The sequence below is a fragment of the Mirounga leonina genome, unplaced genomic scaffold, assembly GCF_011800145.1.
Source record: "Mirounga leonina isolate KUSES-001 unplaced genomic scaffold, KU_Mleo_1.0 Mir_98, whole genome shotgun sequence".
Taxonomy (NCBI): Eukaryota; Metazoa; Chordata; class Mammalia; order Carnivora; family Phocidae; genus Mirounga; species Mirounga leonina.
The window spans coordinates 3,862,908-3,934,996 of NW_023270921.1; the positions used below are offsets into that span (position 1 = coordinate 3,862,908).

Consider the following 72,089-nt stretch of genomic DNA (forward strand, 5'->3'; position numbering starts at 1 on the left):
CCTTCCTTCCTTCCTTCCTTCCTTCCTTCCTTCCTTCCTTCCTTTCTAAGGTTTTATTTATTTATTTGTCAGAGAGAGAGAGAGCACAAGCAGGGGGAGCGGCAGGCAGAGGGAGAAGCAGACTCTCCGTTGAGCAGGGAGCCCCGTGCGGGACTCCATTCCAGGATCATGACCTGAGCCAAAGGCAGACGCTCAACCAACTGAGCCACCCAGGCGTCCTGGAAGTTGGCAGTTTCTTACAAAACTAAACATACCCTTACCATACAATCCAGTGATCATACTCCTTAGCATTTACCCAAAGGAGTTTAAAACTTGTATCCACACAAAAACCTGCACAGGGATGTTTATAGCAGCTTTATTCTTAATTGCCAAAATCTAGAAACAACCGAGATGTAGTTTAGTTAGGTAAATAATAAATAAATTGTGATACATACAGACAAAGGAATATTATTAGGGCTAAGAAGAAATGAGCTATCAAGCTATGAAAAAACATGGAGGAAGCTTACATGCATATTACTAAGTGAAAGAAGCCAATCTAAAAAGGCTACATACTGTATGATTCCAACTATATGGCACTCTGGAAGAGGCAAAACTATGGAGACAGTAGAAAAGATCAGTGTTTGCCAGGGGTTAGGAGGGAAGAAGGGATGAATAGGCAGAGCACAGAGGATTTTTAGGGCAGTGAAACTAATCTGTATGATACTACAATGATAGATGCAGATACAAGTCATTATACATTTGTCCAAATCCATAGAAGGTACAACACCAAGAGTGAATCCTCATGTCAACTATGGACTTTGAGCAATAACTATGTGCCAATGTGGGTTTATCAATGGTAACCAATGCACCACTCTGACTAGAGATGTTGATAGTGGGGAGGGGGCTATTCACATGCATGAAGAATGGGTATATGGAAAATCTCTTGTATCTTCTGCTCAATTTTGCTATGAACCTAAAACTGCTCTAAAAAATAAAGTCTATTAAAAAAATCTGAGACACAAATGTGCTTGGCTTGTTCCAGAAATAGCAAAGAAACCACTGTGGTTTCACTCTAGTGGAAGAAAGGAATGGAAAGAGAGTCAAGGGCCAGGCCACATAAGGCGTCCCAGGCCAAAGAAGAAGTGTGAAAATATGGGTGTTTAGAGCCATTTAGTGTCCCCTAATGATTTGTTTTTATAAACACATAATAATGAAATAGGAATAGTTGATGGTTATAACAATGATTGCATACATTTGAATAATATGCTCCGTTTTCTAGGGAAATCTTTTAAAAATGTGTTTATCTACGTCCCTGAGTGAACAGTTACCAATTTCTAATACTTGAGCACATTTTAAAAAATATCCAAGTCCCTAAAGGGCATTTCCAGCCACCCAGGTGCCATACAGCCAGGCACCATGGATAGCTGGACCCTGTCCTTCACCAAGCCTGATGCCTGGCCTCCCACCGACTCCTACAAACTGAACACCTGCATGTGCATTGGTACTGCAAACAACCTCTGACGTCCAGTAGTTCCTCAACCACTGTTTCTAAGGAGCAGCCCAACCTGTCTGTAAAAGCCATCACCTCAAATTCCTGGAATTTCCATACCTGAAATAGATTTTTAGTCTGTTTCAAAACCTGAAGCACTGCAAGTCTCATGTTACTTTAGTTAACCCTTTAACCTAAAAAAGTAACTACCAAATGAATAGTAAGGGTGAAATTCAATGTATTTATCCTAAATATTCTAGGTTATCTTCTCATAGTTAAGAAGCGAAATCAATTGTATTCTAGATGTTTCATAAATGTTGACTTCATGTTTCTGACCACATAAATTGTTGACATTGAAATTCAGTGACCTCTGTTGCTTACTGTAAGAAGGATTCTGACCCAGAATTTTCAGCTAAATATGTTGTAATTCAGAATTTGCTTACAGAATTGAATTAAGGTTTTTGCATTAGGGATAAACATTGTGGGAGTAATTCTGGTATACTAGGTTCGTGGTTTTGTGCAAGATGCTTAGAATACCACAGCCCTTCCTTAGAATAATTGTAAATTCTTCTGGACTGTTTCCCAGATTTGCTTGAAAAGGGTCAGAGGACAGACGGAAATTAATGACATATGAATTGTGAATCCCAATTAGAGGTGTCTTCAAAGGAATAATTAGGCTAGACTTAATAATTATGAGAAGAAAAAGCTTGGGGTAAATTACACACTGAAAGAAAAGATGTGAAGCAAGGCAACTTTGGAGATTGGAGTTGATGAATATTTCAGGAAGTTATTTTTTTTCAAATCTACTAATCTTAAAGATAATATAACTTGAGTGAGACAAAGATGAATGGAGAGAGATGGTCACTGATCTCAGATTAGGAGTCGGGGTGTGAACACGGAGGTCCTTTCTGGTGCACATGCCCTGACACTGTGATTTTAGGATCCCTATTCTCTTTATGTAGGAGGACAGGACTTTTGCTTTCCCAAATAACAGTAACATTAGCAACAGGGGCAGCAAACACCTGAACTGTACTCCCCATGTAGAGTACTTGCCATATATTAATCTCTCTGTTTCATTTTCCTCATCTGTAAAGTAGGGACTACATGATTATCGAATCCCCACAACAACCCTAGGAGGGAGGTACGGTAAGTGACTTGCTCAAGGTCATAAGCTAGGTGGTGTCAGAAATCAGATTCGGACCCAGCAGCCTGACTCCGAAGCGTAAGCTCTCTCTCGTCCACTGCACTACCTGTGCCTCGGGGAGGAGAAGGGACACACGCAAAATGCCAGCTCTCCGTGCCCACTTACTTTACTGTAAACTCTCCTACACCGACGCCTCTCTTCCCACCCTCTCTACCACCCTTAGCCTCTTAACTTGTCAAACACAACACCTTCCTTACTTTGCTCGAGTCGTCCTCCTCCCCTTCTTGCCAGAAGGTTCCGGCGGGTGGAAGATGAAAGGGAGCGGACAGCGCCCGGCACAGGCATCTTGTTTTTCTTCTTGGCGCAGTCGCTAATAGTCACTGAAAATCCTTTATTAGAGGTGTGGTTAGAAGCATTCACCGAGCGCTCAGAGTAGGAACGTTTGTCAGGAATGCGAATATTAATTTACTCTCTAGGATACGTTTTTTAACCTAAGAGCCTGACCAATTCTCACACAATTCACTTCTGAGTGGAAACCTTCACCCGGCGCCTGACGACGCGGCGCCGGCCTGGAGGGGGCAGTGGCGGCCGCGGAGTGGGCCCCGCCGGCGGGTGCGGGCGGCTCGGCCATCGCTTGCTCTCGCCTGGCGCGCGGCTCTCGGCCGTGGATTAGCGCTGCTGGGGACGTGGGAGGCCGCGGGTCCCGCCCCCGGCCGGCGGCGGCGGCGGCGGCGGCCCAGCGCGGCAGTCGGCGCTGCGAGCCGAGCGGCGCGGAGGGCGCGACCGGCGGGCCGGGGCGCGGGGCTGTGCGCTGTCTTTTGGGCTCCGTTCCGCGAGCCGGGGCGCGGGCGACACCGCGGACCCCTCGGGCGGGCCCCGGGCTCGCGGCGTAGGGAGTCGGGGGCCGCCCGCCGGGGAGCCGGGACCATGGCGCTGCGCGCCCGGGCGCTGTACGACTTTAGGTCGGAGAACCCGGGGGAGATCTCGCTGCGGGAGCACGAGGTGCTGAGCCTGTGCAGCGAACAGGACATCGAGGGCTGGCTCGAGGGGGTCAACAGCCGTGGCGACCGTGGCCTCTTCCCGGCCTCGTACGTGCAGGTGATTCGCGCCCCCGAGTCCGGCCCGGCGGGCGACTGCGGCCCGGGAGCCCCGGCTCGCTACGCCAACGTCCCGCCTGGCGGCTTCGAGCCCCTGCCCGCCGCGCCGCCCGCCTCCTTCAAGCCGCCGCCCGATGCCTTCCAGCCCTTGCTGCAACCGCAGCAGGCGCCTCCGCCGAGCACCTTCCAGCCGCCGGCCGCGGGCTTCCCGTACGGCGGGGGCGCCCTGCAGCCGTCGCCTCAGCAGCTCTACGGCGGCGGCTACCAGGCCAGCCAGGGCAGCGACGATGACTGGGACGACGAGTGGGACGACAGCTCCACGGTGGCCGATGAGCCGGGCGCGCTGGGCAGCGGCGCGTACCCGGACCTCGACGGCTCCTCGTCCGTAGGCGGCGCGGCCGGCCGCTACCGTCTGTCCACGCGCTCCGACCTGTCGCTGGGCTCCCGCGGCGGCTCGGCGCCCGCGCAGCACCACCCGTCGGGGGCCAAGAGCTCGGCCACCGTAAGCCGCAACCTCAACCGCTTCTCCACCTTCGTCAAGTCGGGCGGCGAGGCCTTCGTGCTGGGTGAAGCGTCTGGCTTCGTGAAGGATGGGGACAAGTTGTGCGTGGTGCTGGGGCCCTACGGCCCCGAATGGCAGGAGAACCCTTACCCCTTCCAGTGCACCATCGACGATCCCACCAAACAGACCAAGTTCAAGGGCATGAAGAGCTACATCTCCTACAAGCTGGTCCCCACGCACACGCAGGTGCCGGTACACCGGCGCTACAAGCACTTCGACTGGCTGTACGCGCGCCTGGCCGAGAAGTTCCCCGTCATCTCGGTGCCCCACCTGCCCGAGAAACAGGCCACTGGCCGCTTCGAGGAGGACTTCATCTCCAAACGCAGGAAGGGCCTGATCTGGTGGATGAACCACATGGCCAGCCACCCGGTGCTGGCGCAGTGCGACGTCTTCCAGCACTTCCTGACCTGCCCCAGCAGCACGGACGAGAAGGCCTGGAAACAGGGCAAGCGGAAGGCCGAGAAAGATGAGATGGTGGGCGCCAACTTCTTCCTGACCCTGAGCACGCCCCCCGCCGCCGCCCTCGACCTGCAGGAGGTGGAGAGCAAGATCGACGGCTTCAAGTGCTTCACCAAGAAGATGGACGACAGCGCGCTGCAGCTCAACCACACGGCCAACGAGTTCGCGCGCAAGCAGGTGACGGGCTTCAAGAAGGAGTATCAGAAGGTGGGCCAGTCCTTCCGCGGCCTCAGCCAGGCCTTTGAGCTGGACCAGCAGGCCTTCTCGGCCGGCCTGAACCAGGCCATCGCCTTCACCGGAGATGCCTACGACGCCATCGGCGAGCTCTTTGCCGAGCAGCCCAGGCAGGACCTGGACCCCGTCATGGACCTGTTAGCGCTGTATCAGGGGCACCTGGCCAACTTCCCCGACATCATTCACGTTCAGAAAGGTAAAGCCTGGCCATTAGAGCAGATGGTCTGGAATATGTTGTTGAGGCTGAAAGGGATGATTCGGACAGAAATACCATAATCTGTTTCAGACTAGTGCCGGAGAGGTTGGGAATCAAGCAGGGATTCCCTGTCCAATCAAGTGGACAGCTGGCCTGTTTTTCTGAGTATATGATGGATTGCGGGCCGGTAGCTGCCTCCGTAAAGTATTTCCAGACAGGGAGTGGGTACTCCTCAGAGAAAGTTCTGAGAGTACTTCTTAGGACAGTGCTATCATTTTAGAGTTTGAATAGTTGGGTGATGAGCTTCTGGGATCTGTAATCTTGTGCCTAGGGTAGAATTAGAAGAGGACCCAAACCCTGTTAGGCATCCATTTGAACACTGTGGGGTCACTTAGTGATGGGTTTAAGGAAGCACGGAAATAATGGGGAAGGACGGATATCTGCAAGTAAAGGTAAGTCCGCTTCTACCTTCCACACCTCTCAATCCCTGGTTTGGTTGAGGAATTAGAATCAATTCTCTGAGGTTCTAGCCAGGGCAGTTTAGGAATGTCCTGCATAGGCTTCTTGCTTGCAACCTTTGTAGAATGAGGTAAAAGGCTCACTCTAATTTCAAGAAGTTTTAAGAAAAATAATCTCTTTAATCTCAGTCATTTTGAGTTTGGAGTCTATTAACCCACTGAATTTAAAGAGTATTATTTAGGAAAATGATGTAGGGGAACTACAAAGAATGCACAAAATCTGAGTATTATGTCTGAGGGCATTGCTTCTGGTATTCCAGTAGTTAGCTGCCCAACTGTCAGCTTGTTTCATTATTAGTTGTTAGTGTCCCTAACTTTTGTTAAAGCACTAACCTTTGCAGATTTTTTTTTTTTCTTAGAAAATAAATTAGAGCAGTAAAGCCTGGAGTGAGAGGACGGGGAGGCGAAGGACTTTAGGGAGGTGGTCTTGCCTGTGAATGTCTCCTGTTCAGTGTGGCGGATGTGGCGGGGGGAGGGAGGGAGTTACCTAATCTAACTTCTGTGATGATGGAAACGTCTTTTGAGTCATGAGGTTTGGCCTTCAATAAGGAGGTGCTCACTGCCTTTCTAGAGGGGCCGGTCCAATTATGAACAACCCTGAACTTTGACATAGTCTTCCTTGCACTGAACTAAAATTTGCCTCTCTCGTTTGTCATTCTGTTCCCTGGAACCACACAAAGTAAGTCTATTCCTCATCCACACGTTAGCCCTTTACACTTTGGGAGACAGCAGTCTTGCTTCCTTCCCTTCCCTCTGCTGCTTTCCTCCCCCTTTCAAGTGTGTGACTAGTCTTCTTACTCCCCAAAGGGGGGGTCCTTCCAAAGCCTTGAATGTGTTGTTGGCCCTGCTAAAATGCAGTATCCCGAAGCATCTGCATTACTAATTTTGGTAGAAAATAGTAACTTTTTTGGCAATTTACATTTTGTAAATGCAGCCTGAGATTCAATAGCTGTTTGAGCAACCATACTGAACCTGCATCTACATTCCTCATGCCTTTTTGTGTGTAAATTGCCGTGACTCCTTGACTTTTTGGCTGGTGCCAGTGGGACTGACTCTTTGAGACTTTAATGCAAGACCTTAAATTTAAATACCATGTGTTATATCAACCTGGAACCATGCTGCCTTTTTATGTATTTTGTGAGTTTATGCAAATGGTTGGTAAAAGTAGAAAGGGTGGAGTCAAGGACAGACCTCTGCAGGCAGAGAGAGACAGGTGACTGGCTACTACAGGGTGGCCTCAGTTCATTCACTGACTTTACCGTCACTCAGACCACACACAGCTTTGTCAAGTGTCCTGCTATTGGAACTATTTATTAGAAAAGGTATGGTGTTTGTTCTAAGGTTGATTTTGAGTTTACAGCAGTAGTTTTTGTAGTTTATTAAACTGTGTAGTTTGCTTTTTTTTTTTTTTTTAAATCCTAGAACTAAAATTGTATTCAGTTTCTTGGGATTTGAAAAACTTCATTAAAACCAGTACCATTTTATGTTGTTTAAACAGATTCAAGGGCACTAAACATAATCTTTAGGAAGTTCGGAAAGAAAATCAGTTAATATTAAGTATAGTTTCTTTCTGCTGTAGCCTTGGTATATAATGTACAGGGAGTGAGTGTCCCTAGATGACGTCTTTAGAATGTACTTGCCATTTAAAGCTATAGTGTGCAACGCATAAGGATAAAAGCATTTGCTTGCAACCAGTTTTTATCAAGGATGCTAGTGTTGGCGATTTTTAGGAATACAGATGAGACAAATTTCATAAGTTGTGCTAAAGCTTTTTGAACATGTTCTAAATATTCAGAACTTGTGGTTGTGAAGAGCAGCTCCCCCCGCCCCCCCAACTTAACTACACAGTTGCTATTGGAATGAATCTTTTTTAGTCTGAGCACTTGGGGATTTTGTTGACAGGTTGTTTTTTTCCTCTAAGGTCTCAAAGTGTAATCACATGAAAGATTTTACTGTGACTTCTGAGAGGAGAATAAAAAGAAGAAAAAAACGTTAAAAAATCTTTAAGCAGCTTAAGCTATCTTTTAAGTATTTGGTTCAAAGTTTACATTTCAGTTTAGGGAGAAATTTAAAAATTCAAAATAATTATTTCAACTCTTAAGTTGTCATTGTTTACAGGAAGAGAAAAAACAGTTTTAGTACTTCTACGTTTGATGTGTTCTAATCAGATGTTAGGTCCACATTCAGATGAGACAGAAATGATTAGAATGTGCTTTTCAATGACTAACACAGTTAAGAAGGGGAGTTAATTAAGTTTTTTCCCCCTTAATTCCTAGGGGAAAGGACAGGAACATTAGTCTCCTCTGAGCTTTTTTCTTATCCGGGAGACTGCTGTGGTCAGCTTTTCCAGTGTTCTAAACCTGTGCTTTTCGGTGCTGGGTCTGTGAGCCACATCTGACTATTTAAATATAAGTTAATTAAAGTAAAATAATGTAATCCAGTTCCTTATTCACACTAGCTGTATTTCATGTGCTTTGTAGCTAGTGGCTACCAGTTGGACAACAGATAGAGACCATTTCATCACTGCTGAGGGTTCTATGGGATGGTGCTGTGCTGCCATAGTCTTTCAGTCCTTTCAGGTTTCTCCAGCAGTTGATAATCTTTGCACATACTCTCCAGATAGTCTTCTTGTCACTTGGTCATCTCATGGCATCCCCTCCTTTCCGCATGGGCTTAAGTAATAAAAACCGGGAGGGGAAGCAGGCCCTGCCAGACCCCTCTCTACAGAACATCCCAGGCACTCACCCAGTGAGTAATATTGCTGCGGTGTGAGGATGTTCATCTGCTTTGCATCCTGCCTTCATCGTTCATTCAGAAAATACAACTGGTTTCAGAATGGACATCTGAGACTGGTGAGGAACCAGCTCCAGAATGAGGGTGGAAAACTCAAATGCCCTTAAATGTGGTCGACTGGCATTTTTCTGACTATACTTAGTACTAAAACCATCGCTTAAACTTAATAATGGTTTTAGTGTAAGTACTTTCTGCAGAAGCAAAGAAAGCCGTATGGTTTCTTTAGCGAAAAGAGAATTCTGGAATTCTAATTTTTTTCATCAACTCATGGAGTCTTAGATAAACAGACCTATTTTGGTTAATGGAGTTGAGTGTAGGAAGAAGGCAGTTTGCTGTAGGCTGAAGTATAGTAGATGGGAATTCAGAAGCTGTTTGAATTTTATTCATACTTTGCTCTGTCTTAACAGGAGTCCCTTAAATTCTTTGTTCACAGGCGGCTCGTTGATTCCTGACTAGTCACATGTCTGTCACTGCCGAGCTTTGTAACCCTGTGGTCTGATTTTCTTTTTTTGAAATGGTAGCGTTTTATCTCCTCCCATTTATCATCCTTGCCTGGGGTATGCCTTTAGAATGCTGATGGTGGCCAGTTTGGGGTAGTATATAGAATCGATTTCACTATCAGTTTCTTAGCTTATTCGGTTCTGTTTCCAAAGATATGATTAATCTCTAATATTTAATAAAGCTTAATCTGGATGGCAGTGAGTTGTTGTGGTTTAAAAGCATTAGGCTTATTTCCCGGGGGTATCGTGAAAGGGAAAGACTGTAAATGTGGGGTGATGAGAAATGTTGGTTTCATCTTTATTTAGGAATGTGGACTGGATAGCAGGAGGGAGTCACTTAAAAGGAAATTTCTTTATTCCTGAGAAAAGGTACAAGGTACAGGAAAAGTGATTTGTTGATAAAATGTAGCGTGAGTCTGTGAAGCAGGGTGGCAGAACTAGGTAAACAAACAGACCGGCAGTCCTGTTTTCTGTACTCCTAAATTAAATATGCAGGGTGTCCACATTGCCTTCTGTAAACGTTCCAGATGGAGGCTTCTTTTCAACAAAACACAGCCCTGGGACCTCAGGAATGGTACACCAGTCATGGGCTTGTCAGTTCTCCGGGGTACAGTTTCACCATTGTGCTTCCTTTTACCACATGCAGGGTCCGTCTTATGTCCCTCAGACATTAATTAAAGATAGCTAGAGTCCTGGCAAGGGCCTCTAAGGTAAGACTGGGCCACAGTTAGCCCTTCCCTGTCTGCTCCCCATTCTCCTGTGACTAAAAATAGACCTGAGAGGGTGGTGCCAGGAATACAGAGAAAAGGTCTAATAAGTGGGCTGTTTACAAACTCATCCTTATTTTGAAACTTCTGGGCTAGAAATTGAGGTCGTTCATTTTTTGTTCTGTTTTGTTTTAGCTCCATTTTAATTGAATCCGTTTCTCCTTTCCCCTACTTCCACCTCCAGCTGTTTTTTAAGGAGACTTCAGTTCTAGCTGTAACCTTTGTCCCTATCTGTATTTTCTTAATGAAAAGGAGGTTTACCTTTGGGGCTTTTGAAAGAGATGACTGAGTTCTTTTGGTAAAACGTCAATGTGACCAGCCACAGAAGGTCTTGATCACGAAGCTAGGTGGGGATACTGCTCATATCACACTGTCATTGGTTTCTCAGACTTCTTTTTTGAGCTAGGAGTCCTTCTGGAAATCACACTGGGGAATCATAGCCTGTTAGACTGATCACAGCAGAATCAAAAGGAGGCAGGTACCTACGCTCCCACTCATGTTCTTCAGATAATTCTTGGGCTCAGTTGGATTTCCCTCTGTATTGGGAAATGTCATCCCACAGGTTCCTGTCTGGTCATCTTAGGATTTCCAAACAGGAAGGCAGAACCCAAACAAAGAAGAAGTTCTGTGAGAAGGTATCAATTCCCTTATAAACATGACAATTCCTTTAAATTATGTTCTTTTTCTTCAGGCTGAAAAAAAGGTACTGCTTTATTGTCTCAAAGTGTTTTAAAATCAAAGTTTAATATGAAGTTCGATTTAGTTTGCCATCTATTTATGAAACTTTGTGATACCACAAACTAAATGATTATCACAAATAAAATGGCACAGTAATGCTTAGCTCTTGTTTGGAGAGACTGTACTCAGAGGACCTGTCCCATCTGTCGCCCTTCACTTAGCACAGGCTAGATTCCCATGTGGAGGGGGATGGGCAGGACTCTGGTCCTCACTGAGTTCTTGGACTCGTGGCAGAGAAGCCAGGTGCCAGGTCACTGAGAGCCCTCCCAAGGTGATGCAGAAGAGATGGGGCTGGCCTGGGTCTGACAAGGGAACTTAGCCCCACAAACAAAGGGGGTTCATGGTAAACCAAGAGCCCCATGTTCAGAGTCTCCTCACTGTGGGCCACGCTGGAATCTGGGGACCACTGTTCGGCTGTGAGAGGAGCTTTGGGCAAGTTATTTTAGCCTTGGCAAGTCTCAGGTTCTTTGTTGGTGAAGTGGGTACGCTTCCTCAGAAGGTCACATTGAGGATTAAATCTTGTGGTTCTCAGTAGTTACTCACTAAATGCTTGATTTTGAAAAGTAGAAAGATAATTTGAAAATAGGAAGCACTCTTCTTTAAAAGACAATTCCAGTAATCTTATCTTCCATCCTGGTAGCCTGCTGCCACCAGAACTGCAGGCAAAAGTATAAAAACCCAATAAGTCATTGGTTGGTATAGCAGTTAAATATTGTATTTTAACACAGCTGGTGTGTACTGCACACCAGAAGTATGGTAGCAGAAATAAATGCCAGTGTTATTTAGAGTCACTGGTGTGTTGTTCACATTAAGGGCTTGTCAGCTAGCTGTTCCCTTCCTCTAAATTACTTGTATCCCTGCACAAATCACTTTGACATTTCTGAGCTTCAGTTTCCTCATCTGTAAATATGAGATTCATGATCTCCTAGGTATCATTTGTTGATTGACTTTTAAAAAAAATAGCAACATCCATACATTGAAAATAAAATAGGAAAGTATACGATGAACATTTAGACATTGTTTCAGGCTGGTTTCAATAGCCTGCTATCTGCTTGTGTGATTTTTATCATCTGGGAGCATGAACATCCTTTATCAGTTGATACTGGCACCTGGCAAGTTGATGTGAAAGAAAATTCATGAACTTTTGGTTCAGATCAGCAAACATGCATTGCGGGCTTACCCCGCCAGGTGCTGTGATCGTCAAAGTGCTGACGGTACCCGGCCTCCTGCCGCTGGTGAGAGCTCCCCGGTGTCCGGAAGCTGAGGCGCGCCGGACAGCTGGAGAAGTTCCCTCCGAGCCAAAGGAGGGCTGTCACCAGGAGAGCCACCAGAAAGAGAAATTGCGATGGGCTTTCCCTCCTACAAAGTGTGCTTCACTTTGAACTCTAAATACTGTCTCCTCTCCGAAAACAGTCATGCATTGTTAATCTTGTGTTTGTAGCTTGATTAAACTTGAGTGTGAATGAGTGTTAACTTCACTTGTCATTTTTACTCCTTTTCTTAGATTTTTTTTTAATCTCTCACTATAATTGGACTTTTCTGATAAAGAAATTCTTTGTATTATTTGACAGGGAGGGAGACAGCAGTTAGGGAGGAGACCCAAGATCATTAGATTTATTCAGTGGATCCTCTGAGAGATAAATCTGATTTTATTCAACAAATATGTAAGTGCCCATTATAGATTGGGCACTATTAAAGATGCTCGGGTTGCATCAGTGGTCAAAACAAAGATCACCGCCCTCGTGGAGCTTACATTCGAGCAGGGCGGAGACACAGCGAGAAACACAATGAGTACATTATCACGTATGTGGTAGGGGAAAACATAAATGTGGAGCAGGACAAGTGGGCATGGGGAGACAGAATGAAGTAAGAAAAGGGATGATCACCGTAGGTCTCGTTAAGAAGGTGAGATTTAAGTGGAAGTGTGGAGGAGGTGAGGGAGTTAGCTAAACCGGTGTCTGCGGGGAGAGGCTTTCAGGCAGAGGAGAGAGCGAGAGCAGAGGTGCTAGGGTGGGTGTGTGCTGCCAGGCAGTGGAAGGCCAGGTGATTGGAGCTAAGAGGATCTGAGCAGGAGATGAGGTCTTGGAAGGTCCAATTAGTAGGGCTTTGTAGGTCATTGTCAAGACCTAGAGTAAAAGTCCTAGTGAGATGGGAGCCATGACAAGCTTTTGAGCCAAGGAATGACATCTATCTGGACCTTTGAACAGACTTACTCTAGTTGCTCTGTTGACAATAGAATGGAGAGGAGGTAGGGTCCCAAAGGTAGGAGCAGAGAGCCAGTAGGAAACTACCCCAATAATCCAGGTGAGAGACCATGCACGTGTGGACTAGAGTGGGTACAATGGAGATGGCGAGGAGGGAATCCCAGTCTGGATATATTTTAAAGGTAGAATCGTCAGGTGGGAATCAGATGGGGCATGCGAGAGGAAGAGGAGTCATCAAGGGGAACTCTGCAGTTTTTGGCTTGACCAGCAATACAAATGGAGTCTCCGTCCACTGAAATGAGGAAGGCTGTGAGTGGAAGAGAGGTGGGAATGGGAATCAGGACTTGAGTTTCATCCTTTCAGATTGATGGGCTCCTGCATTCTGTTGACATCTCCCCCACCCAACACATGCACAGACAGTCAAGCCTTAGATCTAGTTCCCTCCTCAGAGTTTTCTACTTGGAGCCCTGTCCTTTCCAAGTAGTCATGGCTGGTAGAATGCTCACTGGTGTGCCAAACAGTGTACATTGTTCGGTTATTGGGTAGTGTGTGGGGGTCATGTTTTTATGTTCCTCTAGTATGTAGCTCCACTGTTTTGTATGTGCAATGTGCACAGTTAATGCTTAAGGAATGCCTGTTGAATGAGAAAAGTAGGCACTCGATGGAGTACTTGTTGATTTTGAAATAGATATCTTCTATTGTAGAATGTGCTTTTCTGTTCATATGATGGATACCAGAGTTTATAAAAGAGTATAGGCAATGAAGATAGGATCTGGATATATTTTATAGGTGAAGTCATTAATTAATGTGAAAGTGATTTAAACGTCTTAAACTTACATATCTATGAAGTAACTTTCCAAAACTTATTGGGGAGAAGGGAGGAAGTTTAAAAATGTTTTATTTTATGTGCCAGAAAAATTAATGTTATGTAACTCATGATTTTACTTTATATTGATTATTTTTTTTTTTTTAAAGATTTTATTTATTTATTTGAGACAGAGAGCATGAGAGGGAGGAGGGTCAGAGGGAGAAGCAGACTCCCTGCCGAGCAGGGAGCCCGATGCGGGACTCGATCCCGGGACTCCAGGATCATGACCTGAGCCGAAGGCAGTCACTTAACCAACTGAGCCACCCAGGCGCCCCTATATTGATTCTTGATGTTGAAACTTGCGTATATACACTTTTTTCCTCTTTGGTAAACTTTCATGATAATCTTTTATTGGAGTCCCTTTTGCTGAATTCCAAGCACAAGATCTAGAGAGAGTACATTTCACCTTCTTGAATGACTTGGATACACAAAGCACTGAGCTTAGGTGTTGAGCGGTAGGTGCCTGCCCTCATGGAAGGTTCAGTTCTGTAACGGAAGTAGGATGTCTATACAGAGAATTGGGAGATTGGAGGTCGATTTAACTTGGTGCCTCTGGTAAGAGTGTGTGGGAGTCCAGAGGATGGAGAGTCACTGTCAGCTGTGTTAGGGGCTTGGGTGGGTAGCATTTGTTTTTTTGCCTCTGAAAGATGGTCATATTTTGACTTTTTAGAGGAAAATATAAAGTGCATTTTTTTTTTTTTAAGATTTTATTTATTTGACAGAGACAGCGAGAGAGGGAGCACAAGCAGGGGGAGTGGGAGTGGGAGAAGCAGGCCTCCCACTGAGCAGGGAGCCCGATGTGGGGCTCGATGGGATCATGACCCGAGCCGAAGGCAGACGCCCAATGACTGAGCCACCCAGGCGTCCCAGAAAGTGCATTCTTGATCTTGGAAATGCTTTAGGATGAGCATATAATAGCTGGTGCACTGCATGCCCCGTGCTCAGGTCAGTGAGACCAGCTGACAAGCGAGTAGCTGTCACCATACAGCGTGGTCCATGCAGTCATGGGCATGTGCCGTGGTGTGAAATAGGCCAGAGTGGGGGTAATCAGCTATGGGGAGAGGAGAGAGTTCAGGGGTGGCTTCTCCCAGTCTTACTCTGAGAAGATTTTTGAAAAAAAATTGCAAGTCTAGGCAGGCAGAATGGGGGAAGGCATTCTGGGCAGAGGGAATCAATCATGTATAAAAATCAGGGATTAAATCCTGGCTGCTTTTCTGATTCAGCTCTCGAGTGGTTACAGCTGTAGGTTGGGCCACCCCCCTCTATCTAATCAGAATGTTAGGGACATGTGGCCTATACGTTGGTGTTCTTGAAAGAGCTCCTCACGGGATTTTGATGTGCCACTGGGTTTACAGCTGCTGCTGCAGGGGATGGAGGGCAGCATCATGGAAGATCAAACAGGGTATTGACATGCTCAGGCCTGCACTTTAGATGGACAGGTCCTAGTGGCAGATGTAAAGGGAGGCTCGGGGTGAGGTGAGATAGGAGGCTCTTGCAGTTATTCAGGCAAGACATGAAATCCTAAACTGAGGCGGTGTCTGTGGGGTTGGGGAGGAGGAAGACAGAAGAGGTATTTGCCTACAGGAGTGAGGTAAGGGACAGGGAGGAGAATAAAATGACCATCGAACTAGAGACTAGAGTTACCAACAGAGATACTGGGAGATAGAGCAGGGGTCTGCAGGCCAAACCCACCCATGTGCCTGTTCACAGCACTTGAGCTAAGAGTGGCTTTTACATTTCTGAATTACTACATTTTTCCTGGGTATAAAAGCCTCGGTTTTGCCTTGACATGCAAAACTTCAAATATTTACTATCTGAGCTGTAAGGAAAGTGTTTGTTTACCCTTGACTTGGAGGGCAAGCAGGTTTGGGAGCTGGAGTATGAGGAGTGATGGCCATCGCTCTGCTTGAGCGTCCTTACCGTGTGGCAGCTACATACACCGTGTCCGATTCCACTTAGGAGCGGGCCTGATGATGTGCCCTCTACGGCCAGGGGGCGTGCAGTTCCCGCCAGCTTCCCTGTGTAACCCGTAGCAGTTTCACAGTGTATATATACTGTGTATAACATGGAGTCATCATTTTGCGTACCAGATACTTCGCAGCGTTAAGTATTAGCTATTGTATTAGGTCCCTGGGGCTGCTGTAACAAATTACCACAAGCTGGGTGGCTTAAAAACCAAATTTCTTCTCTTACTGTGCTGGAGGCTAGAAGTTCGAAATGAAGGTGTCGGCACAGCCACGCTCCGTATAAAGCGTCTAGGGGAGATCCTCCCAAGCCCCTTCCAGCCTCGGGGGGCTGCCGGCCATCCTTGCTGTTCTTGGCCTGTGGACTTGCCACTCCAGTCTCTGCCTCCATCTTCACCTGATGTTCTCCTCTTCTTTTAAGGACACTAGTCATTCTGGATTTAGGGCCTATCCTAATCCAGTATGACCTCACCTAAACCAATTGTATGTGCAAAGACTATTTCCAGTTAAGGTCACAGTCACAGACTGTAGGTGGATGTGAATTTTGGGGGGATACTATTCAACCTAGTACAGCTATTAACTTCCCCAAAGGGGTATTATCCCCATGTGATAACCTTTGAAAACTGAGACCCTGGGAAGTTAAGTGAATTTCAGGATTGCACAGCTAATAAGAAGAGCCAGATGAGTTCATTTTTTGCCTTGACTTAAAGCCATGTTTGTTATGCTGCAATAAGTAGCGTGCCTGCTAGAATTTTTTTTTTGTTCTGTGGACAGTGACAGCTATTGAAGGTCTGAAACCGAAGAGTGACATCTGAATCATGGTAAAAATAACATTTTGAGGGCTTACCATGTGCCAGGCATGATGCTTCATGTTTATATTCATTATATCCATTTAAAGCTCATAGGAGATTTTGAGGTAAATACATTATCCCCATTTTGCAGACAGGAGGTGAGCCACAGAAATTTAACTGCGGGCTCTTGGAAGTATCCCTCACTGATGTGCAGCCTGGCCCCCGGGACCAGGGCTTCCAGAAGCTTCTTCCTGTTGGCTGAGTGCAGAGATGAGAGGGCTGCTGGAGTAGACCAGGTCATCTAGGCATGAGGGTGGCTTTGGAAAGTAAGCAGGTGAACTTGAGATACCTGCCAAGTAGAGTGGCCAGACTTGGTGAGGAGTGGCTCTCCTGAGGAGTCTAGAGTTACCTTCCACGTTTTAAATTTGGTGACAGAAAGTAGTGATGCCAGGAAGAGAAATAGGGAAGTTAAGAAGAGGAGCAGGATTACAAGGAAAGATAAGGAACGGGGCTGAAGGGAGCCTTAGAAATCCTATTTTCTGGGCCTTTACTGTATTTAGTTATATTGACATTTGTGAAAATCATAAAAGCTACCTATTGTCTGCAGTGAGACATCTTTAAATAAAAATGGGTGTCCGCATGGGTCCTCTGAGTTTTTTTGTTTTATGACATACGTTTCAGATCTTTTTAAAAATGTTATATTTCTAAGTGCTTAGTTTTGTCTTTAGATGATTATTTATGGTCTAGTTCAAGGAAGCCCAGATGCAGCCGGAGTAAAGACTCATCACCCCTGGAAACCTGGTCCCTGCCAGTATGAGGAAGCAGGAAAACCCCAGGGTCAGAGGTGTTCTTAAGTTTCAAACAGCTGATTTAGGAATTGTCCCCAGAGTTTAGTGCTCATACAGTGCTGTGAAGTACTAGGTGTCAACCGAAGAAAGAGACCGAGCTGAAATAAAAACAAAAGCATTTATTTGGGGTCTCAGGATTACAATTCTATGAACACAGATTTGGGCAGCAGCCCAAATAGTGCCTCCCAGGGAACAAAATCCAGGGTTTTTGAATCAAAAGGGCATGGTTGTATATGTTGCATACAAAGAATTTCGATGGGTGTTGATGGCAGAAAACCAAAGGCTGGGCTGAATATAATTGGTTCCTAAGACTGTCACCCAGCAAAGTCTCACTGGCAAGCTGCAGGGGTTTGGGCTGAGTCCTTGGGATACTTGTCTCTTGGCCCAGTTCACAAGTTCTTGGCCCCATGCAGTGAGGACCTGAGGACATACGGAAGGCCCGTCTCCTTCGTGGCCTCCCAGCTCCACCTTTAAAACCCCTTGACATAAGTGACCCTGTTCCATTAACACAGCCATTGACAATAGTGACCCTGTTCCATTAACACAGTCATAGTGGCCACAGTGGGTGGCAGCAAGGATGATGATAAATGCTGTGCTCCTCACCAGTTACTCCCCCCACCCCATAGCTTAAGTGGCAGTTTATAACACTGGGGTTTACAATTACTCTAAAGTTAAAAACAAGACGTTATTTGGGGAAAATACTTGAAAGCAAGAGATCTATTCTTTGAAAATACTCTTCTGAGTACCGTGTTACCTGTGGTGCTGTCAGAAGCACTCATACAGTTCAGAACCCGGCTTCGGGCGGGTGGCTCACGCCTCCCTAGTTTCTCTAAGTGCCACTTCCCTCTCCTTCTGCCCTGGATAGAGCGGCTTGGCTTGTCTGTTTAGCAGCTTCTGTTAGATGTTTTAGCACGGGTCTCCCTTTATCTTCCTAGAAAGAAAAAAGAAAGTATTAAAGGCAGTTTCCAAAGTTCACTCTTCTCTTTGGTTCAGATAGGTTTTGTTGTGTGTCAGAGGTCATCTGAACCCAAAGCGCTGGCAGCTTGCCAGTGTCCCTAATGCTGCTTGATTGGTACAGACCAATATCCACGCACATATGTCAGCCTACAAAAGAATTAAAAGAATTAGGAAATTAGGGATTGTGAGCTACAGACTGTAGGTTATCAAGTGTGTTCTCTGAATCTAAACCATTATGTGGACTTTATTCTACAAAATTGGTTGTTTTAAAAAGTTTTATTGTATGTTCGTGATTACCAAAGATGTCCTTCTTACCTCATTTTATTAGGATTCTATAGGTATAAAATCTTTAAGAAACAATACATGCTTCTTTTTTCCTGTTCTCAAATTTTAAAGTCTTTATATTTGCACGGCCATAGGCAAATAAACATTTTCACCTTTGTAACCAGACTCTTCTGAAGTAAAAACATACTGTGTTTACAGAGTTCTTTTGACTCTATCACCCTAGTAACTTTAATACATATTTAATATTCAGTATAAGCCGAAACACAAGGAACTTTATATAAAATTTCCTCGCAAAGAACAGCCTATTCTGCCAAATAAGCCACAAGAGATAGAATCACATGGTTTCTCTCTTCATTTTTGGAACAAGGTGAGGTGTGGGAATGTATGTGCATGGTGAATAATAGTAATCAAATGTTGTAAGATGTGATACACTCAAGTGAGTGGCTTTCATTTATACTGTCATTCTTGCCCTTACACATCTGGTGATTGCTGAATTGAAGCTGAAAGGGTTGCTTCATTAAGATAGAATGAGACTACTACTTACTCTATCTTCAGGACCCAACCAGGCTTAGAGGCCTGAATTCTTTAAATGATTAATTTTTACATCATCAAGCAACCAATATTTTTTTTCTTTTTGCAGTTTATTATCCTTGTATCTGACCCTCTTCCTTTTTAAAATTACTCAAAAGTTCTCTTTGCCATTTATTATATTTATGAATTGAAAGTATAGTTTACATTAATTTTACTTTTGAATTTTGATAGTTCTTGACTTTTGGGACCTATAGTCCCTTCAAAAAATTGCTTTCACTGACTTGAGTTCAGTATTCCTATGGGCACCCCCCAGAGTTTATTAATGTGGTCCAGACCGGAGCCCACGGGGTATGACTTGATGCAGGAACAGAGATTTGAGAGCCTGGACGGAGATGGTTCTTGGTTTGCTTATCCCCGAGATGAGGCTTCCCAGGGGGCCTGTTGTTGTGCCGCCCTCGTGCCTTGCACTGGGGCTCCTCTGAGGGGCTTGGACATGATGGGTGGGGCGGCCTCAGTTGGGCCAAGGACAAAGGGACTAAACTACCTGAGTTGGGAAGCTGGGCAGACCCGGTTCCCATGCAGCCGGACATCTTCAGTAAAGTGATTTACCGACCCTAAACTTCGCTTTCTGCCTCTGAAAATGGGAGTGGTAATTCCTTTCCTTTTGAGGTTAAAGAGAAGGAAATCAGACACATAAAGTGCAGAGCACAGGCTTACACAGTAGGTGTGATTCACATATGACTCTTTTGCCTGGATGGACAGCCGTTCTGCCTCTCTCTGTGAAGTGGATGTTGGCCTTTGTTGAGATGTTTTATTCGAAAAATATAGAAAAGTAAATACTGGAGCAGAGAGGGGAAAGAGTAGTCAACCAGTGGGTGGGTGGAGACCGAAAGGGAGGAAGGAAAGGGGAGGGGCAGAGGTTAATGGGGAGTTAGCAGGGCCAGAGGGTGTGGGGACCAGTGATGAGAGGATAAGGGCAAATTGGTCACATTGACCAAATTAGCATTTTCTTTCAACGTTTTATGTGTAGGAGGGAATGGAGAAAAACAGGCCTCATGCAGTCTCGGGCAACTTCTACTCAGCTCTGTTGCCTTTCTGCCCACCTCCTGTTCTGTCCCTCACACCATGGCTTCGGGTTTTCTGGGACAAGGCCCTGGGAAGACAGAAAGTCTAGTTAATGTTTTTGCCACATTCATGATTTCAAAATTAAATAAAGTGCGGGCTTTTTTTTTTTTTTTAAAGGGGGAAAATGTAGCCTTTGGATCCCTGTTGCTTAGTGACTAGACCTTTTGTGTAATTGGTCTGGGAGGGACAGAACCTACTGAGCATAAGAGATTTGGTTGAGGGAAGGAAGGCAAAGTTCAGGTGCTGACACTGGCCTTGGCTGGAGGTGGGAGCCGATGGGGCAGCCAGCAAGCCCTGGGGGGGGCCTGAGGAGGCAGAAGAGAGGGACATGAAGAGGGAAGCTGAAAGGAGGCCATGCAACTTCTTCAACTGAGTTGAAGCCTCTCCCTGGTTAAAATGCCTGAAGCAAATTACAGCGTTTGAGAGGTTTTTTTCCCCTGTCCCGTTTTTGCTGGGTCAGAAGTGGCCAGGAAAGTGATTCTCTCTGTAAATCAGAAGGAACTGATATGGTTTAGTGTGACTGCATTTGCTGGTGCGCCTAGTTTAGCTGCCAGTGGGCTCTTGATATGTGCTAATTGGCTACATGACACCAGACCTTTGCTCTCTCATTTTACAAAAACCAAAATGATACCGAAATGCTTCTTGAACAGTTTTTACTGATGGAAATAATTTAATGCTATGTAAATAATAGGATGCTTTTGAAAATGGTGCTGGCTTCCTGGATCATAATTAATCTATAAAATGAATTTGAGTCCTTTAAAGTTGTAATAGGAATGAATCCTGTCATATGATTAAATTCCTTAGTTGTAATTATTTTGTATTCTTCGGAAACATGCATGATGTAATCCCTCGGAAATTGAGCACATATGGATTATGAACCAGGACGTAGTTATTTCGTGCTTGCTCTTTGCAGCCTGAGCATGCTTTAAAACTGTGAGATGGCTCGCATTGGAAAGATACAAAGACAATGTAGAAGAGGGGTGGGATTGAATTTCGGACGTGAGTTCTGTGGAGCTTGGTGTCGTGATGAGGCAGGGGGCAGAGTGCCTTTCTTTGAGCCTGGGCAATTGCAGCAAGTATAAAAATGAACCTGTTAGGAAGGAATTTTGCATGTGCAGAGTCAACTAACAATGCCAGAGAAGTGCAGGAGATTGTGTTGATAACAGGTCCTAAGGCCAGGTGAAAATGCTGGTTTAATTTTCGTGTTACTGCTCCCACTGTGGATAGGGAGGGACCCTCTTCAGCAACAGTGGGGCAGAGGCCCTGCAGGGAGTGTTAAATGGAAAGTAGTGGGACTGGCTGGCAGGTGGGGGTGGGGGGCTCTTTGTCACGAAGCAGCTGTGGTACTTTGAAAGGCAGGCATGCTCACCACCGTAACGCTGCACTGTGGCACTTTGGACAAGGCACTTAGCCTCTTACTTGTAAGATTGCGAGAATTGTACCAGAAACTCTTTCTTCTAAGGCCCTTTCAGCTCTTAAGAAAACAACAGCAACACACACGCGAACTCTGGGAACCAGCTCTACCCTTGTCAGACTCTCAGAATCAGCCCTACTGACTTCTCCAGTGGCTATCTTGTCCGCGCTGGAGTGAGGAGAAGAAAGCCCTCAGGGTTCCTTCTCCTACTTTTGGAACAAAGTGTTAGGGTTATTAGTTCCTCAGTGAACTCTGTTTTGGGGAGAGATTCTAATAATTCGCCCAGCTAATTTAGTAAATTGAGTGGCCAACTCAAAGTTCATTCTTAACCTGTAAGCCTTTTTGGGAGGCGATCTCTCTGGTCCTTTCTGCGGCCTTCCACAGATCCCTGAGGCAGAGAAGCAACTGAAATGTGCTGGACTCAGCCTGGGGTCCTGGGGTGCAGCTGGGTTACTCTTGCCTGTTTGGGAACAGTCATGGGGAATGTTTGAAATATGTTGCCTCACTTTCAATCATACTTTTTCCTGTACTTCAAGTAGAAGAATGTATTTTCTTGCGTAACTTGGGGAAGCTGCACTGTTTCATGTGTTACCTTCTTACAGGTTTCTCTTCCTCTAAACCAGAAATGTTACCCTTCTCTTGGCTGTTTGTTTTATGAAGAAGAGTGCACTCACGCTGCTCTCACTGTTGTCAGTCCCTCTTATTTAATCTCAGAGTTAAATACTTGCCAATGCTTTCTTTTCATAATAAAATCTTAGTCAGCTCATACATTATTTCAGATGCAACTACCTAATGTATGCCCGTTAGCACAATAAACAGTTTCATAGTTGTGTACTTATATTCCCATTCTAAAATGCTTTTCCTTCTCATCACACCTATTTTAAATTATCTTTGGTTTTAAAACCGTTACCTTACCCATGAGTATTGCGGGGGCTCTTGTTTAATCCAGCAGTGACCACTTTGGACCATCACCTTTCGGGTGTGATTTCTCTGCTGTGTTCTTTCATTTCCTTTTTCTGTTTGGAAGGCAATGTGGCAGGATGATGTTTATGAGAGGAGGGGGCTGGCAGGAGGCAGATTCCTCCTAAATTAGCCACTTAAAACGTAGAGATTTTGAAAACCTTTGCCTGTTTTTGTATTTATTCCATGATAAAAATGTGTGTTGCCTTTGTTCTTTAGATTCTGGGCAACGTTTTTGACTTTTATTTACACTCCTCTTGGATTTGGTAAGAAACAGTGCAGCTGAGAGAATGTTTAAATGATGCTGTCATGCCTTGTTACAGCTCTGCAGCTGGTTACATGGAACCTCTGCTCTTGCTTCTTAGGCAGCTATAAATTAATTTTTAAAGCCATCCTAAAAGTAGCAAGTGTGTAGTGTTGTAACTCTGTCCCAATATTTTTTTTCTCCAGCCTCTCACTCCTTAGAGGCTAAACGGGATTGAAAATTTGGCTATCTCCACCTTTCTTGTGATATTTAAAATTTTAAATATGAAAATGTGTGACATGTAAAAACATGTACAGATAATTCCCAGTTTGAGAATTGTCAAATCAACTGTGGGAACACAGCTGCTTATGACAAAACCCAAATTCTAGTTCTAATGATACTATTTCATTTACATCCAACCAGTATTTGTAATACCATTTCTATTGGAGAACTATGTTCCCATGTTCCTCTTGACAGGATGCAGGGTTTAGAAGCACAGTGGGTGGAGAGAGGGTAGAGGGAAGCTTCTGGGGAACTTCAGAAAGTAGTTGTCACACCCCAAGAGTTGAAACACCCTTGTGGTTTGATCAGATGGACAGCTTGAGCTGTTCAAAAGATGTCACTTTTTTCCCGTTTACTCCTAGGAAGTAAACTGGTCAGTTAACGTCTATAACTAGCTTACTGAATAATTTGACTTTGTCTGTCTCACAAAAAAGAAATCACGCTAAACCCTTCCTATGTGTTAAAATGTATTTGGAAAAGCTAGCTGGAGGGTTGTGAGATGAATATTTAAAACCAAAATGGTTGGGGTGCCTGGGTGGCTCAGTCGCTGAGCGTCTGCCTTCGGCTCAGGTCATGGTCCCAGGGTCCTGGGATCGAGCCCCGCATTGGTCTCCCTGCTCCGCGGGAAGCCTGCTTCTCCCTCTCCCACTCCCCCTGCTTGTGTTCCCTCTCTCACTGTCTCTCTCTCTGTCAAATAAATAAAATCTTTAAAACAAAACAAAACAAAAAAACCAAAATGGCTTTCTTCTTAAAGGAAATATTTTTTTAAAAACTTTGTAAAATATTTTACAAAAGATAACATACATATATTTTTTAATTGGCTTAGGATGTTGTTGTCATCCTGAGCTTTAACAACCAGCTCATAGAGGGAACTGTCACTTCAACTCAGGATATATTCAGGAACTCTTAATGATTTTTTAAAAAGTATACTGCTGTCAACTTGTTTTGTTGTTAATCATCTTTCTTCTGAAAGCAGATCTGGAGTAAATCAGTTTATCTACATTTCACTTAAAAAGGAGGTTGTTTTAAAAATTGCTCTTAATTCATGGTACAGTCTTACAACTCCTTATACATGGCACTCATTATTCTACCAGAGTTTGTACATTTAAAGTATGCTGTTTAGTACCTTCATATGCTTTTTTGTATAGGTCCTTAACTGTTTCAGGCATGTAAGTCACCTTAAAAAAAAATTTGAGCCCCCAAAACAGGAACTATGTCTCTTTAAAAAAAAATCTCTCATATCTCCTATCACCCTGATACTGTCATCCTGATACATTATGCTAATGGATTTGAATTGCATTAAGTGGGTTAAACCAAAATTCCAAGTGGAATTGGCCTTTGGGTGCTTACTGTCCTTAATGGTTTGTTCTGTCCTTCCTAGTTTGCAAATAAAGTAATTTTTTTTTTTTGCCAGGATGTCCAACTGTATCAGAGCAAACAGAGGCAAAGCCTGTGTATCCCTAAAGGGATTGTGTGTTACTATTTTTGGTTGTAGTTCTTAATTTATATAATCTTTCAATAGGATCTAAGCAGATAGAGAGTGAGAACAAGGGAGAGAAAGACACCTCCTTCCCTCCCATGTACTTTTGGGCTTAGATTTTTCAAAATCATGAAGTACGTGCTGCTTTTCCAATGTTTTGTTTTGTGGCACCTAAGTGTTGTTACAAAGACAAGAAAATCAGACATCTTATAAATATTAATTTGGTTTACAGGCACAATTAGTGAATTCAGTGAGGTTATTAAGATTCCAGAGGGAAATTTTCAAAACCTATATAGTTCTTTTATATGCTCACAAGGCCTTCAGAATTGCATATCAAAATAGAAGCCAGGGACTTCATAAGGTGAGAAGGGTGGTACAGGGGCCTCAGCCACAGGTACAGGGCATGTGAGGAGGCCCGTGGCCAAAAGGAGGACAAATAGCTGATTTTCAGCTGCCCAGCTTTTATCCCCCAGCACCCTGCTAACCTAGGACCGCCTGGCTGCCGTTTTGCCCATTCAGTCTCCAATTTCTTTTCTGAATATTTCTAAATAGTGTTTGCTTTGAAGTCAATCATGCATTCACATTCCATCTCCGCATCTTACCTGGTTACCTGGCCAATTTGACACTCAAAGAGGTTGAGTAGCTTCCCCAGTTTTCTTACAAAAATAAGAGTAATGTCTGTTGTAAAATTGCAATAGGGATAGTGATAGTATATGAAAAGTGCCTAAAAAAATATATGTGTGTGTGTCTGTATATATATATATACACACACACACATTTTATACAAGTGTAATTAACATACAGTGTTACATTAGTGTCAGGTGTACAATATAATGATTGAGCAATTCTGTACATTGCTCATCAAGATAAGTGTACTCTTAATCCCCTTTATCTGTTTCACCCATACCCTACCCACCTCCCCTCTGGCAAACACCAGTTCGTTCTCTGTATTTAAGAGTCTGTTTTGTCTCTTTTTTCACTTTGTTTTGTTTCTTAAATTCCACCTGTGAGTGAGAGCATATGGTATTTGTGTTCCTCTGGCTGACTTATTTCACTTAGCATTATACATCTTCTTGCTCCATCCATGTTGTTGCAAAAGGCAAGATTTCATTAATTTTTATGGCTGAGTAATATTCCAGTCTGTGTGTGTGTCTGTGTGTGTGTGTGTGAGTGAGTGACACATCTTTTTAATCCATTCTATCAAGGACTTTCAGGTTGCTTCCATATCTTGGCCATTGTAAGTAAGGCTGCAATAAACATTGGGGGGGGTGGTATACATATCTTTTCAAATTAATGTTTTCATTTTCTTTGGGCAGATACCCAATGGTGGAATTACTGGATCATGTGGTAATTCTATTTTTAATTTTTTGAGGAACTATACTGTTTTCCACAGTGGCTGCCAATTTGCATTCCTATAAACAGTGTTGGGGGTTCCCTTTTCTCCACATCCTCACCAATACTTATTATTTCTTGTGTTTTTTATTTAGTCATTGTGACAGGTATAAAGTGATAATTCATTGTGGTTTTAATTTGCATTTCCCCTGATGATGTGTGATGTTGAGCATCTTTTCATGTATCTGTTGGCCATCTGTATGTCTTCTTTGGGAAAATGTCTGTCCAGGTCCTCTGCCCATTTTTTAATTGGATTATTTGGTTTTTTGGTGTTGAGTTGTAGAAGTCCTTTATGTATTTTAGATATTAACCCCTTATCAGAAATATCATTTGCTGGAATATTATGCAGCCATCAAAAAAACCCCTGAAATCTTGCCATTTGCAACGACGTGGATGGAACTAGAGGGTATTATGCTAAGGGAAATAAGTCAATCAGAGAAAGACAAGTATCATGATCTCACTGATATGAAGAATTCTTAATCTCAGGAAACAAACTGAGGGTTGCTGGAGTGGTGGGGGGTGTAAGGGATGCGGTGGCTGAGTGATAGACATTGGGGAGGATGTGCTATGGTGAGCACTGTGAATTGTGTAAGACTTGAATCACAGACCTGTACCTCTGAAACAAATAATACATTATATGTTAAAACAAAACAAAACAAAAAACGGAAGATAGTAGGAAGGGACCAATGAGGGGGGGAAATCAGAGGGGGAGAACCATGAGAGACTATGGACTCTGAGAAACAAACTGAGGGTTCTAGAGGGTGGGGGGGGTGGGAGGATGGGTTTGCCTGGTGATGAGTATTAAAGAGGGCATGTATTGAATGGAGCACTGGGTGTTATATGCAAACAATGAATCATGGAACACTACATCAAAAACTAATGATGTCATGTATGGTGATTAACATAACATAATAAAATAAAAAAATCATTTGAAATATCTGATTCAGTAGGTGGGATTTTTGTTGATGGTTTCCTTTGCTGTGCAAAGACTTTATTTTGGTGTAGTCCCAATGGTTTAATTTTGCTTTTGTTTCCCTTATCAGAGAAGACATATCTAGAAAAAGTATCTACCACTGATGTCAAAGAAATTAGTGCCTATGTTCTCTTCTAGGAATTTTATGGTTTCAGGTCTCACATTTAGGTCTTTAATCCATTTTGAGTTTATTTTTGTTCATGGTATAAGAAAGTGGTCCAGTTTCATTGTTTTGCATACAGCTGTCCAGTTTTCCCAGCACTATTGTCTTTTTCCCATTGTAAATTCGTGCCTCCTTTGTAGTAATTGACCATAAAAATGGTGAGTTTATTTCTGGACTCTATTCTGTTCCATTGACCTATGTGTCTATTTTTGTGCCAGTACCATACTGTTTTGATAACTACAGCTTGGTAGTAGTATATCCTGAAATCTGGAATTGTGATACTTCTAGCTTTGTTCTTCTTTTTCCAGACTGCTTGGGCTGTTCAGGGTCTTTCGTGGTTCCATACACATTTTAGCATAGTGTCTAGCATATGCTATTACTGTTTTGGGAAGCTACCATTTACTTATTTATATATGCGTGTTCCCTGCTCACTTCCCACCTCCAACCTTGTCCTTAGCACAGTGCCTGGCATGTAGTAGGTCCTCTGAGCATTTTCCCTGGTGATACAATTTCACATATTATCTTGAAGAAAGACATATTTAACTTTGATGCAGAATTATGTACTTTGTGGTTCTGTTTCACTTCATGTCCTGATTGTGTGCCTGTCCTCCCCATGTGCTTTGCCAAGTGGCTTCCTCAAGAAAGAAGCAGGGGGTGGGGTTTTGAATGCTGAAATACTTGAATCTCCTTGTTGTAGCAGTATGCTCTATACACACCAGGTCTTCCATAAACGTTTGTTGAACGAATTAAAATCCTTGCCCCAGAGCCGAACCTTTTGGGGACTTTGCAGGTGGCAACATTTGTGTTATTTACTAAATTCATATTTGGGAGAAAAATGAGTCTTAAATTCCTGTTGACTCCTTTGGGATGTACACTTAAAAAACTTAAATGACAAAAGTCCTTAGGCCTCAGAGAGATTTAATACTTGCTGTTGTGTCCAAGAGTTTTAAAAATGTATGCCTGGGTGATAAATTGCGAGAACTTAAGACTTGTTCACGTTTAAGTTGGTTTTTAGAGAGCACATCTGTAATTCTGTATACTAGAGGGTCATTTCTAAGAATATGGTGATCTCATTCAGAGTTGGATGAGCTGCAGCTTAGTTGACGTTCACCCAGCTCCAGGCCAGGCTTCAGAAGCCCTGTCTGCGGGACTCTATTCTCCAGGCTCTAGTAACTGGAACGAGTAATACTTGCAGCATGCTGCAGAGATGCATCACGGACGCTCAGGGTAGGACGCCGCATGTTCTCACTGTTTGCCCAGTGCGCTTGGGCACCTGGGAGTGGAATCATGATAAAATAGTCAAGTCACCTGAGTCTTTTCTCTTAACTTCCCGTTTCCTCTCTGTCTTTCTGTCTCTCTCTTTGCCATTTGAAACATGTATTTCATAATTGCATATTCTCAGTCATCTTTTTGAAAATTTTTTCCTTTATTTCTGTCTCATATGCTTTCCTGGTCTTTTCGACTTTAATTTTTGTATATAAATTGTGAGACTGGTACAAATACACGAAAGATAAATTCGCTATAAAAATTTATTTCTTTCTCTTTTTGCGGGGAGGGTTCTTTCTCTTTAGTAGAAATGACAAGCAGGCAGATTTTATGGCTTTCCTAGTCCTGCTGGCAATGGCAGACGGGTGACAAGTGCCCACTTTCAGAGGGATGGCTTCCTGGTGGGATTGGTCAGGGTTCTACTTGAAACCATGTTAATGCAAATGATTTCTGTCTACGGAGGAGACCCCGCATCTCTGCTGTGAGGTCAAGTGGAAGTCTCTACTGCTTCTCACTTAAAGCCCTCGTTTAGAATAAAGAAGTGCAAATGTACATACATAATCACTAAATGTATATATAACACTTTTAATTTCTCAGGTCTTTGAGCTATGCCAAAAAATGCGCCCCCCCCCCCAAAAAAAGCATGCTGTTTACCCCCTAAGGGTTTTATGCAATGCTAGGTTTAACTCTGTATTATTTAGGAGATTTGAAGAAATTTAGAAATAGGGCTTTTCCCCTTGTGTATTTCACCATCAGCTAAAACTGAACATTTCTGAACCAGAATTCCTCAGCTTTCCTAGCTCCTCCTAAACGGGTTCCCTTCTTTTGTCCGCTTTAGTATCACCATGTTGAAGACTGCCCAGCCAGGTGTCCTGGACATTTCTCTCTCACCTTTCGTCTTGGGTTAGTAGAGTAAGTGCTAGATGGAGTCAGGAAATCTGAATTCTTGAGCTGGCCATGTTTAAGTGATTTGAGCTTTATCATCATTCATTTCTAAGAACCCGTGAAGATCCTTTGTTTCCTACCCTTAAACATCCTTAGCTCTCTGTCTTCATGTGATGATGCTTTTGGGGGAAGGTCTGCCCTCATGTGGCACCTGCCAGAGTGACCGTCCCTTTCCTTCCCCTTTGCACACACCCTCTGGTGACATTTCTTGACAAGAGGCTATGGCCCCTCTGGCTTCATTCCCAGGTCATGACTAGAGCGGACTCAAACTCCTTGATCCTTACAGCTCCTCAAGAAATTCTTACTTCACAGGGCCTCAGTGCTCCAGGTGTGAGTCTCCTGGTGGCACATGGAATCACCCCTTCTTCACTGGCCAGCCCCATTGAGGGTGGCCTCCCATTGTAGACTGCCATCATTTCCAAGGCCCCTCCGTGACATAGCATGATTTCTGAAACACAGAGTTGGCACTAACATGTTTCAGGATCTAGTTCTAGAATCTTCAACAAGAATTCTTCGGGGAGACTTTCTGTGGAAGTAGATATGCACCTTCTTTGGGGTAATGTGTTTATAGATAACTTTCTTATTATAGGTGTGTGTCATGGTGTCATACGCTTTCCCTTAAGTAAAAATCGCAGTTTCTTGGTTTGTATTTTTAAAGACAGCTCCTTGCAGTTTATGATCTATTCCATATAGTCTCTCTACTTGGAGGAGATGAAACATACTGTAGATAGTTGGTCACTTGGCAAGTGCTGGTTTTGAGAAGTGAAATCGCAGCGGTGTAGGGGTTTTCAGAAACCCTATCAGATTCCTTTGTTTTCTAGTAACAGTCATTTAAGTTCCCTTTAAGTTCCAAAGGGCTTTAAATAGCTTAGGCAAGTATTTATAATGCTCAAGAGTCTGTTTACTATGTAGCTTTGCCAGTGGGATACATGTGTATATGTATTTAATTAATTTTTTTTTAACTACAGGAGCTCTTACCAAAGTAAAGGAGAGTAGGCGACACGTGGAAGAAGGGAAGATGGAGCTGCAAAAGGCTGATGGCATTCAAGATCGCTGTAACACTATTTCTTTTGCCACTTTGGCTGAAATTCACCACTTCCATCAAATTCGAGTAAGAGACTTTAAATCACAGATGCAGCATTTCTTACAACAGCAAATAATATTTTTCCAAAAAGTGACACAGAAGTTGGAAGAAGCTCTTCATAAATATGATAGTGTTTAATGACTGGTCATTGGGTTGTGGACTTTTTTCAGTTCAAGGATATTTCTACAGCAGAATAAAAACTGCTATCAAAGAGCTATTGCCAACTATCAGTGGTGGTACAAGGATGGTTTTGTGTTCAACTGAAGCTCGGCTGAATATATAATTATGTAGGAAAGAAACAGTTAATATGGTTATATAATAGAAACAGTACCACACATTGTAACTAAATTATATTATGTATGCCTACACTACCATTGTAACTTTTGGAATAATGATTATACTATTTGCCTTATTGCTTTTTGAAGTATGGGTATTTTAGTGCATACTTTGTAGACCTCAAAACCCATGAAGGGTCTCAAAGAAGCTGGCTGGATAAAAGCCTGCTGTGGATGCCTTTTTACTCTCATAGATTGGGATTACCTAAATTCAACCTGTTCTCTGTTTACAAACTCCAACTAGAGCAGCTATGCGACTTTGTGCCTTTAAACTCTTGGTTTTTCATTTCTCCACCTCCCTCCCTTTTTTTTAAGTAACCACAACTTTTCTGATCGAAAGAGTGAAAGGCTAGTGCATATAATGACAAACCTGTTGGTAACCTCATATTGGCGCTGGGGGCAGGCTGGGCGGATCAGCTGTCATCAGTTTTCACGGCAAGTTTTGTCCCCTGATACACGCTGGTGAGCGCAGCGGAGGGAGGCCTGATGCTCATCTTTGAACATGAAGTCTATTAGGGAAGAAAATGGTGCCACTCTATTCCCTTAGATGCTGTAGTAACATAGCCTCTTCAATCAAGTGTCCTGGAGACTTGGCGTGGAGGTTGAAACGAGCATGTCTTATAACACAGAGAAGGAGGAGTCTAATCGGTTGGGGACACAAGCACAGAATCAGTGATGACACACACTTGGTTTTAATTCTTAGGAGGGCTTTCTTTCTTTTTTTTTTTAGCTTGAAGATTTTAATATTCAGTTTTTTCTTTTTTAATGGATCTACACTGTTAACTGATTGAGACTCCACTGTGATTCACTCGTTTACTTAATCAAAAACTTTTCAGGGATGTCTGTAAAATTCAGTGTTATACGTGATTGAAAGTAGTGTTGGTTGATCTAAAGAGGGACCAGAAATAATTTCTACTATTCCAAATGCTGAAGGAGAAAAAAATAATTGTTTTTTTTTTTAAATATTGATAAGCCCCCAGGACATTTAACTTTAAAAGTTATTTTAAATATATTCTTTTATTATTATAAGGGAAATATGAATGGCTGATAAATACCAAAAAGATTCAAAAGCAGCTTAATTTAAAAAGCACAAAGAGATTCTGGCTTCAGATGCCAAAATCTCAATGTTTTTATAGTTGCTGAGCTATAAATAATGTGATTCTTGAGTTTACAGATTTAAAAATTGTCACTGAAAGGTTAAAGTATCTACTGTTTTTATGAAGTCAGACTTATGCTGCCTCAGAAGTCCCTGGATATTGAAATGGTAACACGGAAGTAAAGAGGTCAATTTGAAATATTGGTGAGTCACATTGATTAAAAAAGAAAGGGTCAATTTGCAGACAGTCAAAAAAGAAACGGTTATTGAAATAATTACTCAATAACACATTTACTCTAAAAAATCATCTCATATGGGTTGGATTTTTATCAGACTATCGTAATTTTGATCAAAATTTTATACCTTAGGTAACCTAGAGCCAGATTTAACATCATGTGGCTTTGTCTCTACTCCAGATACATGGGATTGTAACCAAATACATTGTTCTCTCAAAAGTAACTTCCTCTTGTTGATTGCAAAATACAGTTCTATAAGCAAGACCCATATATATATATACATATATATATATGTATATATATATATGTTAACTTTATTGCAGAAGTTTGGAGATTATAATTATAGCATTTAATTTAAGTTTGAGTCTGTATCGGACAGATAAGCACTATGCTTTTCAAATGATTTGAAAATCATTCTTATTTGCCTCTTTATTTTGATGGTGGTTTGATTTTTTTTTTTTTTTTCTTAAGTAAAATCACTAAAGTTGTGCAGTGGTAGCATGGAAATTATCTGAGGTGTCTTTATGATTGTGCTTTAGCCAGGGTGGACATAGCTTAAATTATAAAAACTAAAGATTAAAGTACAGGAGGTATAAGTTCATGCTGCCTACTTAGAAGAGAACTTTTGTTCTTCATAACTACATAACATTATAATGCCACTGATTCATAAGGGGTTTAAATGAATTCTGTGGGGGTAGGACACCAGAATTACTAGTGTTCATTTTCATCTAAGATCTTTATTTCTCTAACGTTCTTGGTCCTATTAAAACATTTCAGTATACAAAAATACTGCAATGTTAATACCCAAGAGAAAAGCCATCATAATGTGTATGCTGGTCATTATGATCAGTGTGGTACAGTTTTTTAAAATAAACTATCATGCCCTTCATGCCATTATTTGTCTTTATTTCTGTAATTTGTAATTTTGATATGTGATGTATTTATAACATGAGGGTGTCCACTTGAGCCTGGTTTTGCTATTTTCATTACAAACGGACTTGTTGATGTGCTGTAATAATTGTCATGCAGTGAGACTGGGTCTGCAGCCATGCATGACAACCCCATGACGCTCAGGCTGTTGTATCTATAGGCACAGTTTAAACCCAGAACAAGGGAACCCATTTGAAAGTGCAGCAGAGTCCGTGCATGTTGGTTTGCATAGAGTAGTAATTGGGAATAGAGTAGTTTCCTGGGCTTCACTGATATAGTTGTCCTACATGTCTTCGTAACAACACAGCAGAGTCTTAAATGCCAGGTTTTAATTGTCTTACGTTTTGCTGCTGTTTTCATAATTAAGGACTTGAAAAATGTTTCAGTCTGTCAAGTCAAGCATGTGAAATTTATGTATCGACCTTTAAATGTCATTCTTTGCCAGGTTTGTTGCTATAGGCGTTTTTTTTTTTTTTTCCATTTATGTCTTCATTTCCTCAGAATCAAATACCATGTCTGATACCTTTAAATCAGTAAGCATTATCCAATTTTCTCATTTGCAGTCTTATCTTTGGCTAACAGAATTAGTAAAATAGGGTATTAATTATTTATAGACTAAAATGTTGAACATCGTTTTATTTCATTCAAATGTTATGATTAGTGCAGATCAGTCATGTTTATCTTTTAAAAGAATAAACAAAGGTTGCTTTATTTCTCAGCTTCAGTGGAATATAATTATTTTTTTCTCCAGTAGTCAAGGAGGCGTTTATTTAATGTGAAAGACTTATATAAAAAAATAGAAGAGTGTGTTCACTGTCCTACGCTTCCTTCTGCAGTTGCCATAGACATTGTTCATGAAATGAGCTAGTTTGACTAAGCCTTTCAGGTAGTCCCACTGAGTATCTGCTTATGTTAGTATCTTCCATAACTATTAGGCATATAGCAGTAAACTGTGAGTGAGATGTTTTGAAATAATAGCTATTGTGAGTCTAGCACCTACACATAATAGGTACTTGAGTACAGTACTTCACACCACCTCTCTTGCGGTCTGTCACTGTTGGTTGCCAGAAATTGGACAGCTCACACCATCCTCATTCAAGATACAAAGGATCAGGGATGGGTACAGGGACCTGGTGAATCCCACATGAGGCCAAAGTCCCATCTGGAACTAAGCTTGCCTTCTATGTGGGGCTTTGTAATCTCTGTCAGCTTCTTTTCTTTATGAATCTGTTTTATTCTTTTTTCCTTTTTTACATCCTGTGGCTTGGCTTTCTCAGCATCTTCCAGTATGTCTAAATGGCCCAGACATCTTTTAGTTCACAGGGTTCCTTAGGCCAGTGGGGGAACACCTGACCCAAGCTGGACAAATCAGCTGTGGGTTGGGCGTGGGGTGGGTATGAGATGGAGAGGTTGTCTTAAAGGGTATGTGAGGGAAGAAAGGAAATGGTTGGAACCTCTTAAAATGGGCTTCATGCGGTAGTCCTCACAATAAACCTGGAGATTCTATCTCCTGTTCATAGATGAATTAAAAGGATCAGAGATATCTAGTATCTTTTGCCCAAGATTACACAGACTGAGTGACAGAGCTCAGAGTCAATGGGGATTTGGCTCAAATCTGTGCTAATTTAAACCAGATTACATTGGATGCCATTTCCCTGCTTCTCAGAAACCCCAGCCCATTTCCCAGGTCCCCACTGCTAGATCGATAGGTATTCTGTTCTGCTTTGTGCACTGGGCATGAAGGTGGTGCAAAGGGAAGCTCTGAAAGTCCCCTCTCTGCATTCATTTCTGTTGGAGAAGAGAGTCTCTGGTCCTGTCACCGTGTCCCCAGAGATTTATGTGCTGCTCTGATCTGTCTCAGTGGGGGAAGCAGGCAAGGTGTGACATTTCCATAGCGATATGAAGGGAGAGGGGAGAAGAACCAAAACCCAGTGGTTTCCCCTTCTCTCCAATTGCCACCTCCATGCAAACGTAAATGGGTTTCAGTTGCCATCAGAGTAGCCCTGGCAGAACCAGGAACTAATGTCAAGTCGAATGTTGAATTCCAGTTGGTCAGGGTCACAGTTAGCCATGGCAAGTTCCACTTGGTCACAGGAGGAAGCAACAGAACTCACGTAGTAAGCTCTGGGAAGTGAAGCGGACTTCTGGGCAGAGTACAGAGGATGCTCTGCTAGGGATCTAGGCCAGGAACCTGGAGAAACGAGCTGGGCATCTGAGCATCTGCCTCCATGCCAGGCCCCTGGGCTAGGGCGAGGTTAATCTGGGATTGGGTCACAGCTGAAGCCTTTCTAGGGATCACTGGTTCCTCCCACTTGGCTCTGCTGCCAGGATGTCCCAATCCCATCATTCCTGTGGCCCAGATGGGGCTGCGGGACTGCTATAGTGGCCTGTCTGGTTTGAAGAACGGTTTCACTTCCTTGGGTGAACGTGTACCAGAAGTCTGCCTAGGACAGGGCCAGTTGTCCCTGTGAAGCCACCTTCAGAGCAACTTAGAAACATGTGATATTCTGTTGCTGTGAGTCCCATCGGCCTATCTGGACATGCTTTCTAACTTGAAAGGGGCCAGATGCATCAGACCTTATTTTAGTAGTGGTTTAAATTTCCAGTCGCTCCAGGAAATGGCTCCAGCTAATAACTGCTGAGTTGTTGGACTTGTCTGCAAGCACAGTGGGGAAGCTGACCCAGCATTACAGTGAGAAAGGCAGTGTGCTGGAACTAGGGGTCACAGCCTCACTTCTCTACTGAGTGACCTCGGACAACTCACCAACCTGCCTTTGAGCCTCCATTTCCTCAATGGTAGGACAGACCTACTTGGATTTTATTGAATTATTGAGAGTATTGGACTAACCAGAAAGTGAAGTCCTCAATCATTTTGCAGTACTCCCTTTATAAATAACATAGGAAGTGATAAAAAAAATTCCAGAAGTAGGTACTTAATAAATGATAGCCACATTCCCAAACACTGTGTGACGTTGAGCTAGTCACTTAATCTCTCTGAGACAGTTTTCTGTCTGCATCGGGATATAGTATCCCCTTCACAGAAATATTGTGAGAACTGAATAACAAATCAAAAGCCCTGAGCCCAAAGCATGGCAGGACTAAGAACAATAAAGATCCTCTTGATTATGTGAGAAGGGAAGGGGTAAGATGAAGGATTTAAGGGGCGCCTGGGTGGCTCAGTCGTTAAGCGTCTGCCTTTGGCTCAGGTCATGATCCCAGGGTCCTGGGATCGAGTCCCGCATCGGGCTCCCTGCTCAGCAGGGAGCCTGTTTCTCCTTCTCCCTCTGTCTACCACTCTGCCTACTTGTGCTCTCTTCTTGTCAAATAAATAAATAAAATCTTAAAAAAAAAAAAAAAAAGATGAAGGATTTAAGCCGTAAGAACTTCGTATCAGCTGTGCTGTGGAAAATTAAAGAATCCACACTTGGGGCCTGGTCAGGCAGGAGATCCTGCTTTTGGCATGGCTCTTTCACCTACCTGCTTTGTCTAGCTCTCCCCCAGTCCAGCCCTGTCCCAGGTCCAGACCCCTCTCCAGGTTCCTGCTCCCAGGACCCTGCACAGCATCCTCGCATATTCCATCTGGAAGCCTCGTTCATCACTTCCCAGACTCATCAAATTCCTCCTGTTGGGCTTGGGAGGAGCTCAGCTCTTCAGAGAGAACCCCTTTCCAATAAGGCTCCCCACTTGGTCTAAAAGAGCTAACTACCAGTATATTTAGAAGGTGGTACTGTAGCGCTTACCAGAAATATCTACAGCAGACAGCTCAGAATTCTGTTTCTGTTCACCAGATTAATGATGATTGTACTGATGTCTGCTGCTTTCACACCTTAAAAATAGGTCCTTGAAGCCTAAGACTAAGAGGGGCACTATGCTCAGCGTTTAGTATCTTGGCCCTGACGTCATGCCAATTGCAGATATTACTAAATGACGTTCAAGGCATTCACTCTGAGAAGTTGAACTTTATGCCTCTGAGTGGCTTTTGAAGTAACTATGCCCTGAAACAAATCAAATATTGGTGTAGATCAAGTTTGGTTAGACAACTTGGTTCTTCTTTTGTTCATTCAACCTAGTAGTTCTAGAAAATGCAGTTTTCGGTTTTGATTCATAATGGTTCCCTTGAGGAGAAAAACCTTGAAAAAAATCGGAGAACAGGTAAGGATTTAGCAAATTAGGTTCAGCTTAGAACTGACGATGTTTCAGTGTATCTGTCGGTATTTCACATCTAGTTTTGATCATTCTCTTCATCACCTTGCCCATTTATGAACTCTCTTGTAAGCCGATTGGAATAGCAGGTGCCAGCTACATATTTGGTACAAGGCTGCAACTGGGGAATACCATCAATTCTCTGAGCCTGTGTTCTTTATCTGAACCAAAGTACTTACAGGAAAGGTGAAACTTGTAATCCCAGAGAAAGAGCTTTCTTGAAAAATGTTGCTTTTTAATGGCTCCTATTCTGGAATCCACGGAAAGAAAATTTGACTTTTTAGGTACTCATGCTGACAGGTGATTTCATGATAAATTGCACAGTTATCTGAAGGATTAAAAACTATAGGTGTCAGTCGTTTAAAAAAAAAAAAGAAAGCTCTTTATATAGCATTATGGAATTTTCCCAAGGGAAAAAAAAGGGCAGAACTATTTTATATGCTATTAAGTAAAAGAGAAAATAAAAATAAATATATTTCCTCGTATATTCGTAGGTTATTTCTGTAAGTAGATCATGACAGTTGGTAACAAGGTAACATTGTTTGGTTTGGGGTGTGGGAACTGGGTGGCTGGGGGACAGGGGTGGGAGGAAGATATTTATTGTATACTTTTATATCTTTTGAATTTGAATGTATTTTCCATTTAAAAAATAAAAATAAAATTAAAGATAACTAAAGATAAATTTTAAAATTTAAACTACCAGGAAAAAAAAATGTTGTAAGAAGGAGGGTGGACTCTAGCTCTGTACCAAGCCCTCTGAGACCTGGAAGCCCACCGTACAAGCATAGAAGGAACAATCTTGTACGGACAATGGACTCACAATAATGACCGAGTCAGTCCTCATTATGTTACTCCTTGTTGAAATACCGTAGCATTAGGACGTGTGCTGTTCAGGAGAACATTTAAAGTGGGCTGTAAAGAGAGATGACCAAACCATAGTCTGTTGTTCTCTGTGGTAACCGCTCTTCTTCCTCCCTGTCCTGTGAAGCCTTCCACATGCTCCAGTCCCGGTGTCTCAACCTTTGCCTACACTTTGGTGATGGCATTTAGCAGCTAAGTACCCGCAGATCCTGGGCTGACATCTACTTCTTATTCCTACCACTTAGACGTGGAGTGTTCATCATGCTCTAGATTGGATACTATGACCTGCCATCACCTACATGATTTGATCTACAGAACTCTCCTGCAAAACCATTTTACAAACAAGAAAACACTCCTCAGTGGTCACTCAGCTGGAGAGAGGCCACGCTGGGATTTGAACCGAGGTCACCTGACTCCACAGCGTGTTCTCAACCACCGCACCACCTACGTGAGAATGCAGGGCGAGGTGCTGGAGCCGATGAGGAGGTGGTGTGGTAGTCTCCTTGAGGACAAGCCCTGTCCTTGACTTACTCCCCCTTGGGGGATGCTAGGCACCAGCGGTGAAGACAAGAAAGCTGTGGTTTGGAGAACAGATCTTGGTGACTCACCAGGTTTTTGAATAACACCGAACTTCATCTGAAAGGAACGAAATGCTAGGATGCTAGCCCTCTGCGTCCGCACTAGCAGCGCAAGCGGTGGGGATGCTCAGGCGGGCCGTTTTCCACAGACAGACCTCTGTTGTGCTTGCAGGGGACGGAGGAGGCGGCCGCAGGAGGAGACAGCGGCCGGGCCGAGCCACACTGCCGGCTTTGTTCCGCGGCGGGCCTGCCGGATTCAGATCTGTGCCTCAGTGATGGCGACCCGGGACAGCACCTCACGCCCCACCCAGCCATTTGGGAACGGCTTCTGTTTGGACTGTCAGATGCCCGTATGCCGGGTGACTGCTGTCTGCTCTCCCGACACACAATAGGCCGAGTTTGAAGGAGAAGCACAAGCCGAGCTCCGGGGGTCCCGAGGGAGGCCGGCCTCCGAGCGGGTGGCCGGGGCCTCTCGCGGTCAAGACCAGGACCGGGAACTCACTGCCATCAGAGCTGTTTGCCGTCTGAAGCCCCAAGTGAGATGAACAAGTAATAAATCGCCATGCTGGTTCTGACTCCTTCATTACAGGAACTTTGAATGGGACCAGGCTACATGTCTTCTGACCAGCATATTTTCTCCTGCTTTACCTCGTGGGAGGCCAAATCATCATGGAAAGGTTGCTATGGAAAAGGTAGTTACCCGCCATCGACTCACATTTGAGTCGTTCAGAAAGCTGGGTGAAGCCACTGGCACAGCAGAGACCCCCTAGACACTTGGGCTGATTGATTTGTCGACAAGTATTTACTGAATTCCTAATTTCCAGGCATTGGTCTAGGCACTAGGAACACAGCAGTGAACAAAACCAGCCCACATCCCTGCCCTCATGAATTTATATTCCAATGGGAAGAGATATAATATTCAAATTAGTGAAATATATACTATATAGGTGGTGATAAGGGATATGGGGAAAACTAAAGTGGGGAAGGGGGGGTATGAGTATAGTGAGGGGTGGGAGAACTTGTTATTTTAAGTTAAAGTGGCCAGGATGGGCCTCCAACCTGAAGTAAAGACCTGAAGGACTCGAGTGTTGAGCCATGTGACTACCCAAGGGAAGAACATTCTAGAACACTAATAGCAAGTGCAAAGGCCCTGAGGCAGGAGAGCTTACCTGGCATGTTAGAAGCCCATCAGGGAGGTAGGATGGGATGGAAGTGGGAATGAGGTGTGGGGGGTAGAGGGTAGAGGTGGTGGTGGTGGAGGCCTGAGCAGGAAGAGATGCCTCCCAGAGGTGGGGGGATCCAGTCATAGAAGGCCATATATAGGCTGTTGTGAGGACTTTGGCTTTTTCTCTGAGTTGGGGAGCCCTGGAGGGTTTGGGCAGAAAAAAAAGCATGATTTACCTCATGTTGTGACAGGGTCACTTTGGTTGATCAATGGGGGTAGCAAAGGCAGAAACAGGGAGACCAGCTAGGAGACTTCCTGATAATCCAGGTGTGATGGGGGCCCACACTAAGGTGGAAGCTTAGGATAGTCAGGTTGAGTTCCTTGACCAGGGCACTGTGTCCCCAGTGTGGAGCTTAGCAAGCCCAAGAACAGTGTCTTCCTTTGTTTTCTATACCTCCATGGCTGAGGATTGTCCCTTTGATGGATAACTTATTACTTCATAGTTAAATGATCTATCTTGCTCTGATTCAAGAGCTATTCTCCTTAGAGTGACTCTTCTGGTCTATTAAATACTGATTTTATAACTCAGCTCTCAGAGAATACTCAAGTTCTTAGGGGCCACCTCATCACTGCCCCCAGATATAGAAGCCTGACTAGAGAGGTCTGACACAGAAAATTGACTTCCAGGGTTCTGGGGACACATAACCCATATTTCAGCAGTAGATTGGCTGTCCTGTTACGGCCTGAGAATCTTTTCTTTCTCTTAGTGTGGTCTGCCTGGTTGCCATGGTGGCTCTCTCTGACCAGTGCTGAGATCTCCAACATAGGGGTTGAGGGCCCAGCAGGTGTCTTTCCATCCACCCTGGGGACCTCATAACTGCCAGCTCAGGATGCTGCCACATGACATTTGCAAACTGAATGGGCGAACTTTAGCAGACCGTTCACAATTCCTTTGGATTCCTTCCCCCTTAATGTGCAAACATCTATCTGGTCTATTGCTCTTGGTGGTTGGGCCTTCATTGTGCCCTGTGTTCTGCCTCTGGCCAGGCTGCCTTTGCTGTGCCCCGCAGTCTGTCCTCAGTGAGACTTTTTATTGAAACTTCCTTTTGCTCCCATTTGTTGATCTATTTTTTTTTAAAACCATTGTTCGTCTTTTAACAAATATCTGCAAATGAGTTAATAAAACTTGAGAGGATTCCTCTGCCAGGCTCTCTTACTTGCAGGTATGGTATTTTTCAGCCCTGGCTTTACATTAGCATCAGCTGAGGAACTTTCAAAACTATGAAGATGCCTGGACCACACTCTAAACCAACTGAATCAGAATCTAGAGAGTGGGACACAGGCTTCAGGATGTTTTAAAAGCCTCCCCCGCCCACCCCACCCGAAGATTCTGACGCACAACTTTGCTTTCTTTCTTAAAGGCAGTATAAACAGGGCCTAGCACCGGCAGGCTGTTGAGGCTGCTCGTTCTCTAAGGCGCTCAAAGGTTTTCTCTCAAAGGTTCTCTGTTGTCTCAGTGAGGTTTTATGGAGAGTCAGAGAGAATCAGTGAAGGGATTGAAAGAAGAAAACGTTCATTATATAAAGTCAAATGTCTGTTCCATTACCAGAACACATGGCCTGCAATGAACGATGAATTAATATAATTTTACTCTGTAATCCATTTGAAAAGCACAATTTTATTTCATTGTATTTTGTATATATTAAGAGCAGTGATCTGTTAAATATAAATGATTAAAATATGCCACGAAATGTTTTCCATTCTTCAATGCATCGAGGTTTTAAAGAATCGGAAGTGGTTCCAGCCCTCCTGGGGCAGAGGGGCTCCTCTGGGGAGCGGCCTGGGCCTGGAGGAATGAGCATGGGGCAGCGACTCCCACGAGCCAGGTCTTCCTTTTCTGGCCCTGAGACTCTGGGCAGATCCCTTCATCCTCTCCTGCAAGGAAGGTTTCATGATTCTATAATGAAGGTGTGGAAACAGGTTCCGAGAACGTAAAACAGCTAATTCTGTAGGCATCTTTGTGTAGCATTTTTGAGTTGACTGGTTTTCTCCTGTGCCACCCCACCCACACACCACACTGGACACCATACCAGCCTTTTGCAAGCTGCTTCCTCCGCCAGTAAGGCCTTCCAAGTCGTCTTTGTCTGGCTGAATCCCACTCCTCCTTTGGGGCTGGGTGCAGGCTTTTCCTCCTCCTGGCCACTCTCCCTGTCCCGCCCTCCTACCCTGACTTAGTGAGGTACCCCTCCCTGTGCTCCCGGCGTGCCCAAGCTTTCCTCTGCCTTGGCCTCTCCTGCATTTCATGGAATTCTCGTGCCTGCTTCTCCTTCTCTACTGAGTCAGCTTCTTTTCTCTGTACCTCCTCCTGGTTAACACAGTGCTTGGCATATTTATAGATTTATTTTAAGAAAGAAATAAGACTGGGTGACCCAAAGGTACTACCGTCTCCGTGTTATATTTGCGATGCATTTACAAGCAGGATAATTTATGAACTGGAATATATTTGCTATATTTTCCCTCTCTTTTATTTTAAATCGACTGGCAAGCTCTTGCCAAAAGTAGAGAGAGAGGTTACCTCCAAAAGCTCTCTCTTTGGTGAAAGTCTAAAATCTTCTACATCCATGGTGATGACACAATGTTTTATCAGGCTTTTATTGATGGACTTTAGGTTGCTTACAGATTTTGTCACAAATGATGCTGCTCTGAACATCTGTGGTCATCGTGTCAGTTTCCTATCGTTGCTGTAACAAATTATTGCGAACCTGGTGGCTTAAAACAACACAAATTTATAACCTTCCTGTTCTGGAGGTCAGAAATCCAAAACAGATTTCATTGAGCTAAAATCAAGGTGTTGACAGGCTCTGGAGGCTCTTGGGGCGGATCCTTTTTCTTGCCTCTTTTAGCTTCAAAAGGCAGCTATATCCCTTGGCTTCTGGCTCCCTTCCACCTTAAAAACGGCAAATGTTGGTTGAGTCTTTTCACACTAACATGGAATCACTCCTCCACTGACTCTTCTGCCTTCCTCATCCACATTTAAATGACCCTCAGGGTTACATTGGGCCCACCTCGTACAATCCAGCAGCATCTTATATTAAGTTCAGCTGATTAGAAGCCTTAATTCTGTCTGTAATCTTTATTACTCCCTGTCATGAACATGACCCACAGCTTCTCAGGTTCTGGGGATTAAGATGTAGACATTTCTAGGGGACCATTATTCAGTTTGCCACAGTCCTATATCTTTGAACATTTGTATGATCATCTCTGTGGAATAAATTAACGAGAAATAAACTTGCAGAGTTGTGGGGAGGGGAAGAATGCACAAAAAAAATTTAACTGCCCTCTTAAAGGTTTCAATTTCTACTATCACTTGTTTTTGTTTTTTTAAGATTTTATTTATTTATTTGACAGAGAGGGAGAGAGACAGCGAGAGAGGGAACACAAGCAGGGGGAGTGGGAGAGGGAGAAGCAGGCTTCCCGCTGAGCAGGGAGCCAGACGCGGGGCTCGATCCCAGGACCCTGGGATCATGACCTGAGCCCAAGGCAGACGCTTAACGACTGAGCCACCAGGTGCCCCTCTACTATCACTTGTATTCAAGCCCCTATTTCTTCTTACCCTGACCACTTCTGAATATTTTAATGTTTAAAATCTTTGCCAACGCTGCTGTTACAAATCAATTAGTACTACAGAATTTGAAAACTAAACAAATCTGCCACGTGTTGATGTTAAGAAGCTGATGGGACACAGAAGTGTCCATGATCCAAAAGTTGATCTTTTTTGCATTCTCTAAGTACCATCAGTTGATGAGTAAAGATGTGGCACAGAATCAATAGTAAGGGAAATGCCCTATGATAAATACTTTCTTGCTAGCAGTTCATAGATTTATTAATTTATTAATTAGTCCATTAGTATCTATCATACTCTTAATGCAGACCAGCGACCACCTGACCTCTAGGAATTTACAAGCAGTAAAAGGGATAAATCACAAGTGATGGCAGGTGATTTGAGAATTGACTATACTTGTGTAAAATCCATCCATGCAACTCACATGATCTAACCCATAATGGATCACCTTTATTTTTGACAACTTCACACTTCTACCTAAATAGTTGGGAACCATGCAATATTGCAATATAACATAAAATTGCCAAAATGTGTCTGAGTGTAAAAATTTGTCAAGTCTCAGGAAGTGATCTAAAAAACTGATTATCTGAAATAAGCCGGTCACAAAAAGGCAAATTCCGCTCATATGAGGGACCTAGAGTGGTCAAATTCACAAAGAGAAAATAGAACGGTGGCGGCCAGGGGCTGGGGAGAGGAGGAGACAGGAACCGTTTGATGGGTGGAGCATTTCAGTTTTGCAAGACGAAAAGAGTTCTGGAGATTGGTTGCACAGCAGTGGGACTAAAGTGTACACTTAAAAAGGAATGAGATGGCAAATTTTATGTCATTTATGTTTTACCACAATTTAAAGAAAAATCTAAAACCAAAAACCAATCAGTTATCTACTAAGCAGTCAGGGGGAGGAAGTTACCGCAAACATTTATTGGGTGTCAACTGTGCTGGGCATTTTCAAGCATCAGCTCATTTAATCCTTACAACCACCCCGGGTGGTGGGCATAACTGACACTATGTTGCAGGTGAAGAAACTAAGTAACTTGCTCAGAGTCAGGCAAACTGGGATTTGAGCCTAATTTGTCTTTCTTCCGCATCCTCATGCCTGACAATTAAAGGTTGCATGTGTAAGATGAATGTGATTTCCATCGAGCACCCTCCTAAGTATTCTCTAAAGTAGAAAGGCTCCTATTAAAAATGACACAAGGACACAATTACTTCACTAGGATATAAAATTCCTAGAAACATGTACTGGCTTCTCCAGCTAAGGTTTATCTTACTAAATAATTAGAGCTTTAACTCCCCCCCCCCGGCCACCCCCCTTCCCTCTTTTCTCCTTTGTTTCTTTCATTATTAATGTCTGCATCATGGTCACACAGAGCAGCACAATCCATGTTGAGGTAACATAATTACATTTGGTCCTGCCTGTACTATTCTTTCATTCAGAGAAGGCTGGGAAAGATCTGTACGGGACAAAGGACATGCCCCGCCCGTCCCCGCTCTGACACAGGCCCTCGATGATGTCACATACAAAGTCATTTCCTGCTTGGTCCTTATCTGTAATGCCGACCAAATTAATAGCTTTACTTCCTTTACTTGTGTGTAATGGAATTTGGAAATAAAAGTAAAATCACTTCCTATTGGGGTTTATACTTAAGTCCTTTAAAGTTCATGTACTTGGATGCTTTTTTGTCTCTGGAGACCATGAGGTTGTTTGATGTAGAAAAGGAACAAGCCATGAAATATGCCACGCTGAAATTCAGTGACGTTCCTAGTTTACCTACTGTCCATGCTCTGGTGACTGTCTTTCCAACTCCCAAACCTTCTGAAGATTTGCAAGGAGTAAAACCTGACTCATCCCAGCAGGGAGGTTTTAAGAGTAATTAAAAAGGGTAGCTGTTGTTATAAAGTGAATCGCCCACGTGGCCCTTGGAAGATGTCCTCTGCAGCACAGGGCAATGACCAGAGCACCGGACTTGGGAGTCTCCTTTTGGCAAGAGAAGCTGGAGCTGACTAACCCAAAGGGAGGCCGTGGCATCGAGGGACAAAGCATGCCTGTGAAAATGTAAACTGTCAGGCATATTCCCTCAGGGTCCCTGTTCCATAAGGAGAGATAGTGGCGCCCGAATCTGGGGACCAGGCTGGAAATCGAGTAGCCACTACCAAAGGGGTCACCTGAGTTTACATTTAATATGAGTTTACATCTGAGTTTACATTTAAATCAGTTATAAATGTCCATATTTAGATGGCTGTATAATCAATAGTCAGCCTTCACTGAAAACCAGTTGTCTCCTTTACTCCTTTTTATTATCACATCTTCCCTTTGTCCCCCCAAATGTATTCATTCATTGTCAAATGCCAAAACAGGGTGCTTTTTATGCAAAAGATGGAGAATGACATTTGCTGTGCAGAATTAATGGCCTTGAGAATGAAAATACTCAGTCTACTGACTCTTGACTTTTAAATAGAACTTGTGTCTTTATTCTTCCCCTTATCAACAGGAAGCAGATATACAACGGACAGAACCTGATGCAAGGCAACAAGTTTTGAAAGTTATATATTTTTCTTCAGACCGTGATTATTTTTGGAAGGTTAACATCCAGCTTGGATATTTCTAAAATGAGGTTTTTGTTTCTCTGCTGATAAAATCAATACATGATAAATAATACCTGATAAGTATAGGAAAATATTAGAAAAGCAATCGCTACATTTTGGGAGCAGTTTTACTTTACTAAGTGTGTGGCCCCCTGACCTTGCTGACCCTCAGGCAGCCCTGTGGGGAAGGCATTGACATTACTCCCTTTACCAACAAAGGTGCTCAGGTGCCAAGATGGAGGGTCGTGTAGGAAAATACGGAGTGGGATTTAAATCTGGGTCTTCGAACTCCAGAGCCTACATTCTTCACAGCAAAGATTCTTTGGTGTTTGTTTCTCGTTTATAAATATGGAGGCAGGAAAATGTGGTGTTAGATTTAAACATTCTTTATACCATATGAGTAGACTAGTGGTTATGGGGAAAGGAGGGAAGAAAAGGGACCATCATCTCTCCTCTGCCTTGGGGGACACAGCTTCCAGCTAGGCTCCATCTTGTGATCTGGGTACTAGGACCTTGGCAGGCTGGTCAACCTCTCAAGAGGCCTCTTGAGTCCCTCCATCTACAGTTCCTCGGTGATTTTGTATAGATCTGATTTTTTTTTTTTTTATATATATATGTCTCTTTCTATTTGAAGTAGCTTGAGTAATTTCTCTTTTCTGTGGCTGAATCCTGACTGATGTGATGTATATATGAGTATATGATTTCTATAATTGGAATCTGATACAACTTTACAATTTGCTTTTTTTCTTTTTTTTTTTTTTTAAGATTTTATTTATTTATTTGACAGAGAGAGACACAGCGAGAGAGGGAACACAAGCAGGGGGAGCAGGAGAGGGAGAAGCAGGCTTCCCGCGGCGCGGAGCAGGGAGCCCGATGTGGGGCTCGATCCCAGGACACTGGGATCATGACCTGAGCCGAAGGCAGACGCTTAACGACTGAGCCACCCAGGCACCCCACAAATTGCTTTTTTTTCAACTTAATATTTTCTCATGAACATTTTAAAAATCTCAAAATCAAATGTTTCCCAGTAGGGTAATATTCCTTCATATAAATGTAGCATCATTTACTTTCTATTCCTTGGTTAGGGGACATTTAGATTCTCTCCAGATTTTTTACTCTTATAAATGAGTATTTCTTTGACAGAACATATTAGTTTTACACTGCTTTCTTAACAGATTAGTACAGACATGGTGGTGGAAACCACAAACAGCATAAATTTATCTTGCAGTTTTAGAGTCCAAAAGTCCAAAGTGAGCTCACTGGGCTAAAATCAAGGTGTTGCCAGGGCTGGAGCCTCTAGGAAAAGATTCATCTCCTTGCCTTTTCCAGCTTCCTGAAGCTGCCCACATTCCTTGACTCATAGCCGCTTCTATCTTGAAAGCCAGCAATGGCCGGTTGACTCCTTCTTATACTGCATTATGCGAACACTGATTCTTCTGTCCCCCTCTTTTACTTAATAAGGATCCTAGTGATTACACTGGGACTACCTGGATAATCCTGGATAATCTCTCCTCTCAAATCATCTGATTAGCAACCTCAATTCCCTCTGCAACCTGATTCCCTCCTGCCACGGAACATAACGTATTCACAGGTTCTAGGAGTTAGGACATGTGGGACCATTTGAGGAAACCATTATTCTGCGTACCACACACAGTAATTCTGCTTTGGGGAATCCATCCTGCAAGAAGAATCAGAAATGCAGATAAAGGAACTTTTTAAGGCTTCTGACATGTCAATTGCAATTATACGAACTTATATCCGATTTGCAGGCTTTAAATATTCCCATCTCATTCTCACCATGCCGTAGCTAGCATAAAATATTAGTTTCTCAATATCTTCTTGGCATAGAAGCTTATTAATAAGTATAATACCCTTGTGTGATAGAAAATTCAAAGAGTACAAGAGAGTTCACAGTGGAAAGTAAGACTCCTGCTTGCCTGTATCCTCCAGTCTCCCCCAGAGGCTACCATTAATGCCAGATTTTTATCTATCATTGTAGAGATATTCTATACATATATAAACATATGTAAGGATGTGTCACTCCTTTTTACACAAATGGTGATATACTGTGCCTATTCTTCTGATCTCCTCATAGGTTTTGGAAATAGGATTGATATGGGTAAATAACAATAGTATCTCAGATCTAGAAATTCTGTACGTTCTAAAATAGCCACAATTAAGTATGACTTATTTTATTTTAGCAAGTGATGAGCCACATAGAGACCTTCTCATCTTTTACTTAGAAGTATGAGTGCAGGAGCGCCTGGGTGGCTCAGTTCGTTAAGCATTTGACTTTTGATTTTGGCTCAGGTCACGATCTCAGGGTCGTGAGATAGAGCCCTGCTTTGGGCTCTGCACTGGCCGTGGAGCCTGCTTAGGATTCTCTCCCTCTGCCCTTCCCCACAGCTTGCACATGCACACACTTACTTTCTCTCTCTTTAAAAAAAAAAAAAAGCATGAGTGCATTAGGATTCTACTTTTTGTAGATGCAAAATTTCAATGGGCAAAGGCATATTGAAACAAGTTCAATCTTAGGACAGGCATTTGCAACTCCATCGCTGGAGCTGAATGTTGTGTTTACACTATGAAAATGGATGGTGTGTCCTATCATAAGAAAAAAGGAGCTATTTCTAGCTGAGAGAAACTTACAGTGTAATGTATCAAAATGCAGAATAAAGCAGATTTCACTACTATGAATTCATATTTTCATAAAGAATTATACTGTCACCCCATATAATAACCACTTCCTGACACTCTATGGTGGCATTCTCCAACTGCGTTCTGGAAAGTAATAATTTTAGTGGAGAAAAAAAATCTATTATCAAAGAAATTCAACCAAGCTGCCTTATATTGAAATAATAATCCATCATAAAACAGAAAAAAAGGAGCGCCTGGGTGGCTCAGTCGGTTAAGCCGCTGCCTTCGGCTCAGGTCATGATCCCGAGGTCCTGGGATCGAGCCCCGCATCGGGCTCCCCGCTCAGCGGGAAGCCTGCTTCTCCCTCTCCTTCTGCCTGCCTCTCTGCCTACTTGTTCTCTCTCTCTCTCTGTCAAATAAATGAATAAAATCTTTAAAACAAATAAATAAATAAATAAAACAGAAAAAAACCTAACAATCAATCACACTAGTAGCAAGAAATGAACACATAGGAATAAATATTCAATACATATAAAATAAGCTATGAAATTTCATGAGAATATTGAAGAGGGTGAATACACCCATTTACACACTAAAATGGGGTGGGCTGGGGTATGCTGTGGTTCTCAGGAATTGTGAGCGAGAACAAAGGTCACTGGGAAGGAGTTAGAGGGAAAGGTTAGCGAGGGCGGAGTGTGAAGCTATCCGAGATGTATAAACACTGAAGACCAGCCAGAGGGGTCTCAGAACAGGCAGAGAATATCATATAAATTGTAAAGTAGCTGGGTTTGGGGCTTTCCCCAGACCCAAACTGCCTTGCCTGGGAACGGAAGATGTTTCATTTTGTCAGGGCAATGTGATGGGAAGAACAAAAGGAAGGAGCTCGAAGTTTTTGCCTTTCTTTCCACTGCATGTCTTCCTCTCTAGAAACCAGAGCCACATAAGTAGTTAATTCTACCTGAGTGCCTGCTGATGGGCAAGCGGGTACACAGAGGATCACAAATCTAGCAGAAAAGGCTATTGGCTGTTACTAGAGTGATGGCACCTTGGAGGATACACAGAAGGTATCTCACGTTGGTCCAGCAGAGCTCAAAGCACCTTAGCACCTACTTCTTGCCTGGTCTCTTGAGACTCCCTCCACCTGTGTGGAGGAGGCCACTGGTTGCCTTTGTGCCAGGGATCCTTGGCATGGTATGTTCTGTAGAAGCTGGAAGGGAAAGCTGGTCCCTGGGATTGGGACCTTATCTGTGTAATGAGTGCCTTCCTCCCTGAGGCACTATTTGCTTTTAAAGTTTCCTTAGAAACCATGCATATAATACTTAACTCATCCTTGGCTCCATCCAGACATTTTTTTGTGGAAGTCACAAGGGCTGTTCTTTTCAACTGTGGCCTTTTGCTTCTCCCTGCTTTCCCTTGGTTTCTAAAGTGTGGCCATTCCAGAGGGCCAAGGCCTCATTTGTCATGCCAAGATTTGTGTTTGTGCTCTTGGCAGGACGTGTTGTTAACCTTTGAATACTACGTCTCTGAAGGAAAAGGATGTACTCCAGTGACACACTTTACGTTAGAAAGATTTTTAGCAGGGGCAGACATGACATCGGCAGCACATAGGCCCCGTTCTGTGGTTGTGTGAGGGCACCCGTATGCCAAGCCAGGGGAGATGGGTAAACTGTCCCCTTCCCTTGCCAGGGGAGGGAAGGCCCAGCACCCTGTCTCCATCTTCTAGGCCCTCAGCGTTCACTCCCACTTCTCTTGTCCCTTCCTCCTGCTTCCCTCCCCACATTGCTGCACAATGGTTGCCCTCCCCGATTCCCAAAAGATGTGGTGGTTGTCTGAGCTCTGGGCCTGGCCACCTGAAGAAGGACAGTGCTGGAGAAGTGCCTGAATCTTCTTTTCAGATACTGCTACTTCCCTATGACCCAGCCCTGAAGAGACTAGACTCAGCCCTGGGATTTGTAGTCACATCACTAAAACAAGCTCTGATTACAAAATAATTGGTATGTTGATTATGGTTACCGTACAGAGACACCTCAACCTTCACCAAGAGTCTTTCGTTACTTGTGCCTGAAAATACAATCACCATATTTCAGTGGTACCTTTTTTTCTAAATGAAAATCATTTTCTTTTTTCCTGATGAAGTAATATGAACTCAATTTAAAGAATTTCAAAAATATAGAAAAATATAAAGAATAGTGTAAACCTCCCCAAATAATCTCTGTTAAGAGTTTGGGGTCACACCTCCTAGGTTTTTCCTGTGCATGCACATACGTTCAGACTTTCTAAAAAATGTGACTGTACTATTCATGATGTTTATTCATGATCTATTGCCACACAAGACAACCTAAAACTCAGAGATATAAAACAACAACCACCTTGCTATGGCTCATGAATTCTCTGGGTGAGGAGTTTGGACAGGAGACATCAGGGGTGGCCTGTCTCTGCTCCATGAAGTCTGGGACCTCAGCTGGGAAAACTCAAATGGCTGGGGATAATTGGAATATCTGGGGTCTGGAAACATCTGGAAACTTCTTTCTTCATTTGCAGAGCTAGCAGCACCTGAAATTGGAATTCTGAGCCCAGCTGGGATTGTTGACTTATGTGGCTTTTCCACATGGCTTGTGCTTCCTTACAGTATGGTGGCCTCAGAGTAGTCAGACTTCTTATATGGTGCCTTGAGGTTCTAAGAATGAACCAAGGTAGAAGTTGCGTGGCCTTTTGTAATCTAGCCTTGGAAGTTATATAACGTCATTTCTGCCATACTGTACTGGTCAAAGAAGTCACAAGCCCACAGAGATTCCAGGGGAGGGGACAAAGGCTCCATTCTATGGGAGGAGTGTCAGAGAACTTGCAGCTGTGTTTTAGCATTCTGACAAACTTTTCTTATTTTTATATAACATAGACAGTATACTAGCTTGAATTGTGTCCCCCCCCCCCCACCAAAAGGTATGTTTAAGTCCTAATCCTCACTACCTGTGAATGTGACCTTATTTGAAAATAGGGTTTTTGTAGATATAATCGAGTTAAGATAAGGTCATAGGGTAGGCCCTAATCTAATGACTGGTATCCTTATAAAAAGGGAGAAGTTTGGACACAGGCACGTGGACACATAGGGAGAAGGCCCAATGAAGAGGGAGGCAAAGATTGGAGTGATATTTCTATAAGCCAAGGAACATCAAGGATTACCAGCAACCACCAGAAGCTGGGAAGAGCCAGGGACATCCCTAGAACCTTCAGAAAGAACATAACCATGCCGACACCTTGATTTTGTATTTATTTTAATTGGAGTATAGTTGACACACCATGTTGCATTAGTTTCAGGTGTTCAACACAATGATTTGACAATTCTATATGTTCTACTGTGCTCACCACAAGTGTAGCTCCCGTCTGTCACCAGACAAGGCTGTTACAATGTCATTGATTATATTCCCTATGGTGGGCCTTTCATCCCCGTGACTTATTCATTCCATAACTGGAAGCCCGTGCCTCCCACTCTCCTTCCCCCACTTTGCCCATGCCCTTATCCTCCTTCCCTCTGGCAACCATCAGTTTCTTCTCTGTATTTGTGGGTCTGTTTCTGCTTTCTTTTGCTTTTATTTTTGCTTTTTAGATTCCACACATAAGTTTAGTCATATGGAATTTGCCTTTCTCTGTCTGACTTATTTCCCTTAGCATAATACCCTTTACATCCATCCATGTTGTCACAACTGGCAAGATCTCATTCCTCTTTTATGGCTGAGTAATATTCCATTATACATATATATACCACATCTTCTTTATCTATTCATCTACCAAGGGACACTTGGATTGCTTCCATATTTTGGCTATTGTAAATAATACTGCCATAAACATAGGGGTGCATATTTCTTTTTGAATAAATGTTTCATTTTCTCTCTGACACCTCGATTTTGGACTTCTATCCTCCATAACTGTGTAAAAATAAATGTCTGTTTTAAGCCACCACAAAGTACAAAGTACAAAGTGGCTTTGTACTTTGTCCTTTGTCACAATAGTTCCAGGAAATGAACACAGTTACCCATATCCGTATAGATCTCATTGTCATTTCATAGTTGTACAAAGTAACCATTCAATGTTTAATCATCACTGATATAAATCAATCTTAAATAGATCTAAGGAGGGGCGCCTGGGTGGCTCAGTTGGTTAAGCGACTGCCTTCGGCTCAGGTCATGATCCTGGAGTCCCTGGATCGAGTCCCGCATCGGGCTCCCTGCTCGGCAGGGAGTCTGCTTCTCCCTCTGACCCTCCTCCCTCTCATGCTCTCTGTCTCTCATTCTCTCTCTCTCAAATAAATAAATAAATAAATAAAATCTTAAAAAAAAATAGATCTAAGGAATTTAGCCCAATAATCAGCATGAAATTATATTCTATGCAATTAAGTGGGTGACTCATAGCCTCCCTTTCTTTTCCCCATAGGGCCAGCAAGGTTAGCACAGAGTTGGCATTCAAAAAATATCAATAAACTTGTTACCACCACCAAGAGAGTGTCAGAAAATAGGAAGTCTGATCACCTACAAGCATTATATTAAAGGATTCCGAATATTAAGGATTCTAAGAAAGTCCTGTCACTTCTGGAAACCTGCTTGGTCAGGTGAGCTGAGCAACAGGTAAAAAACTTCAACCTAAGAGAACGTTCCCGTAAAGCATCAAATATTTTAAAGTGAACGTGGTTATAATACAAAACGTTAAAACCCATTGTTGTGTACAGATGGGATACTTCCAGGTCCCCGGCCAAAAAAGGAGTTTTAAACATCAAAGCCTCTTTGCCAAATGTTAAGAAATGATTCAGAAATGTCAGCCTGGCAGACAACTACGGAAACCTACCCCATGCATTATAGACCTTTCCTGCTGTTCCTTTATGACTTCTGGGTTGGATGAGGCCTCCAGTGTTTTCCTTCTCAAGTTCAACTATCCGTTTCTTGGCCCCATTTGTGACTTCCTGGACACAGAGGGAAGACATGGGGTAAATCTGGAAAGGAACCACAGGCCTCCTCCCTCTCCCTCGTGGGGCCAAGTCAGAGCAACAGGCCGAGTGGCCAACTCGGGAAGTGATGAGGCTGCAAGCCCTTCCAGTCTCGTGGTTTCTTTCTTCTACAGACCAGGAGTCTTCTCAAAAAGGGCCTACAGGAAAAAAATAAAATAAAATAAAATAAAGCCTGTTTTAATTCTAAGGCGCGTGGCAGTGTGTTTGCCATTTCCAAGGGATCTTTAGCTGCTCTGAGCACAACAGACTGGACAACTAAAGTGCAACAAGAATCCTTAGTTCTTATTTCAGCCCCAAAATCCAAAGAAAGCTGTGGCTCCTTCAATCCCCATCCACTTCATTGGAGTGGCATGTGAACTTGACACTATGGCTGAACAAGGCACGGATCATTCTCCTTTCTCCCAACAGAGCCATGGCAGCTTTATTTGGTGTGAAGCAAGTAGCTGTGTGGTTCTACATGAGGACTGGATTCTGAGCTTAGTTTGAACCTCAGCCCTCTAACTCCATCAATTCCTACCCATGACACCTTGGTAAGTCATTTATCCTCACAGAAAGCATTTCCCATGTCACAGGATTAGGATGAGGATGAGGAAGACAGATGTTTCATGAATGCATACCAAAATATCACACCCCCACCCACACACACACACCTGCCCCTCTGCCCACCTGCTCCAGCAATTGGCAGGAGAAAGCATCAGAGGTGATGCGAACGTTCTGGAAAGTGCACATTGAAGCCAACTCATGGGAACAGAGCAGAGTCCTAGGACTAGGACTTTTGCTTTCGGTAGGACTAGTTTTTATTGAGGACAACATTGGAGCCCAGAGAGATTAAGCAACTTGTCCACAGTCACACAGCTGGTTTCTGGTAGAGCGCGGATCAGTACTGAAGCCTCTGCTGTTCTTTTGGGGATATCAAGCCGAACAAAGTAACTCAGGAGGAAGGGATGTAAGAGACTATGTAGGGATGTAAATGTAGGGATGGAGTGGGATCCAGTAAGAGCTGAGGGCTTGGCTGTCCTGAAGCCTTGTGAAAGACTGAGAAAAGGTGGCTGAAGCTCTGGGAAGGTCAGGGTAGGAGTTACAGTTGTTTCCTTCCAACCGGTTCTGAGTTGTATGTGCAGGACCTGAGCAAGTGGCTACAACGCTGTGTGTGGTTGTTGGAACTCACAAACTTCTAGAGCCCACAGTGTGAAAAAGTAAACAGGTCAGATCCAAGGCTGACACAAAGCAAGAAGAACGCCACAGATTTGCAAGTTAGGTTGCTCATCATTACACAAAAATGCCATTTTCTCCCAGCCTGGCTGGGCCGTACCTCCCTCCCAACTAGAATCATAGCTCTTCAGGAAGGGGATCGGTCTGTAGCTGTGGAAAATTCTGGGCAGATCAATGCGCTATTTCTAGATGTCAGGTGAGCTCCAGGACTCGCAAGTCTTCACCCTAAGCCCATTAATCAAGTCTGATGACTTAATTTACTGTTGAAACAAACATGTCAGTTGTAATGTGATACATTACAAACATCTCTGCTTTCCAAATGGCAGGGGAGTTACTGCCAGAGAAGAAAGGAGAATTAAGCCCTTCTCCAAACAAAGACATTCTCCCTTTGTATAACCAGAGACAGGAGATAGGATCTGAGTGTGTATTCACTGGCTTCTGGGCTGGAGATGCCAATCATTTCTTCCCTGTCCCCCAGAACTTACAGCAGAGGCCCCAGGAACTGCTCCCCTACCTCCAGATGTAGCAGCTGGCCAGTCCTTGCCGAATCCTTCCAATTTTCCAGCTGTGTACTTGGGGATAGGAAGCCACGATCAGTTCGCTAGAGGCTATGTCGACCGAGGAGCTGAAGCTGCCGTTTGAGCCGCCATTTTTGGCTTGATCCCTGGAGAACCCGAAGTGACTCAGACGTACAGCAGCAGTGAGAAGCCCCAGTGCTCCAGGGAGAGAGACAGTGATGAAGACAGGAGGTGACCTGGTTCCAGATACTTTCCTGTTGTCTGCATGTGGCCTCCTATACTTCCTCTGTCGATTGGAAAGGAAAACTAATCAAAGATGGGGAAGAATCCTAGTATGTTCCCAGGAGGACTTGCAAGGCAACGTCCTGGGGAAGGTGTGGCTGGCCTTAGGAATATTGCAGGGTGCATTTTCCTCCCTTTCAGGGATTTTTTTTTCCTTGAAAAACAAATAGTAGTTTCTAAAGAGGAGTTGAATAAAAGAAATATATTTTCCTTAGGAACAAGATGTTTTTTGCATTTGCCAGATGGACCCAATAGTCATCTGTCAGTAATGCATTTGTTTTCCTCATGTAGACATTTAATCATTTAATGAGTACATACGGGCTGGCTCAGGTCACACTGGCCGGAACACATGTATGCGAGCACATGCGCGCGCACACACACACACATAGTTCCAAGGGAGGCATTTGCCTGATGGAGATTATAAAGCTGGTCAATAAAATAAAAAGCATTTACAGAACAGCTTTTTGAAGTCCAGCCTTAACAGACACTATGCCTCTGTCATTTCCCCCCATAAGACCTAGATTTACATCTGTGTTTTACATACACTTTTGAAGGGTTGCCACATTTAGCAGAAGGTCTTGAAAGGTTTGTTTTGATGGCACTTAAAAAAAAAAGTCAGAATTTATGGATTAAGAAAGAGATGGGCTAATTGGCTTCTCAGGGGGACTGCACTCTCTCCCTCATTTTTTGTTAGATGCTTACTCTTGCAATTTATGATTCCTGTTCATGATTTGAAAGCTCCTAAGAGCCAAGCAGTTCTAGCCCTTACTTATTTAATTCATTCACTAGCTAGGTCAAATACATCCCTTCTATTTGGCTAAAGACTGGCCAGAGGTATTTTAAAGTGTACTAAGATTTCAAGTTATTTTAAGTTTTATCTCTAAGGCCCCTTGCAAGTGTTGATTTGTCTACAAATTACAAGTGCAGAAAGAAAAAATGGCCACTTTTTAAATTTTTTCCCCAAAATATTGATCAAGCTCATCCTAAGTACCAATTTGTCTCAGCAGCGTTGAGAAGAATGAGGCACCGTCTCTGAATACAAGTAACTCACAGCAGAGGCATTCCGCCTGGTAAAAACAGGATGTATTTCTTGGGGAATTTCTCACAGTAGGACATAGCTCAGGACTTTTGCCCTTTGCTTTGGAGAAAACTTTGCTCAGAAGTAAGCACAGTTGGTCTAAGTGGTGTGAAATGGGGGACAAGGGTTCCCCAGGGAAGGGTCATTCAGGGGGCTTAATGCAGGAGGTAGGACTCAAAAAGATGCGGAGCAAGCGTTGGGGAGCTAGAAAAATGGAGGGAAGGAAGAAAGGCCCATCCGAAGAGCTGACCCTGAGCCCCAAGGGGGCAGAGGCCAATTAAAGAGCATTGTGAGAGATGAGATCAGCTTGTTCCGGCAGGTTGTGATGGACCTTTGAATCCCACGGCCCAGGGTCCCCCTCTGTTCTCTTCTATATCCTCTCTATGCTAAGGCATGACATGAACAAACTCTGAATAAACAGAGCTGCAGGCCAAGATATATTTGGGAAGACTAATCTGGTTCCACCGTGTGGGAAAGATCAGAATGAGGGAGACACTAGAGGTGGGAGACAGGGACCAGTTAGGAGCAATTGTCTAGGAAAGTAACCAGTGCTTTGGAAATTCAGCTGGGATTGCTGGTTTCAGTCTGGGGTTATAAATTCCAGAACAACACAATGTTGACAGGGAGAGTTATAGAATAGGACCACGCCCGGGTTCACTTGGGAGGGAATGAGGACAGTGTCTCACCCATCTTCTGCCTGAGCTCTCTCCTCTGTCCTGTGGGTTTACCCCCTACCCCTGCTCCCAGGGCTCCCTTCTCCTTGCCTTGTTCTGGGGATTGGGGAGCAGATGGAGCTTCTTGCTTCCATCAATCAGCAATCAGCAAGCCTCATTGGCAGCTGACCAGTTTGGGAATCTCTGATCCAGGTGGAGCCTCCCCCAAACCATCCTCCCTATCAAAGTCCTCCACATGGGTGGTGGTGGTTTTATTTAACCCGGTCTCTCTTCAGTTACTATTGCAATGTAGCAAAACATCTAATTGTGCCCATTCAGATCTAAAGATGCAAAGAATGCTGTGTTAGGGGACAAACCCAGAGACATGGCCACAATCATTGCACCTGCCCCAGCTGACACCAGCCTGAGCTCAGGGCCCCTGCCAAGGAGGTGGCATTTCTAGCCCTTTGCAGAGCGTCATTCGGGATCTGAGAGCCAAGAAAGCCAACATGCTCAGGATGCGCATGAGAATTTGTCTCTACTTTGGCATAGGCCTAGGAACAGGGCCTCCCTGCAAATGTAAAGTGGAGAACTTTGGAGTAAAACTCAGTTCACGGGTAAAACTCTGCTTTCCTTTAAAGGCTCTGGTCATCTTGTTAACAATTAGGAAAGAGAATAGTCCCTTGGAAGTAGCCTCCTAATCCTATATATTTTATTATAGTTCTAAAAATCTCTCAGAGGGCAGCAGATGCCTTTGTCCTACATTGAAATTATTTGTGACTAGGTCAAGAGTCAGTCTTAGGAAATCACAAGACATCCCATGAGCACTGGCCAGAAGTTAGATACTTTTAATAGCAACATGTTTTTTTAAATTTTGTGTTTATATCATTTTGTTCTAAATGTAGAATCTATTTGGAATTTGGAAAAAAAGAAAAGAAAAGCAAAATACATAACTCACTATCACTGGCTTTAAAAGAAATAATCCAAACTTTGTATTTGGTTGTGGGAGACAGGGTTAGTAAGGGTGTCTGAGTCTCTTCCCCTATCCAAATCCCACCCACCCTGGAGTGTTTGGTTCAAGTTCCTTCTTTATAAAGTTTTCCTGAGTCAGAACAGCCCAAATTCACCTCTTCCTTTTCTGAACTGCTATAAAAATTAGTCAGTACCGTACAGTTTAGTTCATTGTTAACTGCCTTGTAGTATATATACTATTATATGTGCTGTTCCTGTTTCCCCAACCAGATGGCAAGGTATTCTAGAAAGTATGGCTCCTGTTAGGCTTCTCGTTATCTCCTAATAATGGAGCATACTCCTGAGAGCATTGTAGGTATTTGATCAAGACTTCATGAATGGAACATTGAGCATCTAAGTGGGGCTCATTTCAGGAGCCACATCTGGCTCTGGGTCTGCCCTTTACTGCAGGAGGAGTTCAGGCTCAGCATGGTCCAGGGCTGGACATATGGACAAGGTGTGTTGTGACGATGTCAGTCACTCATTGTTGACAGTCAGAAGTAGCTGTGAGACATACTGGTTAGGGACAGTCTGCAAACCTTGGCTTGGCTCTAAATTTTCCCACTTGTTAGCTATGTGGTGTTGGACAAGTTACTTTTCTAAACTGTAGTTTCCTTATGTATAAAATGGTAACAAAAATAGTACCACCTACTAGAAGTTTTTTTGAGGAAGAAAGTAAGTTATGTAAAATCATATGTCCCACTTCATCCATTGGGTATGTAAGTAATGTAATTCCACCCATGTCCTCAGAATATGCCACTTGAGGGCCTACGTGTCCAGATTAGGAAAGTTCATCTTCCTATTCCTTCCCTGTGGACCATTTCCAGTGTCAGCCTGGAGACCCAGAAACGCCTACTCAGTGTCAAGTGTCAGTCCTGGATCTTCTCTCCTTGTGTTGGGGTGGGGGATGATATGGAGAAAAGTAAAGAAGAAAGAAAAAGCTGCGTAAGGATTCCTTTATGCTACGTCACCACTCTCTCCACCAAAAAGACTCTTAGAAATAAAGAGAGCATTCCTGATGGAGGCAGAGGGCTCTCGGAGTGGCCAAAAGGCCTCCAATGTTGGGACTTTGTTCAAGCCTGGACTGTTGGACTAATTTGGCTGTTGTTTGTCCCTATGGGACAATAAGCAGGAGAGACCTCTTCTCCAACTCATCAGTGGGAGACAGTGGAGCCTTGATGACTGATAAGTGAGGTTCATATTTATTCACTGCTAGTGCTGGTCCCATGGCAGTGAAGGCTGGCTGTAGGAGAATGTTCCAGTGTAGGGGTCAGGCAACCTGGGTCCTAAGACCTTCTGGAGCCACCAGCTGCCTATTCTGTGGCCTTAGCAAGTCACAGTCTACTTCCGATGTCTCAGTTTTCTTATCAGTCAATGGGATAGATAACGTCTACTTTATCCTCTGTGCAGATTTTTGTGGGACTGCAACCATCATGGGTTGGAGCTTGTGTGGGAACAGCTATACCTCTTTCTTTCCCCTCCCTCTCCTTGAAGGAGTGGCTCCCAGTGGCTCCCCGGACAGTGTGTACTTGGGGATGAGTGAGTAGCTTGGACTGGTCACCAGAAAGGGCCCTAGAATAGAAGATTAGATTCAGATGAGTACTGTCAAAAAGGATGAACTGTGGAAACTTCCTGCTATCTATCTATCCACCTATCCATTTATTAAACACCTATGAATTGAGTATCCAGGGTGTGCCAGGCACCCTGAGGCCCTTTGCATTTCTCCTCTGGGCCTGACTGTTTGCTAGGCTCTAGCAGTGAGAAAGCATGAGGACAATCTTATTTGTTTTTACCCCTTTCTTTGGGATATGCTGAGAGGCCTTTCTGTCCTAACCATCAGCCCAGAACAAATCTACATGGGACCTGAGGGCAGGGGCAGCTTGGCCTGACCAGAGAGCTCTGACCCCCAGTTCTGGCCTGTTCGCATCAGCTAGCCTTGCTCCCGCACACTCGGTAACCGGCAGCAGCACCGGGAGGGGCAGGGGGCATTTAGGATTGACAGGGGACAAGAGGTGGCAGATGAAGTTTCACCTAGGGTCACCCTCCCCGCCAGAATTTCCCACTCTACCTTCTGCTGCTCTTGACCTTTCCCTCACTCTGCTCACTTCCTTCTGACTGACTGATCAGTTGAAACATGGTCAACTTTCCTCTTTCATCTGCTCCAGTCCAGGAGGTCTTAAGAATGACACATGATTGGGGGAAAAAATTTGCAAATTATTTTTGAAAGAAAAAAGAGCACATTGGAAAGTAGGGATTTGGAGACAGATTCAGGGTGTGGCGTGAAGGCCTGTCTGGGGCTTCACACAGGTTCCTCTTCTCTCCGTTGTGCTGTTGGAAACCAGCGTTTCCGTTTGATGGACAGTAATCTCACATATCCTCCTCACCCCCAGAGCCAGATGGTGCTCTTCAAGGCAGCAAGCTCCTCCAAGAACGATGGCCTTACCAGAATGGCGCTGCCCAGGGCAGAGTCCTGGCAGTGGTAAAGTCTCACGAGATTTTCAGGCCTGGGAGCCGCAGGATTGGAGGGATGATGGAAGCTCTGTAACCCGAGGTGGAAGGCCTGAGGTTGCCCGTCTGGGAATCATTCAGTCGGCAGACACTCTGGACGGAGGGCCTGCGTAAAGACCAGTAGCCCCAGGACAGAGGGCCGGAGACAGCTGGGAGGGTGGGAGGGAGCCCCGGGAAAATGGTCATGGTTTGGTGGGCCTTGGCAGCCTGCTCATGCTGCAATTCTAGGAGGTTTCTTTCTCATTCTACTTTGGCTCAAACACTGTTGGCTGAAATGAAGAGTGTTCTTAACGGCAAAGGAAACTGGCAGGATTGGGGGAGAAAATTCATGGAAATGGTTCCCGGTGCCAGTTGGGTGTTTCTTACTTGGGTTTTGCTACCCACATTTAGCAACCCATTATTACGTGCAATGTTCATAAATTGCGGTATGTCCTGTGTGTAACTTATTTTTTTATTTTTTATTTTTTTAAAGATTTTATTTATTTGAGAGAGAATGAGAGAGAGAGAGAGAGAGAGAGCACCTGATGGGGGGAGGATCAGAGGGAGAAGCAGACTCCCCGCTGAGCAGGGAGCCCGATGCGGGACTCGATCCCGGGACTCCAGGATCGTGACCTGAGCTGAAGGCAGTCGCCCAACCAACTGAGCCACCCAGGCGCCCCTGTGTGTAATTTATTATATAGAATACAGAGTGGTCAAATATATTAGTCACCTGTATATGGCATGTATAATCAGAATTACCAGGCTCAGAGCTTTTTGAAAATCATTTAAATTTCTAATCCAAAGAACGTCACTTAAAAGTTTTAAGAAGTTTTGGGATATCAGAATTTGTGTTTTATCTGAACCCAAGACTCAAATTTTAGGTTTGTTTTGTTTTGTTTTTTAGTCAAACCTGCCAGCATGCCTCAATTCCCAGAGACAGATGATGTAATGTAACCGATTTTTCAGCTATTTGTGCTTCCTTCAGTCCTGGCTCTGGCAGATGCCAGAAACTAAAGGGAAAAGGATAAGAGAAAAAGAGTCCGAGATGCCTAGGTGGCACATGTCATGTGAGCCTCATTGGCCATTTTTACTACTCCATACTCATCAGGTGGAATCTACAGAGCTCAACCGAGAAAACCAAACTAAAAGCAAAGAAAGGGGATTTATTTCAATTTAACAAGGGTTTATTGAAGGCCTTCAATGTGCTAAGTGCTGGGGTTACACAGATGAATGAGACCTAGCCCTGGCCTCCAGGAGTTTGTGATCTGTGTAAGGACAATAGAATGTAAAGGAGAAAGAACACTAACAATTACTGATGACCTACTTCATTCATTCATCTGACAAAAACTTTTGAGTGTCCATTATGTGCCAGAAATCGTTCTAGGTGCTGGGGATGCAGGGATGGGAAAGATGGATGCAGACCCTGCTCTCATGAAGGTTTCATTCCAGTGGAACAGGTAAACAAACACTTATTAAAAATGCCATGCTGATTGTATTGTGGTTTGTCAAAGAGTTAAACATAGAATTACCATACGAACCAGCAATGCCACTTCTAGGTATATACCCCAAAGAATTGAAAGCAGAGATTCAAACAGATATTTGTGCACCCATGTGCACAGCAGCATTATTCATAATAGCCAATAATGGAAACAACACAGATGTCTTTTGAGGCATGAACGGATAAACAAAACGTGGTGTCTACACACAATATTCAGTCTTAAAAAGTAATGAAGTTCTGACACCTGCTGCAACATGAATGAACCTTGAAAGCATTACGCTAAGTGAAAAAAGCCAGACACAAAAGGACAAATTATCTTACAATTCCACTTACGTGAGGGACCTAGAACAGGCACATTTCTAGAACCAGAGTGTATAATAGAGGTTATCAGGGACTAGTGGTGGGTGGGTGAGTAATTGGGAGTTACTGTTTAATGGGGACAGAGTTTCAGTTTGGGAAGATGAAAAAGCCCCAGAGATGGGTAGTGGTGATGATTATGCAGCACTGAGAACAATGGCTCAGTTCCGCTCAACTGGATACTTAAAAATGGTGCAAATGGTAAATTTTATGTTATGTATATTTTACCACAGTGAACAAACAAAGAAACAACAACAACAAAAAATGCCGTGCTGATAACTGAAGGAGGGCAAGAGCTTGACGAAGTATTGACTTTAGATTGCATGGCCAGAGATGGACTTTGAGGAGGTGCCGTCTAAGCTAAGATCTGAACATCAGAACTAAGAGCAAGCAAAGGGCAATCAGAAGGAAAAGTATACCTAGAAGAAGGAACTGTTAGAGCAAAGACCAGAAGGTAGAAATAGGCTTGGAGTATTTGAGGAACAAAAAGAAGGCTAGAAGGATTAAAAAAGTGTAAGGGGTGTGGTCAAGATGGGGACTTTTTGAAGGCAGGATAAAGCGTTTGGGCTTTATTCTACTGTAATAGGCATTTGTTGGAGGGTTTTAAGCAGGGAGTAACGTGATTTGATTCACAAGATCAAATCATTTGAGTCATGGCCACTATGTGGATATTGCAGATGTAAGAGGTGAAATGGAAGCTGGAAACTAGTTTGGAAGCTATTTCCATAGTGTGCATGTGCAATAATTGTGCCTGGGTCTAGAGTGAATTTGGGATTTGTTTGGAGGCAGAATTGACAGGACTTACTGATGAACTGAATATGGGGTTATCATGAGGGGAAAGAGAATCTGGGTGGCTTCTTAATGTTTCTGACAGAGGCAATGGGTGAATCATGGCCCCTTTTGTTACAGGATTGCAGGGTTCTTGTCTCATGGAGTTGAAGAATGAATCTCTCAAACACAAGAATGAAGTGAAGTGAAAGTTTGTTAGGTGAAAGTGAGAACAGAAAGGAAAGAATAAAGCTCTTTAGAATGAGAGGGGTCCCGAATGGGTTGCCACTGTGGGCTTAAATTTATTGGCAGTCTTTTATTGAGATCTGACCAGGAAGCTTGTGGCTTTGAAATTCTGGTACCATCTTGGATTGAGCAAGGACTGTTGATAACATCCTTAATGGCTTACTTCTTTGAGGTCTGGTCATTTTGTGATTGCAATGTAGCTCCCAAAAACGAAACAAAACAAAACAAAGAAAACAAACTCCCTAACATTTAGGGCCAGGTGGTCTGGTTTGTTCCCTTATCTCTTGTTCTCTCTGTCTCTACCTGCCAGGAATAGTCTCGGAGCCAATCAGGGGATTCCTGTCTCTCTCTGCCTGTACCTTAACGCTTTCCTTACTCACTTTGAATGAGATGGGAAGTCTTGAGGAAGAGCAGGTAGGGTGAGGAATCAAGTTTGAAATGTCTATTAGGCAGGTAAGTGGATGTGTTGAGTAAGCAGTTGGATATGCAAGTCTGGAGTTCCAGGAGAGGAAGGGATGGAGCTATAACTTAGAAAGTCCTCAACATTTGGACTGTATTTACTTAAAATGGTGAGCATGACTGAGATCACCTATGGGAAGAAGTGTAGATAGATCTAGCCAGGGGACCTTTTACCACCATGTTTCTAAGTTACTAGGTACGGACACACATTCCATTTTAGAGTTGCTCACGTACCTAAGTGGGAGCACAGTGACTAAACTAGAGGTAGGTTTAGGAATACAGAGGAGGAAGAAATCCATTCTGACAGAAAGTCTGAGAGGGATTCATGGATGGGGCATTTTATGGGGACTTGAGCCATAGGCAAGAGAGAGATTCATGGGGAGAAAGCATCAGGAAAGAGTTCCAGATGGAAGGAGTAGTATGAGCAAAGACTCAAAGTTGGAGTTTAGCCATTTTTTAAAAGAAAGATTTAATTTGAAGGTCTTAGAAAAATGTAGAGCTATGCTTCTCACAGTAGAGTGCTATGTTCGAGGGATGGATGTGTGTATGGGCCACAGAGCATTCATTGTCCTGAAGGTCAATTCTGCTCAAACTAAATTTTTTTCACATGATTTTAACTAAAAATTTTAAATTAAAAATACTGCTGTTATGTGACATTTATATAAATTTTACAGGTATTTCAGGTTATGCATGGCTGCCTCTGGGTGCACACCAGACTCTCATTCACACACACACACGCAAACACACACATTTTCTCTCTGTGGTTAGAGAACATTTTGTTGAAAAAAATTGAGAAAGACTGTATTGTAGCTGATATTTTTACATAGATAGTTATCAGGTAATTCCTACGTGAATCTTTTTCTGCTATTCATCTATATATCGCAAATATCGGTCTTCAGATTATTAAAAGGACTCCTTTCAATTTTATCTTGCCTTTCTCTCTCCTTCCAAGTTAGTGCCTCTAAAAGTTTACCTAGCTTTTGGTCCTAATGATAGTTATGATGTCTGACCCATGGTTGGCTATTTCATTGTTGAAAATGACTTTATAAGGACCTCTTATCAGTAATGGGTCAGGTGGCTCAGTTCAGAGGCATTCACTCAGCCTTATTCCTTCTCCCATCCAGAATGTCCTATAATCCAAATAGACTCCCCATCCTTAATTTAAGTGTTTTTTTTTTATCTCTTTATTGAGATAATTATAGATTTACATGAATTTTAAGAATTAATACAAAGAGATCGTATGTACCCATTACCCAATTTCCCATAGTGGTGACATTTTGCAAAACTAATATAGCATCACAACCAGGATATATTTTTTAAAGATTTTATTTATTTATTTGAGAGAGAGAGAGCACGAGTGAGAAAGCACAAGCAGGGGAAGCAGCAGAGGGAGAGGGAGAAGTAAACTTCCCACTGAGCATGGAGCCTGATGTGGGGCTCGATCCCAGGACCCTGAGATCATGACCTGAACTTAACCGACTGAGCCACCCAGATGCCCCTCACAACCAGGATATTGCGACTGAAACAATCCATGTATGTTTTTCAGATTTCCCTAGTTTTATTTGTACATATACTTGTGTGTATGTGTGTGTGTGTGTGTGTAAGTTCTACACAGTTTTATTACCTGTGTAAATCTGTAGATTCACCACCACAGTTCAGGATATGAATGTTCCAACACTACAAGGATCCTCTGTGTTGCCCATTTATAACCACCCTGCCTCCTCCTCCCTACCTCCTCCCTACACCTTGTCAATAACTAAATCTGCCCTCCATTTCTAAAATTGTGTCATTTTAAATATTATATAAATGGACCCAGACAATACATATCCTTTGGAGATTAACTGACTCCATTTTTTGATCTCTGCTGCAGCTTTTTGGCCTCCCTCTTCCCCTCTGTCCCACATCTGGGCAAGCTGATAAGAAAGTTCGAGTTCTTCCTTTGGCACTAGGGGGAGATTAAAACCATGTGAACCCCTGCCAGGTGCAGGAGTCCTCCTGCTCCAGCCCCTAACCACAATGAAAACCCCTAGCCAGTCTCTTTCCCAACTCCCTCAAGCCATTTTTGGGTCTGCTTGGGAAGCTTGCCTAGCTGGCCTCTGAAAACTATATTATGTGAGACATAAACCTTTCCATACCTCCTTGATGTGTATGTAGTGTCATTAGTGTTAATATTTGCACCATATTTTTGGTGGGAGTCCATCCTCTTTTTCCCTAGCTGTGGATGGCTACCATAGCATAATTTCTTACATATTCATCTAGGTTGTTGCATGTATCAATAGTTTGTTCCTTTCTATGACTGACTAGTATTTCATGGTATGGACGTAGCACAGTTTGTTTAAACATCTACCTCCTGAAGGACATTTTTTTGTTTTTACAGTTTTTAGCTCTTACAAATAAAGCTGTTATGAACTTCATGTGTTAGGTTTTATGTGAACATAAGTTTTTATTTCTCTAGGATGAACGCCCAGGAGTACAATCGTTGAGTCTATGGTATTTGTATGGTATTTGTTTGTTTGTTTGTTTTAAACTGCCAAACTATTTTCCAGAGTGATTCTTGCCATATTCCCAGCAACGATGTATGAGTGAGTGATCCAGTTTCTCTGCATCCTCGTCAGCATTTGGTGTTGTCAGTATTTTTTATCTTAGTCATTCTGGTAGGTGTGTGGCAATATCACACAATTTCTTTGATGCTGTTAATGTTCATAAAATATGGAAAGAGCCCCAAATCTGCTGCATCCGTCCCCACCCTGCAGAAGTGCCAAAGTCAAGTAGCCTGACTATGGAGTGTTACAGAGTGAGGCAGGGTCTCTGGGGCAACCCATCATGAAATGTGGAATCTATGCTTTGATTGTGAGAGAGATTTATCATCAGGAGCCACTGTGGACAAGAAGTCTGCTTGTACTCATGTTAGTCATTACTCGGTATTGTGATTATTGTTAGTCAGTGATGAGCCATTTCTAATAAGGACCATTCAGGTTATGATCTTGGTAGAAGAGTCATTGGTGGGGGGATTCTTTTCCAGTTTTTCCTCTTGGGAGTAGGGATTTTAAATGAACCTTTACTGGCAAATGCACCGGGGTGTACACTTGTCATGAATACCAAGACACAAAACAATGGCCACAAGAAATGGTGAAGGCTGCCTCTGTGCAGAGCCTTGCAGCCATGGTCCCTCTTCCTTCTCCACTGTCCCTGAAGACATGTTCAAAGGCTGTCTTTGTTCTAGTTCTCACCAGGGCGAGAGCACTTACTAGGGAAGGTGACGGGAAGCAATCTGCAGTCCTGTAGCTCAGGGAGTGACACTCTTTCTCCTGGCATCATGTGGGCTCCGAGCCCCTGGTTTCCCTACTCCAGGGCTTCTAATCCAGGCCTGTGATCAGAAAAATTTGCTCCTTCCGCCCCCCACCCCATTAATCTCACCCCACAACAAAACTTCCATCACGGGTGGAACACTCCTGGCCTTGCCAAGTAACTGGCGAATGGGATACACTTCCTGTAATGTGGCCATGGGTGTAATGAGGAGAGCCCGGGATTGGGTTCCTCAGATGTCTTCCAGGGCAGGCAGGTAACTGTGCCATACAGAGGCTGTGCCAGAATCGGGAGGGCTTGGGCCAGTGCAAATTGGGGAGCAGCAACATTCCACCTAGGGAAATGTAAATGATTCAAAATGCTGGTGGGGGTTGCAGCTTGCTGCCTTGGCTAATCGCTTTAAGGAAAACAGGAAAGTGCTTGTGATGTCGTTCTGGAATGTTGGTGAGGCCCAGAGCCCATGGCCACGAAAGAATTCTTGAGACACCTTTGGTGCAAAAAGGTGATTTTTATATGAAAGCACAGGGACAGGACCCCTGGGCAGAAAGAGCTGCTGCAATGGGGTTGTGAGAAGTGGCTGATGATATACTTGGGAGTTGGGGGAGGGAAGGACAAAAGGAAGTGTCCAAAGGACTTTGATATGCTAAAGAAGGTTTACAGGATATGGGAGGCCTGGCTATTGCTGAGTTAAGGTTGTTTTTCCTTCCTGTAAGGCACTAACATGAAGATGGGAGCTTCCTGGAGGAATGTTATACTCTGCCTATCTCGGGTCCTTGTCAATGGGCTGCAGGTCATAAAGAAATTTAATTTTGTTTACTTTCCCTTCTGCCTTGGTTTCCACCATTCATGGAAGGGAGGATGATATTAGGGCTCCAGAAAATTGAGTTACGGGTCTCTGGAAGTTAAGCTATTGGTAAGAATGCTTTTTTCCTTGTAAATCACTAAGACATTGATTGGTGCACTGATGGAGACTCATGTCCAGCGGGACTGTGATCTCTATCAGCTAACCATTTGGTTTTCCCTTCCCTTAGTTTTAGGGCAGTCAGGAGTGCCTGGCAATGTCACAAATATCTCACCTGGGAGTGGGGGCAGGGTTTGGTTTGCAGGATGCCAGCTTGCGCTTTGACCTCAGCTTGCCTTCTGCTCTCTCATCCTTTGTTTATAACCCATGTTCAGGGCCACCTGGGGTGGCTCAGTCGTTGGGCATCTGCCTTCAGCTCAGGTCATGATCCCAGGGTCCTGGGATCGAGCCCCGCATTGGGCTCCCTGCTCAGTGGGGAGTCTGCTTCTCCCTCTCCCTTTGCCCCTCCTCCCAACTCGTATCCTCTTTCTCTCAGATAGATAAACAACATCTTAAAAAAAACAAACAAACCCATATTCAGAATCAGATCAGCAAAGCCCTCTTGTAAGAACCCATGTTCGGCTTTTTGAGGGGATGGGCTACCTGAGAGGAGAATATGGGTGGGGGAACTTTCTGGGAGGGGTCTTCATTGAAAATCCTGTTAGGGCTAATGAAGTTTCCTTAAGAGGTGCTTCTCCTACAAGAAAAGTTGCTGAGGGCGTGAAGTTAAACTTTGTTTTGACTAAGGTAGTGGAAAGCTGCCTTGCCAGCCCACTGGCCATCATGATGCTCAGAACTTAGTGCTGTTATATATACACAGACAGAAACAAAACAGAAAGGAGGGAGTTTTAGAGATGGAATCTGTGATTATCTTGTTGGGTCTGGGACTAGAAATAGAAAAGGATGTCTTTCTGGAAACAAAAAGAGGGCCCCACCATGATACTGATGTGTGTTTTTGGAGTGGTGTTGTTGGGGTCTGGAGCCAAGGGCCAAGAAAGAATTCTTGAGACATCTTCGGTGCAAAAAGGTGGTTTTATTAAAGCACAGGACAGGAGCTGTGGGCAGGAAGAACTGCTGCCGCCTACTGCCCTGGGGTTGGGAGGAGCAACTGATTATATACTTAGGGGTTGGGGGAAGTAAAGATAAGGGGAGTTCCAAATGATTTTCCTATGCTAAAGAAGACTCACAGGATACGGAGGTCTTGCTATTGTCAAACTAAGGTTGTTTTCCCTCTAGCAGGCCATTAACATTAAGACAGTTGGGAGCTTCCTGGAGGAAGGTTATACTCTGCCTGCCTCAAGTATTTGTCCACAGCTGCAGGTTATAAGGACATTTAATTTTATCTACATTTCCTTCTGCCTTTGTTTCCCACATCAGTATGACCAGAGGGCAGATAAGAGAGGCTGTGGAGTTTTTCTAGAGTCAGAAGCCTCAGGACTAAACTTCTGGATTTTAAAAGATTTAGAGCCCAGATGCCCATCGACAGAGGAATGGATAAAGAAGATGTGGTATATATACACAATGGAATACTACTCAGCCATCAAAAAAAAAAAAAAAAAAAGAAATCTTGCCATTTGCAATGATGTGGATGGAACTAGAAGGTATTATGCTAAGTGAAATAAGTCAATCAGAGAAAGAAAATTATCATATGATCTCACTCATATGTGGAATTTAAGAAACAAAGCAGAGGATCATAGGGGAAGAGAGGAAAAAATAAAACAAGACGAAATCAGAGAGGGAGATAAACCATAAGAGACTCTTAATCATAGGAAACAAACAGGGTTGCTGGAGGGGAGGGGGGTGGGGGGATGGGGTAACTGGGTGATGGACATTAAGGAGGGCACTTGATGTAATGAGCACTGGGTATTATGTAAGACTGATGAATCACTGACCTCTACCTCTGAAACCAATAATACATTATATGTTAATTAATTGAATTTAAATTTAAAAAAGGGTTTAGAGTAAGATTTAAGGCCAAAGTCAGTGATTGGTAATCTCTAGTGATAGTGAGATAAAGTACTGCTTGTACAATATAGATCTTATTCTTCCTTAGAATTCATAAACAAAAAACAATGACAAAGATTTAAAAGACACAAATACTAAAAATAAAATTAGTTGAGCCTCTCTTCTACATCGGATAGTTTTGATCTTTGTAATAATCCTAAGGAGGAGGTATAATTACCCCCCTTTTATAGATGACAACACTGAGGGTCAGAGATGCAGAAACTTGTCCAAGTCACCCAACCAGTAAATGACTCTAGGGACCGTGGTCTTTCTACTTTGATTTTTATGGGGAAAACTGTGGATAGAATGGATGTTTAGGATGTCCAGTTAGAAAAGTTTGTGAAGAAGCCTGATCTTTGTTGGATCTATGTGATGTAGTTTTGAAATGTTGGTGATGTCCGGAGCTGACAGCCAAGAAAGAATGATTGAGATGTCTTTGGTGCAAAAAGGTGATTTTATTAAAGCACGGGGACAAGACCTGTGGGCAGAAAGAGCTGCTGCACCAGGGTTGTGAGGGGTGACTGATTATATACTTGGGAGTGGGGGCAGGTAAGGAAAAAGGGAGGTTTCCAAAAGGACTTTGATATGCAACATGGTGAAAATTAGAAATGGGATCTCTTGGTAAATATAGAGCTCTTCAAGATAAGTCGATTAGTTAAATAATTTAGAAACCCTCCACTCCTGCATGAATAAGATATATATATTTAGCTAGAATTATAACCTTCACCCTTAGAATGATACCTTAGGTAAACCTTTACCTGGTCTTCAGTCTAGCCATGAACTCTGGAAAATTCTGGTTGCCTCATGCTAACTATACTGGGGACAGAACCTTGCTTCTGGAATCCTGGCGATTTCTTATGAGAAACTTGCGTGCAAGGTTGTATGAACCACTTTTTTCCCTCCTGTTTACTAATAAATATTTAATTAATGAGTGTCTGTAGGTGCAGCAGAATTTGGCTGGTAGCTTGCTTTTACCATAACCGGGTAACACGTTTGTAGAAGAGAGTAGCTAATACTCCTGATTTAACAATTCCTCAGTGGCTCCCATTTTAGCATTGAGTAACTTGGCTCAGGTCAATTTGCAAGATCCACTCACGAGGGTGTGAGTTTCTGGAGGGCTGAAACTTAGCTCATTTACATAAGTATCTATGAAATGGTTGAAAGTGAAAGGATTTTGAAAAGATGGAGTTTAAATGTCAAAGTATCAGCATTTCAGAGAAAAATGGCACAGCATAATTGAATTCTGAAAATGCAGGACCCAAGATTGCCTCTCTCCCCAGTGTCTGGTTCTGAAATGCAGACCCAGTGACTGGGGACCTGAGCAGCTTCCATAAGACACAGCTCACAAACTCACAGTACTAAGCTCCATAAAGACCCTATTCCCTGAACCCAGGAAAGTACTGATTTGGGGCCTCTTGAAGCAGACTACCTGCTCAGAATCACCCTGGGTGCTTGCTGCAAATGCAAACGCCTTATCATATTCCAGACCTCCTGAATTGGCACCTGCTCTTATGGGGCCCAGGTGTCTAGATTTTTAACAAGTTTCCGGGGGGGGTCCTTATCTATTTAATACAAATGAACTTAACAGTTCTTCAGGGGAAATAAAGAAACAGTAATACATTAAAAAGTTACATTGATTGTAAAAATGCTTCCTGATTCAGAAACATTAAAATGTGGGTAAAATGTGCATCTTAGAATAAAGGCAAAATAGTATTGCATCTTCCTAGGTAATATTTTTGTATTTTAGCCAGGCTCTCACTGCCTAAGCGAAGATGGGGGTAAATGTGAGGTTTCTTTTTATGTTCTGGAGCAAGCCAATGGGAGATGTAAGGGGGCTAGGAAGTCTCTCCTGGGTCCCTTAAATCACCTTAA

The 72,089-nt window shown here is 43.4% G+C and overlaps 1 protein-coding gene across 2 annotated transcripts; it reads left to right on the top strand.

Moving 5' to 3' along the window:
* Positions 1–3,363: 3,363 nt before the first annotated feature.
* LOC118006684 (sorting nexin-18) lies at positions 3,364–38,492 on the top strand. 2 transcript variants are annotated; one of them, XM_034999439.1, is made up of 3 exons: positions 3,364–5,160; positions 30,137–30,279; positions 38,041–38,492. In XM_034999439.1, the coding sequence occupies exons 1-3, from the start codon at positions 3,540–3,542 to the stop codon at positions 38,107–38,109; spliced, it is 1,833 nt and encodes a 610-aa protein (XP_034855330.1). In that variant the 5' UTR covers positions 3,364–3,539; the 3' UTR covers positions 38,110–38,492. The 2 variants fall into 2 exon arrangements, with proteins under 2 accessions (XP_034855330.1, XP_034855329.1); XM_034999438.1 differs by lacking the exon at positions 38,041–38,492 and having other exon boundaries at positions 3,365–5,160; positions 30,137–35,795.
* The last annotated feature ends 33,597 nt before the right edge of the window (positions 38,493–72,089 follow it).

Excerpts from the sequence above, each read along its gene's own strand:
- LOC118006684 (XM_034999438.1), top strand. The coding sequence starts at position 3,540 with ATGGCGCTGCGCGCCCGGGCGCTGTACGACTTTAGGTCGGAGAACCCG. Across the intron at positions 5,161-30,136 it reads CATCATTCACGTTCAGAAAG|GAGCTCTTACCAAAGTAAAG; the intron begins GTAAAGCCTGGC and ends TTTTAACTACAG.